We start from the raw sequence: 72,089 nt of genomic DNA on the forward strand, positions 1-72,089 counted from the left end.
AAATATGCATGTACACATGCAAATGAAAATACAGTATGTGTTTATATATGGATTATAATACATATAAACATAATTATATAATAGATTTTTTTTTCCAAATTCACTTTTACATGACTTCTCAACCTGTCACTTGACTAATTCTCAGATTTAAAATAATTATGCCAAGTTGTAAAGTGATCTTGGGAACACACATAAACACACACACACACACACACACACACACACACACACACGTAGCAAAGTGGACCAAACTCAAGTAGAAAAAAATAGCAAAAGCAAAGTATGATAGCAATAGCTGATGTAGGATACAATTGACGTATTCTATATTTTACATGAGTTATTGCTCTTACAATTTTCTCATTCTGTTTTTCTTTATGCTGAATTATTTTAACATCATTTAATATAATTTAAGATAAAATGAAAAGTGCATCAGTGCAACAAAATTAGGCCATAAGGATCTATTCAGAGCTTTCTTTGATATGCTGTCTTTCATGGGGAAGAATGGACATTTATATCTAGAACAACGGAAAGATGTGTGGATCTTTTCCTTTGACTGCAATCAGAAAAATTGCCCAGTTTAACCTCCCCACCCTCCAAAAAATAGCTAGCATACAACAACAAAGATGAAGAGAGGCTTTCTCCAGTATATAGTCACATGACTTTCCTCATTCCTAGGAGATTTTGCTATTTAAATTAGTTCTGTGTACCTTTAGCATGTTTTCACTCAGGGTCTAAGTTATTTTCTGTGTAGGAGTAAGGCTACTTTGTGAAAATAATATTAACTCTTTCAATGGGGTTTAATGGTGTCTACACTGAAAAATATCATGGACCATTATTTCAAGGTATGAAATGATGACATCGACAAAGAAATAAAGCATGCATAAATAATTCATTTGTACATGGGAAAACCACCATTTAAGTAGTGGAAAAAATTTGTTCCAATGAAGTTTATTTTCAAGAAAATTCTGCAACTCACAAAATTAAGCACTGATAGGATGAAATTTCATTACACTGTTTTATAAGACAACAACAGGACTTTCATGCCAATTTTTTTTTATCTTTTGTCTGTTTAAATACACATTGTGCTTTAACAGATGGTCTAAAGAGCATTTAATTGATGATCTATTAATGAGCTTTCTCAGTCCTTTGACATTTTATACACATAACTGTTAACTTGAGATTAGTCTATCTCCTATAAGGTTTAACAGGTGTTTCAAGGAGTACATACTTAGGATATTTAAATTTAAATATCATTTATTTGGGCTATTTGTCTATCAAATTTATAGGTTTGTATAACTTTTGTGCCCAAATATGTTAAGGGACAGGTAAATGATTACAAAATATTTGGGACAGATGAAACATGAGAGAAGAGAAGACAAGAGAAGAGAAGAAGAGAAGAGAAGAGAAGAGAAGAGAAGAGAAGAGAAGAGAAGAGAAGAGAAGAGAAGAGAAGAGAAGAGAAGAGAAGAGAGGAGAAGGGAAGGGAAGGGATGGGAAGAGAAGAGAACAGAAGAGAAGAGAAGAGAAGAGAAGAGAAGAGAAGAGAAGAGAAGAGAAGAGAAGAGAAGAGAATAGAAGAGAAGAGAAGAGAAGAGAGGAGAGGAGAAGGGAAGGGAAGGGAAGAGAGGAGAAGGTAAGAAGTACAGAGGAGATGAGAGGAGATGAGAAGAATGGAGAGGAGAGAGGAGAAGGTAGGGGGGAAAGAGAAAAGGAGAGGAAAATGGAAGTAAGGAGTGTGTGGGATGAAAGACCCTCACCAACGGAAAGTTAATTTATAATAAGGAGCCATCTCAGGGTGGGAACAGAAATAAATTTTATACCATTCTCAAGAATTGGGCATCCTCTGCTAGCACAGAGTGGAACCAGCAAAGGAGGCACTTTACAAGGAGCAAAGTACCAATAATTATACCTAACACAAGAGAATTCCCACCCACCTCTGACCCTTCTCACCATTGTATGGGAGGCAGGCTTACAATCTGAGCATGAAAGCTAGACAAAGAACCAGGAAATTGAGGCACAGAAACTCCAATTCCCATTCCCTTAGTTAATGATTACAACTGAGGTGACATCTATAAATCTGAAGAAGGAGAATAGGATAAGGGGAGGGGGAGACCCTCTCCATTCTTTTACAGTACTTTTACAGTAAAGGAAAGCAGGTCACAGTGACCCTATTCTCACTGAGCAAATCTTTAAACCTGAACCATAAGAAAGAACAAAAAGTTTCAGGGTAAACTTTCCCAGAGGATGAGCCATCAGACTCGCATGGCCTCAGAATTTTTCCACTTCCCATTTCCCTATTTCTTTATTTTTAAACATTTCTTAGTATAGATAGAAATACACACACACACACACACACACACACACACACACACATATATATATATATAAACATACACATATGTATATATATACACATATCTTCCCTGTGAAGTCTTCACATTTTATTTACCTTGCACAGGAGGAAAGAAAAGGAGGGGAGTAGAGGAGAAAAGTAAGGAGAAAGAAGGGGAGAGATGGGAAGATCAGGGGAAGGAAGAGGAGAAGAGGTGATGGGAGCTATACGTAGGGAAGGGGAGAAGATGGGTGGGGTGGTAGGGGGAAAGAGAAAGAGAGAGGAGGAGAGGAAGAGAAAAAGAACAAGACGCATATGTAAATGTGTGTGTGTGTGTGTGTGTGTGTGTGTGTGTGTGTATTTTTCTAAAATTCATTAGTATTGTCTAAGAGTTTGGGAAGACTGAAGACATTTATGAGTTTATCTAGAGGGTGGAAAAAAAACTGACTCCTTAATCTAAACTCTTTCCATTTTTTCTCAATAAATAATATTAGGAATTTTTATAATGTACACGTTAACATTTTGTTTAAGGTTCATGGTGATTAATAAGTGTGCTTGGAATAACCAAAATAAAACACAATGGCAAATATAATGAACTTGCAAAATCTTACAGAAAAGTAACTGGGATTTTTAGCTCTGGAAGTAGTACCATTAAAAAAAAGAAAAAAACGAGAAATGTGAATATTTTTACTATGTAACTAGGTCACTAATGAAATGAATTGATTAAAAATAAACTTATATTATTTTAAGAGCATGTCACAGCCTAAAGGAACTAAAATAGAGTAGACCTATTATTGGAAACACTCTCAATGGTTGTAAACACACCAGAAGAGAAAATTTTACTAGGAAATTGAGCTTCCAGTGATCTGGAGCACAATCTCATCAGACTGATTGCCTGAACAACTGAGGGCCATTTGAAGAACTTACAGGTTACCAAGATACATTAACATACCTTTGTCAGAGAAGTTCCCATCCATGGATGTGAAGATGTTATTGGTAAAAATGATGATTGTATGGAAACATAGGTTTCTAGGGGTGCTCGAGACCCCAAAATACCTACACACCGGGTCTTGCCAAAAGAATTCGACTCAAGCCTTCTCAGCCAAGGGAAGAGACAAAGTTTATCAGGGCTTCACCATAATGGGCTGTCTTAAGAAATCCCCCCCTTTGTGACACCTGTTTCCACAAGCGGGCCAGATTCAACCTACTGAATTAGAATGAATCTGAGCACCTTCATGGAGGCAAGATGGAGATTATATACACAAAGATTGTAGGAGGGATTCAGGGGTGGTGTGGGGTGACTAGAGGAGGAGTTTAAGGAGGGTCTTGAGGAGGAGTCTAAGGAGGATAAGGTGGAGTCAGAGTCCAGGAACCACAGAGAATGGGATTAAGGGCAGGAAGTTTCTGAAGGAATATCAAGGTTGGGAAGTAACTGAAGGTATGCATATCTAAAGTAACAATAGACGGCAAGGTTTAGGCAGAGATTTGGGCCTAATGATAATGTGAGGCTATAGTCTCTGGGAAGGCCAGATCTAGTTGGAAGATTCAAGGACAGTTCAAGGGAGCTCCCAGAGACTGTATTCCAGATTCATGGGGGTTCCCAGAGACTGTGCCCTCATCAGATGTTCTAAATGATTTATTCCTCAAAGGTAAACTTACTCGTATTTCTTACTAGTGACCCCATTGCAATGATTCTAAAAGTGATTCTGACCTACTGACAACCTAAGATCAAGTATCTTTCTGTAGCTTCTCATTAACATCTATATCAATCTTCCACCATTGATAATGTTCCAGTCTATATCTTCACAACCCTTACATTGTACCCTTTGAAACTTCTGCTCTCTACTGAACAAACTTTGTTTCATTTTCACTCTTTACACAATTATTACATAGAGAAATGGCTTAGTGGATAGAGAACATAGTCTAGAGTTAGGAAGATTTGAATTCAAATTTATCATTGAACATCTATGAATTATGGGACGCTGGGAATATCATTTATCCTCAGTTTCCTCAATTTGAAAAAAAAATCACCTATCTCTCAAGGTTGTTTTGAGTATCATATGAAAGAGTACTAAAAAGTGCTTAAGAATGTGCTTAGAACATAGCAGTTGCTTATTTTTTTCTTTAATTTTAGTTGAGGAACTCTTTAACTAATGCTTTTTCATCCTATCTTTTATTTTTAACATATTTTGTTAATTATTTCCCAATACATGTAAAAAATAAACTATTATTATTTTTAAATTTTGACTTCCAAATTCTCTTTTTCCCAGCCTTCCCTCATTGTTTGAGAAGGCAAGCAATAAGATATTAAAGATATTTGAAGTCCAAAACAAATATTCATACTAGCCATGTTGCATAAGAAAATACACAGAGAAACCATGAAAATTAAAGGAAAAAAAATAAAAGCAAAAGTATGCTTCAATCTGTACTCAGAGTTCATTACTTCACTCTCTAGAGGTGGATACCATTTTTCATCAAGGATACTTTTGAATTTTCTAGCTTCACTATCTTTATCAGATTATACAAATCTTTTACAACTGATCATCCTTACAATATTGCCGTTACTGTATACAATGTTTCCATGGTTCTGCTCACTACACCTTACATCAGTTGAAATAGATCATTGCAGATTTTTCTGAAGCTATCTTGCTTGTCATTTCTTATACCCCAATAATATTCAGACACTTACTAGCTGTGTGATCCTGGCAAGTCACTTAACCTTGTTTTTCTTGGTTTCCTTATCTATAAAATGAGCTGGCAAAGGAAATGGCAAAGTACTCCAGTATCTCTGTCAAGAAAACCCCCAAATGAGGTCACGAAGAGTCAGAAATGACTGAAACAACTGAAACAACAACAAATTCCATCAGAATCATTTACCTCCACTTGTTTAGTCATTCCCCAACTGATGAACATCTCCTCAATTACAAATTCCTTATCACTACAAAAAGGCTTGCTATACATATGCTTGTTCAAATAGCTGGTTTTCCCTTTTTTTGCCCTCTTTGGGATACATACCTAATAGGGGTATTGTACGGTCACAGGGTATGCACAATTTTATGTCCCTTTGGGAGTAGTTCCAAATTGTTTTCCAGAATCATTGGACTAATTCACAATTCCACTAAATCTGAATTAGTGTCCCAATTTTTCCACATCCCTTCCAATATTTGTCATTTTTCTGTTAGCTAATCTGATCACCATGAAGGGTTATCTCAAGTTTTTCTGACTGTTATTTCTTTAATCAACAGTGTTTAGAGCATTTTTATGTGACTACTAATAGCTTTTATTTCTTCTTAAAACTGCCTCCTCATATCCTTTTATCATTTGTTAATTGGGGAATGGTATAAATCTTTAATAAATTTGGCTCAGTTCCCTATATATTCAAGAAATAAGGACTTTATTTGAGAAACTTCTTCAATTTCCTTTCTCCTTCTAATTTTGGCATTAGTTTTGTTTATGCAAAACCTTTTTCATTTGATATAATCAAAATTGTTCATTTTTCTTCCTGTGATCTTCCATAACTTTTGTTTGGTCACTTGAACATTCTTTCAAATATCTATTATGCCATGTCTCCCTAGACATTATTTTCCTAAACCTATTTTTGGTCTTCGTCATGGCCTCTAGCCTTTGAATCCCTCTGTACTTTCCTCATCCATAAACTTTGTTCTGAATAGAAATTCCTCACTTTCCAATATCCATAACCAGTACTCCTTTGTATTAATTTATTTATCTTTAGTTTTCAACATTCATTTCCAAAAGATTTTGAGTTCCAATTTTTGTCCTCATCTGTAATGGTAATCAGGGCATGAATTTTTGCTCTTCTTCTCTTTTGGGATGCTAAGGCAACCAAGCCCCTTTAATAAAGCTTGCCTTGGGGCAGGTAAAGTGGATCCCTTTTTGTCTTGGTGTGTTTCTCAGTACTAAGGCAATCAGGAGTTATTGATTTGTATATATTGCAGTGCTAGAGACTGAGGAACTTTCTCACACTCTGGTGCTGGTGGTTGAGGAACTTTCCCACACCTTGGGTGGTGAGCCCCAAGCTCTCAGAGGCCTGAATAGGGTATATATACTGGGAGGTTAGCGTTTGACTTTTGGGGGCACACTCATTGAAAGAATATGGGTGACAAGACTCTGGGCAAGCCATTGAAGTAGGCCCCTGGCCTTGAAAGCCCAGATGTTAGTGCTTCTCTTTTTGTTAACTATGTATATGATTTGATCAGACAAGGTCTGTCTGATGAGTTCAGAGTTGGGAAAGGTGGTTCATCAAATGTGAAGGAATTCACTTAGACCTTCTCTGTAGCCATTGGCAGTTTTATTGATGCAAAAGCATCAGAAGTTCAGGGTGCTGACTTTATTTTTCCCCTGAACTAAGTGAATGATATATGTATGTTTAATCAAAGTAAGATTGTTCACCCCTTAAAGTTGCTTTCCTTTAAAAGCAGATCAAAGAACCCATGTTAGCAACCCTTCTGTTGCTGGTGTTATTGATCTTTCACCCCCACAGCAGTGGCTAGCAAGATTGTTGTTACACCATCCCTCCCCTCCTCCCACCCCAAGATAGCATACATTCTGGTTAATCTTTTTCCTAGATCGCACTACCTTCTAATGCTCCCACCTTACCTCCTTCCCCCTTAATTTCTTCTAGGGCAAGATAGATTTCTATATCCTATTGCCTGTGTATCTTATTTCCCAGTGGCACATAAAAACAAATTTTGATATATATATATATATATATATATATATATATATTTTAACTGAGTTCCAAATTCTCTCCCTTCTTCTCTCCCCACAGCCCCTCATTGAGAAGGAAAGCAATTCATTATAGGTTATGCATGTGTAGTTATGCAAAACACTTGTATAATAGTCATTTTTCGAAAGACTATTACCTTCTATCAATCCTGTCCCCCATTTATTCTATTTTCTCCTTTGACACTGTCCTTTTTCAAAAGTGTTTGCTTCTGATTATCCCCTCCCCCAATCTATCCTTCTTTCTATCATTCTCCCTTCCCCTCACTTTCCTATAGGGTAAGATACACAGTTGAGTGCATGTTATTCCTTCCTTAAGCCAAATATGATGAGAGTAAGATTCACTCATTTTCTTTCACCTACCCCCTCTTCACTCTATTGTAGCAGCTTTTTCTTTCCTCTTTTGTGTGAGATAATTTGCCCCATTCTATCTCTCCCTTTCTCCTTCCAATATATTGCTCTCTCACTCCTTAATTTCATTTTTTAGGTATAATCCCTTCATATTCAACTCTCTCTGTCTCCCTCTCCCTAAGTGTGTATATATATATGTATGTATACATATACACACACACACACACATACATACGTGTGTGTGAGTGTGTGTGTATTCCTTTCAACTACCCTAATACTGAGAAAGGTCACATGAGTTACAAATATTATCTTTCCATGTAGGAATGTAAACAGTTAAACTTTAGTAAGTCCCTTATGAGTTCTCTTTTCTGTTTACCTTTCCATGCTTCTCTGGATTATCGCGTTTGAAAGTCAAATTTTCTATTCAGCTCTTGTCTTTTCATCAAGAATGTTTAAAAGTCCTCTATTATATTGAAAATCCATATTTTGCCCTGAATTATTATACTCAGTTGTGCTACATAGGTGATTCTTAGTTTTAATCCTAGCTTCTTTGACCTCTGTAATAACATATTCCAAGCCCTTTGATCTCTTAGTGTAGAAGCTGCTAGATTTTGTATTTTCCTGATTGTGTTTCCACAATACTCAAATTGTTTCTTTCTGGCAGCTTGCAATATTTTCTGCTTGACCTGGCAACTCTGGAATTTGGCTACATATTCCTAGGAGTTTTCCTTTCGAGATCTTATTCAAGAGGCAATACAGATTCTTTCAATTTCTATTTTACCCTCTGGTTCCAGAATATCAGGGCAGTTGTCCTTCAAAACGTCTTGAAAGATGATGTCTAGGATCTTTTTTTCTTTTTATCATGACTTTCCGGTAATCCAATATCTCTCCTGGATCTATTTTCCAGGTCAGTGGTTTGTACAATGAAATATTTAACATTGTCTTCCATTTTTTTCATTCTTTTGACTCTGTTTTATAATTTCTTGACTTCTCATAAAGTCATTACCTTTCATTTGCTCCATTCTAATTATTAAGGCATTATTTTCTTCAGTGAGCTTCTGGACCTCCTTTTCCATTTGGCTAATTCTGTTTTTTTTTTTTTAAGACAGTCTTCTCCTTATTGGCTTTTTGGAGCTCTTTTGCTATTTGGGTTAGTCTCTTTTTAAGGTGTTATTTTCTTCAGTGTTTTTTTGACTCTCCTTTGGCAAGCTGTTGACTCATTTTTCATGATTCACTCTCATTTCTCTTACCAATTTTTCCTCTACTTCTCTTACTTGATTCAAAATCCTTTTTGAGTTCTTCCATGGCCTGTAACAAATTCATACATTTTTTGGAGGCTTTTCATGTAGGACCTTTGACTTTGTTGTCTTCTTCTGATTGTATGTTTTGATCTTCTTTGTCACCAGAGTAAGATCCAGTAGTCTGAGTTTTTTATGCTGTTGGCTCATTTTCCCAGTCAATTCCTTGACTTCCAAGCTCTTTGTCAAGGTACGATTCTGCTTTCAGAGTGGAGAGTGCTCTGTCCCAATCCTCAGGGGTTTTGTGCAGCTTTTTTCAGAGAAACTTCTAGGCATCTCTAAATTTTCAGTTCTTTTAAGGTGATATGATCAAAGAGAGGTGTTTAATCCTCTCCTGCTATGCACTCTGGTTTGTGAGTGATCTCAAGCACTCTTTTCCTTGGACCTGTGAGGAGGATTCCCTCTCCATATCCACCACAATGTCTGCCATGCCAGTGCTCCTCCTCACCCCAGGACAGCCACCTAGGACTGCAGCCACAATCCAAGGAGGGCAAAGCAAGAGAATCCTGCCTCAGCACAAGCAAAGATATCCCTGCAAGCCCCCTGTAATTGGTGGCTCAATCCCCCACCATCTGGCATCGTGGAGCTCCAGAAGCAGCAGCTGCTGCTGCTGCCACCACCTCCACTACTCCAGGGCCAGGGCTGGACCATGTTCTTCAGAGTTTTCCACTGACCTTCTACATCGTCTTTGGGGTTTGTGGGTTCATAAGCATGGAAACCTCCACAGCTACCAGTAATTCAGTCCCCTGAAGACTGTTCCAGTCCTGTCTGTGCTGGAGCAGCCCATTATGGACTGTGCTCTGCTCCCAGCCTAGTGGAATAGACACAGCCTCTCAACCTTCCAGGTTGCCTTGGGCAGGAGACTTGCTTCAGGTTGTCATTTTATGAGTTCTGTAACTCCACAATTTGTTGAGAGCCATTTTTACAGGTATTTGGAGGGGTTTGGGGGAGAGCTTAAGCAGTTCCCTGTTTTCACTCCACCAACTTGGCTCTGACCCCAAACTGCTACTCTTTTAAAAAATAAATATTCTTTCAATTAACTGAAATTTGGGTTCTCTTCCTTCTACTCCCCCATTGAAAATGAAACATTGTCCTTGTAACAGATATATAATTCTATAAAAATGTGTATTTATTCACATGTATGTGAATATAAGTATATGTATATTTTTATTATTATTATATGTACATATTTTATCTCAATATGAGAAATACACAGATATATTTAGATATATAGGCATATTTTATGTTTTTACAATATTGTTATTACATAAATCATAATCCTGGTTCTATTTACCATACTCTGCATCAGTTCATACTCAACTTATCAGGTTTGTCTGAAACTGTCACCTTCATCTTCACCTTATACCACAATACTATTCCTTCATATTCATACATAATTTACTAGCCATCCCCTAATAGTCACCTCTTTACTTTCCAGCTTCTTAGCCACTACAAAAAAGAGATGCTATGATTCTTTTTGTATATATGTGTCATTTTCTTCCTTCTCTGCTATATTTGAGGTATGAAAATAATAGGAAAAGGATCTGCTTTAAGCTCTTGTCCACCCTTTTTCACCAGCCACACCTTACCTAGCACTACCCATGGATTACTCACATACTCTTTCCCCTTTGTCCATATTCAGGAGCTCCTTAGTGGAACTAGAGCTCTATGTACTTACCTAAAATTATATGTTTTATAACAACTGGACCCTCACAGGAAGAAGGCACTCATTTACTAATTTCTAATTGATTATCCAACTTACTATAGTGATTATTGCAAACTTTTCTTTTCTCTTCAAGTGTCCCACAGCAGCCCTTCCCCAATTGTCAACTAAAGACTCACTTTAAAATTTACCTAGAAAATTAAGGACATTCACCAGTAGCTCCATTTTTGCCCCTTTTTGATCTCATATTCCCCTGATATCATTCACATTATCCTCTCCTTTACTCCAGTCTCTAATGAATCAATACCATTTCTTTTTCCCAGGCCATAGACTCTACCTTTAAAAATTGATATCTTACCCTACTATCTTCTACATCAGATCTCCTTCACTATCATCCTGACACTCTTTAATTTTCAATCTCTCTCTATCATCTCTCTCTACCACCTAGTTAATCTCTCATCCCTGAAAATATCCCTGAATTCCCCATCTTTAATGGACTCCCACTAGATCCAACCCCACTAGCAATCATCCTATATTTCTTCTATTCTTCTCAATTAAACTTCTTTGGGGAAAAATCATGCAGTCTGTTGCTCTACTCTCTCTTAGTCTGTTCAAAACCATCTCCAATGTAGATTACAACCTTAATCTCCAATTGAAACTGTTCTCTTAAAAAGATCAATTAACTATTTGTAATATCTAATGACATTTTCTCAGTCCTCATTCTTCTTGACCTCTTCGATGAATCTGAAACTCATTCACCTCTTCATGAAAATTTGTCCTCTGAATTTTCATAAGGTTGTTCTCTCTTGAGGGCAGATACTGTTTTAATTTTTTATAGGCCTTAGTGCTTAGCGTAGTGTTTAGAACATTGTATTTAATGTATTATTTCAGTTGATTATTGTCATTTGTTTGTATAAGTTATATAACTTACATCTTGTAATATTATGAAGAATGGATATTTTTAGCTTTAGGTTTACCAGATGGCCTATTACTAGTACAGTGAGGTAAAATTCTACAAAGGACACACACACACACACACACACACACACACACACACACACATATATATGTATGTGTATGTATATGGGCATACATGCATGCATATACACGCATTTATATGCATGTGCATGTCTGAATGTTTATGCGTGTGTATATGTATGAATGTGTATGTCTAAGTATATGTGCATACATAGTATGTGTGTACACACATGCATATATACAAAAATATGTAAATGCGCATATATGTGCAGGCACCCACGCATGTATGTGTGCACATGTGTTTATGTATGAGTGACATACACACACTATATATATACATGCATATGTGCACGCATGCATGCCTATATGTACACATACTATAAATATATATTTATGTGTATGTGTGTGAGAGAGAGTGAGAGAAAGAGACACAGAGAAAGAGAGAGACAGAGAGAAAGAGACATAGAGACATGGAGAGTCAGATGAAAATGAGCAACCAAAGATCCACAGAGATGAAATAACTTGTCAAAATTCAGCATGTTCTCAGCAATTCAATATTACTTCTTTCTTTGCTTCATCACAAGTCTGTGCATTTGCTCCTGGGCATGTGGCCTTATTCTTTTTCTGGACACCTATTTAAATTTCCAAATGAGGAACACTTCAAAGATTGGTAGTACATGATATGAATCTTGCTTGTTTCTTTTCGAGTCCACAGTTTCTTCATGGCAAAGAACAGAAATCTTTCTAGTCTCCTTATGTACATCAGTTAACAACCACCCTATGATCTATTTAAAATTGCTAGAATGTTATCATTAGTCGTACCAGAAAGGATACCTGATCTGAGGGACACTTGGGTTGATAAGTCATTAATCTCTGTCTGAACAGCTGTAAATGTTGCTGTTTCTTTTATTTTACTTAGAACCACCATGGAGGGTGTTTTTGTGCTTCAGGGAGATATTTTTAGCAGTAATTACTCTGTGGAATCTGCTTCTATCACTATTAATTTCAAATGGAGAAAGAAAGGATAATTGCCCAAAAGGGTGGACATATTTAGAATGACCAGAGTGAATAATGAGAATGTAAGATGCAACTGTAACATTAGGCAGGGCATTAATGAATCCTTACTATTTTTAGGGTCATATAGCTGTTAGACTCAAAAGGAATACTGGAAGACAGAAATAAGAATATTAAGTTATTGGCAACAAATATTAGCAAAATTACTTCTTCCTCTCAATTCTCCCTCATCCACCACTGTCACAGTACCATAATATCAACAGATTATAGTAAACTTCCTTAAAAGCTTCACTGGTCTATATTGGGTGTACAACTCATGTTTTCATTTAATACCTCTGAGGTTCAGTTTCTTTATTAATAGAATCAGGATAATGTTATCTGAAGTAGCATTGAAGAAGACCCCTTCTGAGGAGTAAATGAGATAATATATTAAACATACATTGCAGACATTCAAGTGCTATGTAAGTATTGCCACTGAAAATAATTTGTGATTTTTATATTACCAAATTTACCTTTTTTTCTGATTTTTGCCACTAAATGATGGGCAGATGGAATTTTAACAGCAATGTAGGGCTGGTTCAATATTAGGAAACTATTAAAATAACTGAACTGACCATATCAATTACAAAAACATCAAAAATCTTGAGATTATCTCAAGTCTTGCAGAAAAAAAAATTTTGTGACAAAATACAACTTCTATTAAACACAACTAGAAAGCATTAGAATAAATTGAGATTTCTTTAAAATAAGTAGTATCTTTTTTGAAAACCATTAGCAAGTCATTACCTGCAATGAGGATAAACTAGAGTACTTCCCAATAAGATCAGGGGAGTAGCAAGGATGTCCATTATCACAACTGTTATTTAATATTATACTAGAAATTGTAGTTATAATAATAGGAGAAGAAAAATAAATTAATGGAATGAGGAAACAAATCTATTATTCTTTGCAGATTACATACTTAGAGAATCCTTTTAAAAATCAGCTAAAGGAAGCTAGCTGAAACAATTGACAACTTTAGCAAGGTTCCAGGATATAAAATAAACCCAAATAAATCATCAGCATTTCTATGCTACCAAAAATATCCAGCAACAAGAGATAGAGAAATTCTATTTAAAGTAACTGCAGAAAACACAAAATACTTGGGAGATTACCTGTGAGGCCAAATCCAGGAATGAAAGTTACAAAACAGTTTTCCATACAAAAAAGTCAGATCTAAACAACTGGAAAAATGACAGTTGTGTCTGGATAGGCAAAAGCAATTTAATAGAAATGCAAATTCTACCAAAATTAATTTACTTATTCAGTTCCAGACCATGTAAACTACTAAAAAAAATTGTTTATAGAGCTAGAAAAATAAGAAATATTCATCTTAAAAACTTGCCAGCTGTATCAAGTGATTGAATGGGGAAAAAAGTGTGACAGAAGATGACAGCACTATCAGATCTCATACTATATTACAAAGTGATAATCAGTAAAACAATCTTGTAATGGCCAAGAAACAGAGTAGTGAATCAATGGAATAAGTTTGATATACAGTGCACAGTAGTAAGTTACCATAGATAAACCAAAAGATCCAAAAGCTTTTGGAGCAAGAACTAGAATATTATACATACATACACACATGTGTATGTATGTATGTGTGTACATCCATATATATATATATTCAACAAAAATTTCTGGGAAAACAGGAAAGAAGCTTGATAGAAACTAGATAAAGGCCAACATCTGACACTGTATATTAACATAAAGTCAAAATAAGTATATGATTTAGCCATAATAAGCAAAGTAGGGGAGCATGAGAAACTGTACCTGTCAGACTGATGAATAAGGAAAGAATTTTTGACCAAATGAGAGATGGAGGGTTTCACAGGAAGTGAAATGGATAATTTTGATTGCATTACATTACGAAGTTTTTTGCACAGAAAAAAAAAAAAACACTAATCCATCTAAGATTAGAGGGAAATCAGGAAACTGAGGAAAAATTAAAGCAAAAATTTCAGATAAAGACCTCATTTCTCAGATATATAGAGAACTGAATCAAATTTATAAGAATACAAGTCATTCCAAAATTGCTGAATGGCCAAAGGTTATGAACAAGAAGTTTTCAGATGAAGAAATCTAAGCTATCTATAGTCAATTCTCTAAATCACTACTGATTAGAGAAATGCAAAATAAAAGAAATTTGAAATACTACCTCACAACTATCAGAATATCTAATATGACAGAAAAAGAAAACAAATGTTGAAGGGTATATGGACAAATTGTGACATTAATGTTTTCTTGGTAGAGTTAAGTGATCCAAACCATACTGGAGAGCAATTTGGAGCTATGCATAAAGAACTATGAGTGATATCACTACACTATTTGTATCACAAAGATTTTTTTTTTAAATGGAAAAGGACCTATGTGTACAAAGATGCCACGATTCTTTTTGTAGTGACAAAGAATTGGAAATTGAGGTGGTATCCATCAATTAGGGAATGGCTAAACAAGTTACAGTATAATACTGTGGTGGAATACCATTGTTCTATAAGAAATGATGAACAAAATGGTTTCAGAAGAACCTAAAAGACTTATATGAACTCATGCAAAGTAAAGTGAGCAGATCCAAGAGAATATTTTATACAGTAACAGCAATATTGTAATGATGATAACTGTGCATTACTTAGCTGTTCTGTCTTGATTCTAGAAAAAATCCAAAGGACTCATGATTAAAATGCTATCCATCACCAGACAAAGAACTCAAGGAGTCTCAATGAAAATTGAAGTATGTTTTCCAATTTATTTTTTCTTGCCTTTTTCACAACATGGCAAATAAATAAATATGTTCTGCATGATTTCACATGTATAACTGAGATGTTTGTTGCCTTCTCAATGAGAGGGGAAGGTGGGGGAGGGAAAGAGAATTTAGAACTCAAAATTTTACAAGATGATAAAAGTAATGAATAACCCATATATTATTGTTGTTCATCCTTCATTCTCAGAGAGACAGACAGACAGAGATTAAGTATGGATATGTGTATATCTCCCCTAGTATCCACATACACATGAGTGTATACATATACGCACACATACATACATATTTCTACTATATTCACATATGTTTATATACATATATGTATATTTCCTACTTTCCCATATACATGTATACATATAAACACATGTACATATATATTATTTGTATTGATGACTCATGTAAAATCACATTAATTTTCTAATTTAATCTTTCCTGTGCCCCTACGTCGTCAGCTTTTTCTTGTAAAAGAATTCTAAAAGAAAATAAAAATTCAGATAACAACACAACAAATTCACCCTATATGCTAGCATATGCAGACTCATACATATAGTCCCCCATCTCTTTCCTGAAACCAAACTTACCTATTGTAATTATAAAGTATTCAATTTTATTTTGTTTTATTTTTCTTTCTGTTTCCATATATATGTACACACACACACACACACACACACACACATACACACACATATACATATAAATGATTGGTTTTTTATTTGTTTTATTCATTTTTAATCATATAATAATTTTTCATGTTTCTCTGAATTTCTCACACTTTTCTATGAGAGTAAATCATACCAAATTTATTGAGTCATTAGTGAAGTAAAGGGGTATTGATGGCTTTAGTCTACTTTGTTTCCATTTCTTTTCTAACACAAAAGTACTGCAACAAATATTCTAGTACATATGGGATTTTTATTTCTTTTATATCCTCAACCTATATTTTAAGCTATGGGATCTCTTCCTCAAAGAGTCAAATTTTAGTCACTTTTATGAACACAATTCCAAATTCCTTTTTTATAAAAATTTCCATTTTTTTAACTCTGTATATGGCTGTGCTCAACTTCCCACAGCCCTATGTTGTTTCATTTTTTTTTTTGGTTATTTAAAATAGGTTTGTGGGGTTTAAAATGAAACCTCACAGTTATTTTATTTTATTTTGTTTTATTTTATTTATTTATTCATTCATTCATTTGCAATTAGTGATTTGGAGAAATATTTAACATATTCATTAAGAGTTTGCCATTCTTCTAAGACCTATTTGTTAACATTCTTTTACCACTTTTCTTTTAAGAACGGTTTTTGGTTTTTCTGACTGTATTAATTCCTTGCATATTTTGGATGTCAGACCTTTATCAGAAAGAATTCATGCAAAAAATGTTACCCATAAATATACTGTCTGTGAGAAGAGTGGCTACAATCTACAAGTACGATAGTAGTAAGGCATACGTGTAGGGAACACATGTGGCCGAAGATACTCATGCCTCAGGTACCTGCAACATCTCAGATTAGCTTCTCTACTAATGAGTCCTCACAAACTTCTTTCTGAGTTAGTGACTTTTCAGGATAATATCCTCAGCTGGGCTTATAGCATCTACTCTTTTCCATGTGCCATCAGTTGTTTGCCAGGAGTAGGTCTTTGTTTAATATGCAGCTGACTCCCTTGTCTATTGCCTGATGTCCATGCTTCAGAAGCTACTTCTTGCCCCAGGTGACTGCCTCTGTGTATCCAAGTCTTCCTGGAGTGTACACCTCTGCTCTTTCATCTATGCCTCAAACACCCTAAAACTAACTCTCCAACAGATGGATGGGTTGTCTACTTTTTGGCAAGTAGCTTGCTGCTATAAATCTGCCAACACTGTAGGGTGGGAGAAGAATATCTCCTCTCTACCAATAGGGACTTAGGTTTGCAATTCTTCACTCTCAAATTAAACTTCTGTTTGATTCCTGACTCTCCTATCTCTGGACTGCTTTGTTCAGCTCCAACCACTCGCATGTTGGAGACTGGTTCCTGTCCACTTGACAATTAAATTGGTGTCATAAAGAGGATTGGAAAGAACTGGGACAAGTGGACTTTCCTGTACCAGCGGGAGTGGGCTAGGTGGCATTATTATTTTCTCCAGAGTCTGACCCTTGCACCCCATCTTGTGAGTTCACCATCCTTTCCTACCTCCAATCATGCTTTGATTGCGCTCACCTTTCATTGTGAGGAACACTCCAGGGCCCCTTCCCTGACCCAGTTCATCCAGGATCACTCTGGTAAGAATATCCTTTCTTAAATGTACATCTCTGTTAAATGACAGCTCTGTGTTCCTCTGTAAATTTGCAATGATATGCCTCTGCTTTTTTCTGCATATATCATCAATGTATGTCTTAGTTAAAATTATAGTTGCAATCGTGTGCTTTGTTAGAATTGTGTTCTCTGCTAGTCTGATGTTTGAAGCTATCTGGTCATTTTATCTGTTTGAGTGTCTTTGTAAAATATAAAATATCTATGTAGATTTTGTCGTCCTCAAAGATTTAAAATGAAACCAGTTAGAAACACTTCTAAGTGCTGTAGCTGGAGAGGTTAAAACATTGGGAAAATTTAGTGAACTTTTGTAGCTGAAGCAGTTGTCCTAGTAAGCTGAACTAACTCACCCTTTAGACTTCCATGGAGGATTAGGTTACCAGGAAAAAAAAAGCTTGCAAGACACTTTAATCCTGTCATTTAAGCTTTTTCTATGTTGGAATTACAGGAAAAAAGTCATAATCAAAGTTTACAGACCTGCTAAAAGCATCTTAGCAGATTCTGGATTTTTGAAGATTAATCATTTTAGGAATCCAGGAAAAAAAAACTCCTAAGACTTTAGGGTAATTCCAGAAACTCATTCCCTTTTGAAATATCTTAGCAAGTAGAATTTGTTTTAAGAAAAAACAGGATTGCATTTTATAGGGGTTTTGAAAGCAAATTTCAAGATTAATAGCTTCATTGTTTTAGGGCAATGAAGGAAGGCAATTAGTTTGGAAGTAATCCCAGAATGAAGAAAGGAAAAAAAAATAGGTAAACAGATTGTATTTTATAGAAACCTCTTGTTAAACCCCTTCCTTGAATGATGATTTAAACCAGAGATCTGCTGTAACACCCCCAGGTAAATGACCCTCTCCCTCTCTCTGTTTAACCCTCTCATCTCAGATCAGATTCCCAAATTGTGTTTAAAAAGGAATGCTGGAACAATTTAGGGAAACTTGAATTACATTCTGCCCCACCTGGTGGAGAGGAGAGTAGCAACTGGAGGTGGGGGGAGCTCACTGTCAGTGGCCCCAATGACCCTGTGACCCTGGGAATCTTGCAGCTTACTCCTCTAAGTAAACCTGGGGGCATCATGCAGGTGAAATACATCCTGCCCACCCTATCCCAGCAGCCACAATTGGCCATTGAAAGAATCCAATACTAACCTCAGGAAAGGGATCCTGAAATTACAACTCCAAGGAACATAGTAGGCAAATCTCAGAATATCAGGTCAAGGGAAAAAAACACTAAAAGTGGTCAGAAAGAAACAATTAAAATATCAGGGAGTCACAATCAGGATCACATAGGACTTGGCAGCTGAAATATTAAAGGATCAGAGGTCAAGGAATGTGATATTCCAGAGGGCAAGTGAACTAGGACTATAACCAAGAATCATTTACCTGGCAAAATTAAGCATAATACTCAAGTAGAAAAATGGTCATTCAATAAAGTATTTGTTTAGAGCAAATTACTGATAAAGGCATCAGCTCTCCACTACATGGAGAACTGAGTCAAATTTTTGAGAATACATGCCATTCCCTAATTGATAAATCATCAAAGGATATGGACAGATAGTTTTCAGATGAAGATATCAAATACATATATATAGGCATTTGGAGAAGTACTTTAAATCACGTTTGAAGGATTGGGGGGAGCAGGCCTCAGGGCACTGAATCACTGGCAACTGTGCCAGTTTCCAGACTTCTCAGCCCACAAACATCAATGAAGAGCAAGAAAGCTTGACATGAGAACAGTTCCATTAGGCAATGATCAGAGTAACAGACCCACCCTCTGTTAAAACCAGGCCTTGACTATATTTGAAGAGAAAGAATACTCGTCCTACCAAAGCTATGCTGTATCCTCTTCTCAGCTTCCAAAAAAACAGGGTGGGCTTGGAAAAGAATTCTTCCTGGTCCCTCAAAATGGTCAAACTGATCTTATCATCAATTCCTTGTAGGGGAATGGCCAGAGAACATGCCTGGAGATCAGATGGAATACATGTCTCTTGTGGAACAGCCAGCTGAAAGACTAGGTTTGGAGGGTTCAGGTGGGAAGTGTAAGTATAAGTATAGGTATAAAGTATAAGGAGATAAAAACATGGGGAGAAGGCTACATTGTGAAGGGGTGTTCAAGTCAATATTATGAGCACCTTGAAGGCAGAAACCATATCTGCTTTCTGTTTCTCAAGGACTTAATACAGTACTAGTACTGTTTCTGAGCAAGTATATGTCTGTTGATCTGTCATCAGAAAGAGACCAGACTATTCCTTCACACCTAAGATAGTCCGGCCAAACTGCCCTTCTTACTGTTCCTCACACAGAGTCTTGGCTTGTAGCCTTTGGAAGTTGGTGCATGATTTTCTGTTTGCAGATGATCATGTACTCAATTCAGCCTCTGAAGCTGAGATGCAACAAAATATGGATCAATTCTCTGCTGCTTGTGCTAATTTTGGCCTAACAATTAACACCAAGAAAACTCAGGTGCTCCATCAGCTAGCACCACACCATCCCTATGTGGAACCACTGGTTACAGCAAATGGAGAAGTTTTGAATGCTGTGGATAAGTTCACTTACCTTGGTAGTGTACTTTCCAGGGATGTACACATTGATAATGAAGTGGACACACACATTGCCAGAGCTAGCTCAGTGTTTGGGAGGCTCAAAGGAAAGTATGAGAGGGAAGAGGTATTAGACTAACTACCAAACAGAAAGTCTACAGAGCCATGGTGGTGACCTCATTGTTGTATGCCAGTGAAACCTGGACAGTATACCAGCGCTATGCCAGGAAAGTGAATCGCTTCCATTTGCATCGTCTAAGGAAGATTTGTGAAGATCACCTGGCAGGACAACATATCAGACACTGAAGTCCTTACTCAAACCAGGAGAACATTTTACACAGCTACAGATATATGGATTCTGTGATAACTAACAATTATAAAAAAAGAGAGAACTCACACAGGACAAGCATTAAGCAATACAAGGACACTCTCAATGTCTCTCTTTTTTATAATTAAGATTTTTTATTTTTAGTTTACAACACTCAGATTCACATAACTTTGAGTTCCAGATTTTCTTCCCCACCCCCCCTCCAGACAGCATGGAATCTGATATATCTTCTACACATAACTTCATATTGAACTTATTTACACAATAGTCAAGTTGTAAAGAAGAATTATGACCAATGGAATGAATCATGAGAAAGAAGAAACAACATCCCCTCCACCAAAAAAGATTAAAACAAAAGAGAAAAAAAGGGAAAAAAGGGGCAAACATACAGTGTGCTTCAATCTGCATTCAGACTCTATAGATCTTTTCCTGGATATAGATAGCTCTCTCCATCATGAGTCCTTGGAGTTGCCTTTGCACCTTGTTTTGTTGACAAGAGCAAAGTCTATCATGGTTAGTTGTCACAGAATCCATATATCTGTGGTTGTGTAAAATGTTCTCCTGGTTCTGTTCCGCTTGCTCAGAATTATATCGTCTAGGGTTTTCCAGGTTATTATGAAGTCTTAACCATTTCTTATAGCACAGTAGTATTCCATTACCTCCATATACCACAACTTGTTCAGTCTTTCCCCACTTGATGGGCATCCCCTAGATTTCCAGTTCTTTGCTACTACAAAAAGAGCCGCTATAAATATTTTTGTACATATGGGTGCTTTTCCCACTAGTGTGATCTCTTTGGGATACTACCCTAGAGGTGGTATTGCTGGGTAAAAGGGTATGAATGTTTTATAGCCCTTTGGGCATAGTTCCAAATTGCTCTACAGAATGGCTGGATCAGTTCACAACTCCTCCAGCAGAGTAACAATGTTCCAATTTTCCCACATGCTCTCCAGCATTTATCATTTTCTTGTTTCATAATTTTAGCCAATCTGACAGGAGAGATGTGGTACCTAAGAATTGTTTTGATTTGCATTTCTCTAATCAGTAGTGATTTAGAACATTTTTTCATATGCCTATAGATAGCTTTAATTTCTTCCTCTGAAAACTGCCTGTTCATATCCTTTGACCATTTCTCAATTGGGGATTGACTTGTATTCCCATAAATTTGGCTCAGTTCCCTGTATATTTTAGAGATGAGGCCTTTATCAGAGATACTAGTTGTAAAGATTTTCTCCCAATTTTTTGCTTCCCTCCTAATCTTTGTTGCGTTGGCTTTTTTATGCAAAACATTTCAATTTAACATAATCAAAATTATCTATTTTGCATTTTGTAATGCTCTATCTCTTATTGTGTCATGAATTCTTTGCTTTTCCATAAATCTGATAGGTAAACTATTCCTTGCTCTCCCAAATTGCTTGTAGTATCAGCCTTTATTCCCAAATCATGAACTCATTTTGATTTTATTTGGGTGTATGACATAAGATATTGATCTATGCCCAGTTTCTGCCCTACCATTTTCCAATTTTCCCAGCACTTTCTGTGAAATATTGAATTCTTAGCCCAGAAGCTGGATTCTTTGGGTTTGTAGATTGCTATAGTGGTTGACCACTGCATCTTGTATATCTATACTATTCCACTGATCCACCACTCTGTTTCTTAGCCAGTACCAGGTAGTTTTGATGACTGCTGCTTTATAGTACAGTTTACTATCTGGTATGGCTAGGCCACCTTCTCTAGCATTTCTTTTCATTACTTCCATAGATATTTTAGACCTCTTGTTCTTCTAGATGTATTTTGTTATTATTTTATCCACCTCTCTGTAAAATGATTTTTTGGTGGTTTGATTGCCATAGCACTGAATAGATAAATTAATTTAGGTAAAATTGTCATTTTTATCATATTAGCTCAGCCTAGACATGAGCAATTGATATTTTTCCATTTATTTAGATCTGACTTTATTTGCATGAAAAGTGTTTCAGAATTAGGTTCATATAGGCCCTGGGTTTGTCTTGGCAGATAGAATCCCAAATATTTTATGGTGTCTACAGTAACTTTGAATGGAATTTCTCTTTCTATCTCTTGCTATTGGGTTTTGTTAGTAATATATAGGAATGCCGAGGATTTATGTGGGTTTATTTTATATTGTGCAACTTTGCTAAATTTGTTTATATTTCAAGTAGTTTTTTACTTGATTCTCTAGGATTCTCTAAGTAAATCGTCATATCATCTGCCAAAAATGATAATTTAGTTTCTTCTTTGCCTATTCTAATTCCTTCAATTTCTTTTTCTTCTCTTATTGCTACAGCTAATGTTTCTAGTACCAAATTCAATAGTAAGGGTGATAATGGCCATCTTTGTTTCTCCCCTGATTTTATCGGGAAGACATCTAGCTTATCCCCATTACAAATAATACTTGTTGATGGTTTTAGATAGATGATATTTATTATTTTAAGGAAGGCTCCATTTATTCCTATGCTTTCTAAAGTTTTTAGTTGGAATGGGTATTGTATTTTGTCAAAGGCTTTTTCTGATCTATTGAGATGATCATATGGTTTCTGCTAGTTTTGTTGTTGATATGATCAACTATGATGATAGTTTTCCTAATATTGAACCAGCCTTGCTTTCTTGGAATAAATCCTGCCTGGTCATAGTGTATTATTCTCCTAATAAGTTGCTGCAGTCTTTTTGCTAGTATTTTATTTAAAATTTTGAATCAGTATTCATTAGGGAAATTGGTCTATAATTTTCTTCCTCTGTTTTAACTCTTCCTGGTTTGGGTATTAGTACCATATTTGTGTCATAAAAATAACTTGGTGGGACTCCACCTATTTTCTCAAATGGTCTATAAAGTATGGGAATTAATTGTTCTTTAAATGTTTGATAAAATTCACATGTAAAACCATCTGGCCCTGGACATTTCTTTCCTAGGGAGTTCATTGGTGGCTTACTCAATTTCTTTTTCTGCGATGCCATTATTTAGGAATTTTACTTCCTCTTCTGTTAAAATGTGCAATTTATATTTTTGTAGATATTCACCTATATCCTTAAGGTTGTCAAATTTATGGGCATACAATTGGGCAAAATAATTCCTAATTATTATTTTAATTTCCTCTTCTTTGGAGGTGAATTTGCCCTTTTCATTTTTGATACTGGAAGTTTGATTTTTTTCTTTCTTTTTTTTATTCAACTTGACCAAATGTTTATCAATTTAATTGTTTTTTTTTTCATAAAACCAGCTCTCGGTTTTATTTATTAATTCAATAGTTTTCTTGATTTAAATTTTATTAATCTCTCCTTTGATTTTTAGTATTTCTAATTTGGTGTTTAATTGGTGGTTTTCAATTTGTTCTTTTTTTAGCTTTTTCAGTTGCATGCTCAATTCATTGATCTCCTTTTTCTCTATTTTATTCATGTAAGCATTTAGAGATATAAAACTTCCCCTAGAGAACTGCTTTTGCTGCATCCCATAAGTTGTAGTACTTTGTCTCATTATTGTCATTCTCTTGAATGAAGTTAGTAACTGTTTCTATGATTTTTTCTTTGGCCCACTCATTCTTTAGGATTAGATTATTTAGTTTCCAATTAATTTTTAGCTTATTTTTCCATGGTTCTTTATGACAAATAATTTTTATTGCATCATGATCTGAAAAGGATGCTTTGACTACTTCCGCCTTTCTGCACTAGATTGTACATTGTCAGTTTTTGAGTATGTGCCATGTACTGCTGACAAAAAAAAAAAAATTACATTCCTTTTTATCCCCATTCAGTTTTCTCCAGAGGTCTATCATATCTGCCTTTTCTAAAATTCTATTCACCTCCTTAACTTCTTTCTTGTTTATTTTTCATTAGATTTATCAAGTTCAGAGAGGGGGAGGTTGAGGTCTTTCATTATTATGGTTTTGCTGTCTATTTCTTCCTGTAACTCCCTTAAACTCTCCTCTAGGAATGTACATGCCATACCACTTGGTGTGTATATGTTAAACAATGATATTGCTTCATTGTTTATGGTGCCTTTTAGCAAGTTGTTGTGTCCTTCCTTATCTTTTTAAATTAGATCTATCTTTACTTTTGCTTTGTCTGATATTAAGATTGCTACCACTGCTTTTATTTTTTACTTTAGCTGAAGTGCAATATATTTTTCTCCATTCTTTAACCTTTACCCTGTGTGTATCATACTGTTTCAATTGTGTTTCTTTTTTATTTTTAGAAATTATATTTTATTTATTTTTTCCAATTACATGTAAGAATTTTTAACATTCTTTTTTTTTAAGTTCCAAATTCTCTCCCTCCCCTCCCCCATAAAGGCAAACAATTTGATATAGATCATACATGTAGCACTAACATTTTTAATATGCTTCAGGAACTTTCCTGTTCCACCTCCCCACTTCCCAATTGAAATTTTAAGCTTCTACATAAATTGCAGTGGTTCTCACTGTATCTCTTCCAGTCTATTAGAAGAACTCTTGACATGATACGTGGTATCCAGATCAGTGGTGCCTGCGCCAACGTTGCAACTTCAGGTGCTTGAAACTCCAGCTGTAGCAAAGGACCCAGTATCCAGCAAAGAGCATGGTGATGCCACCGACGCTACCCTTCTTCAAGCTGATATATTTTGGGTATTTAATCCAGGCTTTTTTTACTTTTCCCAGCAGTCCCATTAAAGAGAAATTGGAGATTGTAAACCAAGATGGAGGCTTTCCAGTGTTCACATCCATCACACTTCTTTCCAAAAGAGGAGCTTTTGTGAATCTTTCTTCCTCTGGGAAGTTGTGGTGAGGTTTCTGGACCTCAATATCCCCCTTCTGAGGTCTCCCTGGTAACACTCCCAGATGTAGATACACAGGATAGAATTCTGGAAACCACTTTAACCCCAAAGACGAAGGTAGACTTTTGCTGCCAGTAGCTTCAACATGACCACTGGTCAAGTTTTTAGGAGCACAATGGCAGGCTGGGTTTAAAGGCTGCTGATGACATTCAGTGTATGTTGTCCAAGTCTTGGGTTCAGGGTCAGGCTCGGAAGATACTGGTTTCTTATTATCTACTGGATCAGCTGGAGTGACTGAAGCCTTGTACTCATCTTCCTCTTCTTGTAGATATTTTAAAACCAAAGTAGAGAGGCTTTGGTTACCTAAATCTGCCAAAGAAAGAGCCTCGTCATAAGCTAGCTTCCCTGAGGGGGACAAAGGTGAATCAGGATTGTCACAGTGAGATGTCTTTTCTGCAGCTAAATCATTATTAATTTGTTTCCTGGGGCCATCTCTCATGTAATCAGATTTTGATATTTCTACCTCAGGTGATTTATTGCCTTCAAATCCTTTATTGCAACTACCCTTTCCAGCTGCCTCTAACCCAAAGTGAAACTCTTTTTTCTTTGCTCTGTGTTTGATGTGCTGGTTCTCCATTCCTCCGGGTTGAAGTGTCTTGTACAATGAAGAGTTTCCATAATTGGCTGAGAAGAATGATCCTGTGATTTTTCTCTGGGTCTCAGAGTTATTGACAGTGTGTAAAGCTTCTGAAATGCGGTCCTTAGCTTTAGGGACTTTCTCATTGCTTTGTAACGTTGCATATGGATTCTGCCTCCTATCGAGACTTGGAAAACTTTCACAAATACTGAAAGGCAAGTCCACTGTTTCAGTCGGCAATTTCTGTCCTGACTGCTCAATTCTGAAATCATTTAGCAAGCTTGAAAAATGTTTTTTATCTTCACTGGTAGAAGGCTGTTTGCAAGGGCTCCCCCGCAACATTTCTGAAGGATTTTTGCTCTTTTTTTCCCCTGATTTAGGTAAATATTTTGTGAATTTTGCTTTGGAATATTTTTTTGCTGCAGAGAGCATATGCCCATTCTCAGCCAGAAACACAACCCTTTTTGGTCTAATAGGATTCAGTGTCATTTGAGGGATAATTTTCATTTGCTTCTTTATATCTTCACTCATCTGCACAGCAGTTCTCATTTCTAAGTCAACACCATGTAGTCTACCCTTTGGAAGGTTAGTGTTTCTTCTTTTACTTTGACTTTTTTTACATGCCTCTTCACCAACACTTTTTGTCAGTAGCTCCTTTGATTTAGGGGCTTGGAACAAAACTGCCTTGGAATGAGTAATGTCTGAATTATAAGGAAGAATGGCTCTTTCCTTCTTACAGTAAGGTAAATGAGCCTTTAACCGTATAAATTGTTTCTTACAGTAGGGACACTGCTCCTTTTGGGGTAAGATGTCTGCCATCTTCCACGTGGTTCTTGAACATCTTGTTGCTTCACGGAATCTAGCGTCCCCCTTTTCTTTTCCCTCCCCTAGGCTCCACTACATCTTCTATCGATTCGAAGGAAAGAGGGGAGTACAAGCAACAGGTGTGATGGAAAGGACCTAGGGACTTGGGAGTCCGCAAACCTGGGTTCTCCTACCGGTTCTGCGCTAAGTAGCTGTGTTACACTGATCCAGTCGCACTCCCTCTCTGGGCCTCGATATTCTCAAATGCACAGTGGCCCCCAGAGCTCCTTCTAGTTCTACAGCCTAAGACCCTAAGGAGGCTTCTGGGGCCTGGAATCCTCCTCGGGAGTCCCTGTGCTGTAGGGTCATGGCTTCTTTGTATCTTGCTCAGCGGCTTGGGTTTTTTCCGAGTCTGGACCGGTTCCCTACCACCGGCTTTAAACTCCGAGGAAGGCGAGGGTTAAGATTCTGGGAGCCTGGAGGTCAAGCCGGCTCCCAGCCACCCAGTAACAGTCCCCATCTCGGAGCATCGCATCCACTACCGGCTCTCCCTTTTGGGGGACTCCTCAAAACTCAGGTTCTCACTTTGAGAGCTCCCCGCCTCTCTTCGGGGAAGTTTAGGAAAGCCTAAGGCATGCCCGCCCTCTTTGCGGAAACTCCATTTGCTATCTCCGGACGCTCCTAAGAGCAATTGTGTTTCTTATAAATAGCATATTGTAGGTTTATGGTTTTTAATCCATTCTGCTATCTGCTTCTGTTTTATGGGAGAGTTCATCCCATTCACATTCACAGCTATGATTACTATCTGTGTCTTTTCCTCCATCCTATTTCCCCCTGTTTGTGCTTTTATTTCTCCCTTTCCCCTTCCACTCCTCAACAAAGTTTTGCTTTTGACCACCGCCTTCCTCAGTTCACCCTCCCTCGTGATTCCGCTCCCTTATCTTACTGTTTTCCACTTGCTACTTCTTCCCTCCCTTCTGACCACCCCCCTCCCTTTTTTTCCCCTTTTCCTTCCTACTGCCTGTAGGACAAGTTAGATTTCTATACTTATCAGGATATGTTATTCCCTTCTTGAACCAAATCCGATGAGAGTAAAGCTGAAATACTGCTCTTCTCCTTCCCTTCTTTCCCTCTACCATAATGTGTTTTTGTGCCTCTTCATTTGATGTAGTTTACCTTTTTCTACCACCTCCTTACTTCTTCTCCCAGAAACCTCCCTTTATACCTCTTAATTATTTTTTATCTTTATATCAGTTATTTTATACAGACATCCACATCCACAGTCTATGTGAATCCCTTTCAATTGTCATAATAACTGTACTATTCTCAAGATAAATATATATGTATAATATACATATACATGTATATTATACATATATATATATAAAACATACATAAGATGATATAATCCTATATAAAGATGTAAATAATTTGCCCTTATTGATTAATTAGGTTGGTGGGTTTTTTTCCCCATTTACCTTTTTATGTCTCTCTTGAGGTTTTTGTTTGAAAATTGAATTTTCCATTGAGTTCTGGCCTTTTCATCAGGAAGGTCTGGAACTCCCTTATTTTGTTGAATGTCCATCTCCTTGCCTGAAAAATTATGCTCAATTTTTCTGGGTAGTTGACCCTTGGTTGTTGCTTTGCCCTTCAGAATATCATTTTCCAATTTCTCCTGTCATTTAATGTAGAAGCTGAGAGATCCTGCATGATCCTGACTATATTTCCACAATATTTGAATTGTTTTTTTTTTTGGCTGCTTGCAGTATTTTCTCCTTGACTTTCTAAATATGGAATTTGGCTATAATATTTCTTGGAGTTTTTAATTTGTTGTCTCTGGGTGATTGGTGTATTCCTTCAATGACTATTTTACCCTCTGGTTCTGGGACCTCTGGGCAGTTATCTTTGATAATTTCCTCAAAGATACTTTCAAGGCTCTTTTTTTCATTGTGTATTTCTGGTAGACGAATAATTCTTGGATTGCCTCTCCTGGATCTATTTTCCAGGTCAGCTGTTTTTCCCATCAGACACTTCACATTTCCTTCTATTTTTTTTCATTCTTTACATTTTGTTTTACTACTTCTTGATGCGTCATAGAGTCATTAGCTTCCACTTGCTCAATTCTAATTTTTAATGAGTTGCTGTCTTCATTTTGCTTTTGAGTCTCCTTTTCCAGTTGGTTGATTTTACCTTTCAGGGTGTCGTTTTCTCTGTTTAGATTATGAATCTCATATCTGTTTCACTGATACTATTTCTTAAAGATTTGATTCCATCAGTGCTTTTTTTTTCATTTTTTTCCATTTTTTCTTTTACCTCCCTAATTTTGTTTTTAAAATCTTCCTTTAGCTCTTCCCTGTAATGCTTTTTAGGCTTCAGACCAGTTCACATTCCCTTTTGAGGTATCAGATGTATGTATAGTGTCAGTGCTGTCCTCTTCTGCTTTGGTATTTTGATCATCCCTGTCTCCATAAAAGGAATCAATGGTCCTCAGGTTTTTTTTTGTGTTCTTCTTAATGATAGTTATCTTTTTTCCTGGCTTTAAAATGGATTTCTGCTTTTGGGGCTCAGGGCTCTCTGTCCCAGGTTTCTTGTTCTGGGGATTGTCAGTCTCTTTACTGGCTTTGTGTATTATTGCCTTCAGTTTCCTGGGCTGTGGTGGAGGGGTCTGGCTGCCTGAAGTCTCCTTTTCCCCTGGGACTGCTCTCCAGCACTGTTTGCTCTTCAGCAATAGTCTCAGCTGTTTGTTGTCTGTGCTGGTGTCTGTTACTTCCCCTGGGGGTGCAAGGGTATGTCTGGCCTCCTGGCATTGACCTCTGCCCCTCTGGGACTCAGGAACTCCCACTGCTCAGCCACTGAGGCCCCATTTCTTTCTCCTCTATCCCAGTGTTTTTCCTGAGGAATTCTCTGGGTCGGGGGCTGGGGGAGGGATTAGAGCTGTTTACCTGATGATCATGTCTCCCAGAAGTTCAGTAAGTCGCATTTCAAACCTTTGGGCTGCAAGCCTCAGGAGTAGATGTCTCATGGCCGGAGGTGTTGCGCTGCTGCCCCTCTTCCCTTTGCCAGACTCCCATCCTGTGTTGGGAGGCCTGGGAATCTCTGCCAGTTTTGGGTGCCCAGCTTTCTCCCAGCTTGCCTCACTGGCTCCTCAATGTCTCTCTTAAGAACTTTTGAATTGATTGTGTTACATGGGAGACACTGGCACAGGATAGCTCACCATGATGTGTCCATATCAGAGAAGGTGCTGTGCTCTACGAGCAAAGCAAAATTGGATCACCTCAAAGGAAACACAGGATGCACAAGTTTAGAGTGTGCACCCCAAATGTTCACACCAACTATTTGTGCCTGGCCTCTATGTGTAAAGACAATTTAGATTTGAAGATCTTTCCCACTCATTAATAGGCCATGTGATCTGCTTATGTCACAGGAAGCCTAAGTCACATGTTGTGGGAGGAGCTTGCTGAAAAAAAAAAGGAAAATGAGCCACAGGAAATAGAGAGAGAGCAGTTAGAGTTGAGGGAAAGAGCAGATTTTGTGTGCTGTGATTGTATTTGTGGGAAGGCCCCAGCAGTGGGGAAGATGGTTTTGAAATGGTAAGGCTCCATGATGTGATATTGTGTTTTAAATTCCTTGTTGTTATGAAAAAGTGGGCTTACTGGTTTTGGGAGTTGGTTGCTGCTTGGATGGGTTGGACTTATGGTTATGGAATTTGGTCCTCTGGTGTCTGAATAAATATTTTACTTCTACCTTTTAAAAAAAATAGCACATTTGATTAGAGAAATGCAAATTAAAACAATTCTGAAATAGCACCTCACAACAATCAGATTGGCTAATTTGACAAAAAAGGAAAATTATAAATGTTGGAGATGATGTGGGAAAATTGGTGAACTGATGCACTGTTGCTGGGGTTTTGAACTGATCCACCCATTCTGGAGAACAATTTGTAAATATGCCCAAAGGGCAACTAAAGTATGTATACTCTTTGATCCAACAATATCACTACTATGTCTGTATCCCAAAGAGATCCTAATAAAAGGGAAAAGGGCCTACATGTGCAAAATATTTATTGCAGCTCCATGTGTGGTCTCAAAATATTGGAAATTGAGGGAATGCTCATCAATTGGTGAATGGCTGAACAAGCTGTAGTACGTGAATGCAATTGGATACTATTGCGCAATAAGAAATAATGAACAGGCAGATTTCAGAAACACCTGGAAAGACTTGTACACACTGACACAAAGTAAAATGAGCAGAAACAGGTAAATGCTGTATACAGTATCAGCAACATTGTGTGATGATCAGCCATGAATGACTCATCCCTTCTCATCAACAGTATGATCCACAAGTCCAAAAGACTCATGAAAGAAAATGCTATCCACACGCAGATTAAAAAAAAAAAATGATGGACCATGAATGCAGATTGAAGCATGTTTTTTTTACATTATTCTTTTTCATGTTTTTTTTTCCTTTTAATCTGTTTCTTCTTTCACAAATTTGATTAATATGGATATGTGTTTACATGATAGTACATATATGAACTGTGTCAAACTGCCTATCATTTTCAGAACAGGGGAGGGGAGACAGGGAGAAAAATTTGGAAGCCAAAATCTTGTAAAAATGAGTGCTAAAAATTAACTATGCATAGGTGAATTTTGCATGGGTCCACATTGGCCTGAATTGAAGATCCAATGGTGTTACTTCTCTCCATCCTTACCCCCAGTTTTCTTTTCTCTGAATATGATTGATTATATGTTGGAACATTTCCCCACTTTTTTAAATAAAATCTTGCTTTCTTGTGTTTGTGATTAATTTACATTTTTTTAAAAAAAAGTTTACTTTCTTAAACTATCAAATGTGATAAGGCTGTTGGTCAAAAGAAATGTCTGCTTGTGTGTGTGAATATTCAGTTTTCACATAGTGAGATAAAAGGGGGCCATCTCCTGATCTATATCTTGAGACTGGACATGGATGGCTCTGAAGAAAGTGAGGCTGGTGACTTTGCATAGCCCTCCCTCTATCAAATCCAATTCAATTGCAAGGCATGTCATCATCTTCTGGGTATCATGGTGCTTTTTTGAGAACAAAGGATAAGCCACAACCTGTGAGTAGTTGGAGCTGCCTCAAGAGGACCCACATAATGAGCTCTAGTTGGAAAATTCAGCTTCTCCTCTCTTCCCTTCTCCTGTCCCAACATCTGTTATCATGACCTTACCTGATGGCATTCTACCCAAAGGAAGGCAAATTTTGATAGCTCAAATCTACCTTGCTATCTTGGGGTTTACTAGCTAGATTTCTTTCTTAAAGGTAGTACCTTAAATCCAATTCATTCTGGCTCTCATTGATTGGACAACAATAGGTTCCTGCTCAAGTACAATTTAATGATTATTTTTAAAATTACTTCATTTTTAGTTTTCAATATTAACTTACACAAGATTCGGAGGTCTAATTTTAATTTTCTTCTTATCTCTCCCCTCCCCCACCCCAACAGCATGTATTCTGATTACCCTTATCCCCAGTCTGCCCTCCCTTCTATAGCTCTGATAGCCCTCTTGTTCCCATCCCCTTCTATTTTTATATAGGGCAAAATAGATTTCTATACCCCATTGCCTGTATATCTCATTTCCCAGTTGCATGTTATATTAGCAAGGCAGAATTTATGATTTCAAAGAGAATCTCATATGTGCCTAAAAGGTCCGGAACCGCAGGATATAAGGAATTCTCTAGGCAGAATGCAGGAGAACTAAAGCATGTATTTACACTCCACAGTAACAATCCCACAAACCAGCTTCCCCATTTTGATATTTTCATCAAAAGCTTCCAGGCCCAATAAGTCCGCCTCACAAGGGTAACCAGGAGGCCACAGAGAAGCGAGATGGTATAAGGCAAAATCGTATACATGCTTCCCCTCTACGGTAAGAAGATTACCCACTAGCCTCCAGTCAGCTCTGCTACCGGCAGCTCAGCTTCGGCTGTAGGCGTCTCTGGCTCCAACCGGAAAAGGAAAGGAGGATCTTCAAGCTGTCCTCTCCCCTCTTATAGAGTTTTTGACATCATCAAGCGCGGCCTGAACGACCAGGGCCGATTGGTTCTTGACTTGGCCCCTCCCCCAGCGTAGACCACGTTAACACACCTCCCCTCAGCCAGCGCCATGACTCATCACACAGGAAGCTTTGGTCCTGCCCCGGAAGAGCAAGCCCCAGCATCCAGGGAAGCTCAACGAGGCAAACTGAGTCATTCAAAGAAAACAAAGTCCATTCTGGCTACACATGTAAAAACAATTTTAACATTCATTCTTAAAACTTTGAGTTCCAAATTCTCTCCCTTACTCCCTCCCCATGCACCTTCAGTGAGAAGGCAAGCAATTTACTATAGGTTATAAATGTGTAGTCATGCAAAACACTTCTATAATAGCCATGTTGTGAAAGACTAACTGTATTTCCCTCCGTCCTTTCCTACCCCTCACTTATTCTGTTCTCTCCTTTGACCCTGTCCCTTCTCAAAAGTGTTTGCTTCTGATTACCCCCTCTCCATTTTTGCCCTCCCTTTTATCATCCCCCCTCTTTTATCCCCTTTCCCCCTACTTTTATATAGGGTAAGATAGATTTCCCTATCCAATTGAGTGCACATGTTATTCCCTCTTTAAGCCAAATCTGATGAGAGTAAGGTTGACTCATTCCCTTTCATCTCCTACTGCCTTCCTCTCCAGGTAAAAGCTTTTTCTTGCCTCTTTTATGTGAGATAATTTATCCTATTCTACCTCTCCCTTTCTCCCTCTCTTCCATTATATTTCCTTCTCTCACTTCTTAGGTTATTTTTTAGATATCATCCTTTAATATTCAACTCCAAATACCCTAATACTGAGAAAGGTTTCATGAGTTAGAAATATCGTCTTTCTTTTTAGGAAATGTGAACAGTTCCACTTTACTAATTGTCTTATTATTTCTCTTTCCTATTTACTTTTTCATGCTTCTCTTGAGTCTTGTATTTGAAAGTCAAATTTTCTATTCAGCTCTGGTCTTTTCATTAAGAATGCTTGAAAATCCTCTATTTCATTGAATATCCATTTTGTATCCCCTGAAAGATTATACTCTGTTTTGCTGGCAGGTGATTCTTGATTTTAATCCTAGCTCCTCTGACCTCTGGAATATTATTCCTAGCCCCCCAGTCCCTTGATGTAGAAGCTGCTAAATCTTGTGTTATCCTGATTATATTTCTGTAATACTCGAATTGGTTCTTTCTGGCTGGTTGCAATATTTTCTCCTGGGAACCCTGGAATTTGGCTACAATATTCCTAGGAGTTTTCCTTTTGGGATCTTTTTCAATAGGTAATTGATGGATTCCTTCCATTTCTACCTTATCCTCTGATTCTAGAATAACACGGCAGTTTTCCTTGACAGTTTCTTGAAAGATGATGTCTAGACTCTTTTTTTGGTCACGGCTTTCAGGTAGCCCAATAATTTTAAAATTATCTCTCCTGGATCTATTCTCCAGGTCAGTGGTTTTTCCAATAGGCATTTCACATTGTCTTCTATTTTTTTCATTCCTTTTGTTTTCTTTTATAATTTCTATATTTCTCATAAAATCATTAGCTTCCATTTTCTCCATTCTCATTTTTAAGGAATTATTTTATTCAGTGATCTTTTGGACTTCCTTTTCCATTTGGCCAAATCTGCTTTTTAAGGCATTCTTCTCCTCATTGGCTTTTTGGACCTGTTTTGCCATTTCTGTTAGTCTATTTTTAAGGTGTTATTTTCTTCAGCATTTTGGGGGGTCTTCTTTGGTAGCCTGTTGACTCATTTTTTCATGATTTTCTTGCAACATTTTCTTTTCTCTTCCCAATTTTTCCTCTACTTATCTTACTTGATTTCCAAAATCCTTTTTGACCTCTTCCATGGCCTGTGACCAATTCCAATTTTTTCTTGGAGGCTTTGGATGTAGGATCTTAGACTTTGTTGTCTTCTTTTGGTTTTATGTTTTAATATTCCTTGTCACCAAACTAAGATTCTAGTGTCTTGTTTTTCCCACCGCTTTGCTTATTTTCCCAAACAATTACTTGACTTTTTAACTCTTTCTTAAGGTAGGACTCTGCTTCCAGTGTTGAGGGTGTACTGTACCAAGCTTCAAGGGGTTTGTGAAGCTGTTTTCAGAGATACTTCTAGGGATCTGTAAATTTTCAGTTCTTCCAAATTTGTATACTCTGGTCTGTGAGTGACTACAAGCACACTTTTCTGCCTTGGAAATGTGGGAAAGATTCCATCTTCACTGCCATGCCATGCTATTACTCCTCCTCACTCCAGGATCACCACCCATGACTGTGATTCAGATCCAAGCATCAGCAAAGCAAGAGAATTCTGCCTCAGTGGCACAGCAAAGAGATCCTTCCAATCCCCCTCTGATCAGCTACTTGATCCCTCTACCATCTGTAGGCCAAGAGTTCCAGAAGCAGCTGCTGCCACTGCCAGAGCCTCTGCTGCTGCCTCCCTGGGGCTGGGGCCATATAACACTTCTCTCTCCTTCATGTCCAACAGATCTTACCTACTGACCTTCTAATTTGTCTTTGGTGTTTGTTGGTTGAGAAGTCTAGAAACTGCCACATCTGCCAGTGATTCAGTCACTTGAGGTCTGCTCCAGGTTTGCTAGGGACTGGTCTGTGCTGGCATGAACCAAGCTGGACTGTGCTCCTCCTTCACACTGGTGCAATAGACCTTTCCGGTCGACCTTCCAGGTTTTCTTGGGCTGTAAGTTTGTTTCACTCTGTCATTTTGAGGGTTCTCCTGCTCTAGAATTTATTTAGTCATTTTTTACCTTTATTTTGAGGGATTTGGGGAAGATCTTAAGCAGGTCCCTGCTTTTATTCTGTCATCTTGGCTCCACTCTAATGGTTATTTTTTGGGCCTTCCTGGCTCAAAATTAATATAAATAGCAATTTACCTTTTGGCCAGCAACCCTGAGGGTCTTTACCTCCATATTTGACTTTTTTTTTAATTAAAGGGGCTATCATTTGACTCACTTCTTTTTTTGTGAGTGTGAGTTCTCTTTTCTTTTTTTTTGCAGGGGGGAAGCGGGGCAATTGGGGTTAAGTAACTTGCCCAGGGTCACACAGTTAGTAAGTATGGCAAGTGTCTGAGGCCAGATTTGAACTCAGGTCCTCCTGACCTCAGGGAGGGTGCTCTACTCACTGTGCTACCCAGTTGCCCCTCATTTGACTCACTTCTTAAACAGGTATGCATTGTCTCACTGGAAGTGAGAACTCAGAAAGACCTTAGGCCAAGGTCTCCCACTGCACCCTGGACCATCACTAGTCATCCTGAACTATATCTGGCCATTGGACCCACATATCTCTGGAAGAGAAAGTGAGGCTGGTGACTGCAAAGTTTCCCTTACTCAAATGCAATTCAATCACAAGGCACATCATCATCTTCCTGATATCATGGTCATGGTCTTTTTGGAGAACTAAGAACAAACCATAAAATCTCATCCTGGTCCAAGTTGCCTCTTCTCATATCTTGGCTTATGCTTGCCTCTCCTTTATTGGTCTGAAACAAAGTTGTTCTTTAAGAACCCCTCCCCTTAGCAAAAATGGGAAAGATATTAAGAGATAACATGTTTTCCAAAGATAAAGCCCAGAAAACAAGCTGTGCCCTGAGCTTGGCATAACAACAATCCTTTGTACTTACCTTCTGGGTGATCTCACTCTGGCAAAGTATATTACTTTGACCAGTACCATGTGTTCATTGAGGGATTTATGATCTTCATATTAATCAATAATTCTTCAGATTCCTTTGTTCTCCCCATTTCTCAGGAGATTCTGGCTTGTGAGTTGGAGCTACAGCTGATGTGCTGCAGCTAAAAGCAATCAATCACCTATCCTGACACTCTGAACAATTCCTGTGCTTGTAACTGTCAAGTGAACTGAACCAGGTGCTACACTCCTGTTCCTGCCATGATAAGTCTGCTTCTATATCTCCCTGAATGATAACAATGCTCAAAGACCCTCAAGAATTGAGAAAATCAACTTAGGGATTGTTCCTATAGATCCCAAGACTGCCTGTATTGTCCCAAGGAATGCCAACTGTGAAAACTGTTTACTCAAGGCTGGGTTGAGTCCTGCCTTTTTGTAGTTTTCATGTATAAAAGCCCTACCTCTGCCACAAGCCACAAGCCACTCTTGTCAGGGGGACTTTGGTTTGCAAACCTCTTTTTCTCACTCTGAATTTGAACTTCTGTTTGATTCCTGACTCTTCTCTTTCTAGCTTGTTTTGTTGAGCTTCAGCCACTCACGGGTTAGAGGTCAGTTCTGGTCCAGTTGACACTATATGGTATCATTCTTTCATGTTCCCTTCATCTTTTTTTTTAATTTTTGTGTAGAAATGCTAATAATTTTTGGTGGAATTGTTTTATGTCCTACTACTTTGGTATTAATTATCTCAATTAGTTTCTTTGTTGATTAAGCGAATGATTGGTATATTTTTATGATTGGTAGTAATACCTAATATTTTGTATAGTTAGTTTTTTATATATAAATTTCAAAGTTATCTGATACTTGTGCTCCTATTTGATTGTCACCATCACCTTGTATGATAGGGAATAAATTAGCATTTTTATCACATAGATTAGGAAAGAAATAGAGACCATTACAGCATGTAAAAGGGATAATTTTGATTAAATTAAATCTTTTCTGCACAAACAAAACAAATGTAGCCAAGATTAAAGGGGAAGCAGAAACTGGAAAATATTTTCTTTCTTACAGCAACTTTCTCTGGCAAAGGCCGTACTTCTCAAATATATGGAGGTCTTAGTCAAATCTATTTGAAAGTGAGTCATTTTCTAATTGACAAATGACCATTGTATAGGAATAGGCAATTTCCAGAAGAGGAAATTGAAGCTTTCTCTAGTCACATAGAAATGCTCTAAATAACTATTTGTTAGATAAATGCAGTTTGAAACAACTTTGAGGTACTACCTTAAACCTATCAGATTTGCAAATATGGCAGAAAAGGAAAATGAGGAATGTTGGAGAGAATACAGGAAAATAATGGCCCTACTGCTGGAGTTGTGAAGTGATCCAACTATTCTGTAGTGTAATTCAGAGCTAAGTCCAAAGGACTATAAAACATTCCATATCCTTTGACCTAGAAATACCACTACTAGGTCTGTCTCCCAAAGACAGAAAAAGGGAAAATGTCCTCTTTGTACAAAAATATTAATAGCAACTCTTTTGCAATGGCAAAGAATTGGAAATCAAAGGAATGCTCATCAATTCAGGATTGGCTGAACAAGTTCTATATGATTTTGATGGAATAGTATTGCATTATTAGAAATTATGAGCAGGATGCTTTCAGGTAAACAAAAAGAACAAACATTACAGGACTTATATGAACTTATGCCAAGTGAAGTGAGAAGAAGCAGGAGAACATTGTACCCAGTAACAACAAAATTATATGATGATCAGACTTAGCTATTCTCAGCAATACATTGATCCAAATTAATCCTAAAAGCCCTAAGATGAAAATGCAGTCTGCCTCCATAAAAAGAACTGATGTCCTCTGAAGGCAGATCGGAATATATATTTTCACATTTTTTTTCCATTTTGGGGGTCTTTTCTTTAAAAACATGGCTATTATGGAAATGTATTTTGTATTACTACACATCTATAACCTAAAGAAAATTCCTTTCCTTAAATAGGAGGAGATAAGGGAATAAGGAAAAAACAGAATCCATAATTTTAAAAATGGATTTTAAAAATGCTTTACATGTAATTGTGAAAAAATAAAAGAAACAAATTGTGTTGCAATTTGTACAAGCGAATAGATTCTTTGACATTCCGTTGTAGCTCATGATTCCCGAAATTGGTTTGTAGAGGGAAAAGAATGGTATCCAATTATGACTAAAGCATATGCCAATAGCATCCTTCAGGACGAGTTTGAAACTATCCCTGGCACACTCTACCTGCTGAACAGTTGTCATGTTCTGCCAATTAAATGTGATTTGTAAAGTAAAACCAGACAGCGTCCTTTCCCACCAATTACCCTACACTACTAATTACAATATTACTTAAAACTAAATGTGAAAAAAGCATATCTCATTGTTTTTTTTTTCAATGTTTCTTTTGGGTTGATGATGAATTGGATATTGTATTCTATTAGAGTAAAGTGAATAGTAATCTATCTAGAAAGCTGATAGAAAGATGGCTTTCAGTAGTACTTCATATTATTAAACATCCTTTTCATTATAGGATCGAAAAGTTATGGGAAATGGTTCATTTTCAGGTTCGATTTTAAATATCACAATATATTATAGAGAAGAGATAAAAATCATCTGACATTATGCTCGTTTTTCACAAATTTCATTTGGTTGTATTTCTCTCTTATTATAGACTTCTGTTGAATTACTTCTTGTGGAAAAGGAAGTAACTATAGTAACAAAAAATAAATTGACTGCTGAAATAATGATCATGCAGATGGGAATCTTGCTCTTTAGACTTTGTTTCTAGGTGGCAGGCAATTACATTAGCTGGGCATTGTGGAGTAAAATTATCCAACTACTGCCTAAATCTCTTCTCCAGGTAAGCTAAGCTTTTTAAAATCTACATTTGTGTCTTTAACCTTAAATAAATAAAGGCGAATAAAGTCTGAGACCTTCAAACATATTTTGAGTTAATCTTACTTTCATGAGAGTGTGAAAAGTTGGATGAGATTTCAAGAGGAAGCATAATTTTTTGAAGCACAAATTTTTGAAATCTTTGATAGATGATAAATTTTAGCATGAAAGAAGGCTAGTTTAGTTCAATGAAAATTAAAATGAAATGGATAATTATATTTTCCCTCTAGAGATTGTACCAGAGTGGTGCATTTCTCCATTTCTCTCTTGAGTCTTTATAGATGTTTATGTGTATGTGTTGTATCACATCTCTCCTCAAATTTCTTTTATTCTTCCTATACAGGATTCTATTTTTTTCAGCACTTTTCCTAGTCTAATATTTTACATTTCTTTTATTATATAACCATATTTTTTACTTTACAACACTCGTTTCCTCAAGTTTTTGAGTTCCAAATTTTTCCCTTCTTTATACTCCCCCCCAAGATGGCATGTAATCAGATATAGGTTCTATGTATACCCTCACATTAAACTTATTTTCCCAATACTCAAGTTGTAAAGAAGAATTATAAGCAATGAAATGAACCATGAGAAAGATGAAAGAAAACAAAAAATTTAAAAAAGTAAAGCAAATAGTTTGCTTCAATATGCATTCAGACTCCATAATTCTTTCTTTGGATGTGGATAGCCTTTTCCATCATGAATCCACTGGAACTGTTTTAGAACCTTGCACTGTTGAGAAGAGCCAAGTCTATCAAAATTAATCATCAATGAAGCAATGTGTCTATGGTTATGTATTATATCGTCTTGGATCTGCTGCCTTCACTCATCATGAGATCATATAAGTCTCTCTAGGTTCTTGTGAAGTTCATCTGCTCCTCTTTACTTATAGCACAATAGTATTCCATTACATTCATATCTTACAATTTGTTTAGCCTTCCCCAACTGATGGCCATCCCCTTGATTTACCATATTTTTTTGCCACCAAAAAAGAGCTGCTATAAATATTTTTTTTTAACATATGGTCACTACAAGGGGGAACCTTGTATGATCTCTTTGGTATGCAGCCCTGGAAGTGCCATTGCTGGATCAAATGGTATGCAAATTTTTATAGCTCTTTGGGCATAGTACCAAATTGCTCTCCAGAATGGCCGAATGGGTTCATAACTCCAACAACAATGCAATAGTTTTCCAATTTTCCCACATCTTCTCCAGCATTTATCATTTTCCTGTTTTGACGTGTTAGCCAATCTGACAGGAGAGATATGGTACCTGAGAGTTGCTTTGATTTGCATTTCTCCAATCAGTAGTGACTTAGAACATTTTTTCATATCTATCTTTAATTTCTTCCTCTGAAAATTGCCTATTCATATCCTTTGTTCTGTATTTTGATGTTCCCTGTCTGCATAGCAAAAATCAATGGTCTTTGTTTTTCTGGATTGCTTCTTTATGGTGGTTGTCTTTTTCCTGGCTTTTAAAGTGGATCTCTGCTCCTGGGGCACAAGGGGCTCTGTCCCAAGCTTCTTATGCTGGTAACTGAGGTCTCGAGCTTGTGCTGAGCTGGAGTTGGCTGGTATGTGCCAAGGTCGAGGCCAGGGGAAGTCTTTCTGAGGTTCCTGGGGTCACAGCATGAGATGTGGGGGAGGCATGGTCTGGCTGCTGGAAATCTCCTCTTTGCCTAGGGCTATGTTATTACATGGGTGGTTTCAGCCATTGTCTGTGCTGGTGTCTTCCAAATCCCCTGGCTGTGCAAAGGCACGCCTGGAGTCCTGGCGTTGGTGCTTGTCAGCTCCACCTCCCTTGTGCTCCAGAATTCCTGCTGGTCTGCTGAGGTGGGGCTTGCTGGGATGCCTCCCTTCCTACACTGGTCTCCTTCTATCACCACAAGAAAGGCCTGTCTCCCCAGCCTCCTGAGCTAAAAGACTGGTCAACCCCCACTTCTGCCTCCTCTATTCCAGGGTTTCTCCTAGGGAAGTATTTTCTGGGTTATTCAAGGTAGCTATGAGAGCACCTACATTTTATTCAGACATTATGGCTCCTGGAAGTTCAAGAAGGAGAGTTTCAAACCTTTAGACTGTGGACTAATAGACCCAGGATTACCTGTTGCCAGAGCCACAGGCTCTGCACTTCTGTCTCAGCTCCAGCAGACTCCCATACTGGGCTGAAAGGCATATGGATTGCCACTGCAGCCTGCACTTCAGCACCAGTTCTGCTCCTGCTCCTGATCCTGCTCTGTTATGGTTTAGTTCCTCACTCTCAGTGCTCTCCCAGCGTGGTCCACTGACTGGGTTCTGCTGCTGCTCCTCTTCTGGTGTGGTCAAGTGCAGTTCTGCACACCTGGTGCTCTCCTAGACCACAGATCTGTCCCATCAACCCTGTGAACTCTCCTAGGCTGGAAATCTGCCACACTCAGTCTCCTAGTGGCTTCTACTTCTCTCAAATCTGCTCAGAATCACTTTTTGGAGGTATCTGACAGAACTTGTAAGAGAGCTCCAATAAATCCCTGCTTTCACTCTGCTCTCCTTACTCCCTCACTCTGCTATCTTGACTCTCTCACCCCGCCACAACTTTCTGACAATATTAAAAACATTCGGTCTTATTTTGTGGACTCAAAGATGTTTATCATCGAATTGTTGTCTTTTGGGGGACTAGTGAGAAATACTACATTCAGTTTTCCTTGGAAGAATGGATTCCCCTTAGGAATCTCAAATTTCCAAAGAGAAAGGATCATATCTACACCTAGAAGATGATTTTCTAATCTAAGCATATAGAAAAATGTCCTCAAGTCATAGACATAGGTTTATAAACTCATGATCTAGGAAGGGAATTCAGAAGTCTCTATTACCTCCTTTTAGATTTATTTATATTTATGTCCTCTACCTTCTGACAATATTAAAACACTGGGTCTTATTTTATGGACTACTGAAGATGTTTAGAGTAGAATTGTTTTCTTGGGGGAGAAGGAAATGTAGCTTTAGAAAACTATCTCTCCCTTCTTTCAATAGCTTTTCAAGCAACACCGAGAATTATACTAGGCAGTTCTCCTTGGAAGAAGGGATTTCTCCTAGGATCCAGGAATTTCAAAAGGGAAGGGACTATAACTACTGTTTAGAGATCATTTTTAACCTAAACCTCTATAACCTATGTATAGACCCATAGGTTCACAGACAAGATCTAGAGCTGGAAGAAACCTCAAAAGTCATTTATTTCGATTCCTTATCTTAAAGATAAAGAAATTGAGGCTAAAGAAGTTTAGGTAACTGAATAAGGTCACATTGCTACTAAATGTCAGTGTTGCATTTTGAACCCAGGCCTTCTATCTCCAGAGTTGACACATTGTCCATTGAATCATACCACTTACAAAGTTATCAATGATCATTTAATTGTCAGATCTAACAGCCTTTTCTTTTGTAAATCATTGCCCTTCTCGACTTCTGCCTCAGAGGTCTTGTCTTCTCACAGAGACTACTGTAAAACCTTGAACACATGGTACTGTTGATTTTCTTTGTGTGTTATATTTCCTTCTTCCTTGCTCTTAAGTGAATGAATGTAAGATATTGAATTGCCTAGGTTATGGTGTCTTAAAAAATTCGATCTTCTTAAAAAAATTTGCATAGCCATCTGAGGTCTAGGAACTAAGAGTCCATGTCAGATTCAATTTACTGACGAGCCCTGTTAGGGAGCCTTCCCTCCCCCACCCAGAAGAGACCTGTAGGATATCTCATAATGAATTTATGAAGAAAATGAGGCACTTTGAACTACATCTAAGTGATTGAGTAATCCATTGGCTGTGTCACACCAGGGAGTGAACTCAGTGGTGGAAATATTTGTATCAAGAATTTTAATTTTGAGCACAGTGTCCCTAGTCATCAAACTTGTAGAGGGACAATATACCCTGGTTTAGGTGAATACACTATATATTCTCATTAAATATCCCTTTGGTAAAGCCAATTCTTATCAAGTGATTATTAATGATATCAAGGAGAGATGACCAAGTTAAATGTAATTGAGGCATCAATCATTCCCGAATGATATTGGAGGGAGAATGGGAACTTGAACCAGTTACAGAAAACTTCACAAAAACTTTAGATTACCCTGTTAAGCATTAGGGGGTGTGAGGATATGTAACCAGCTATGTTCTGAGGACTTGACCCACAATTATGTGTACGAATTGGGAAAGCAAGTCTATAGTTTCACGAATATTTCTATGGTATACTTCATGTGGTCTAGCTCAGTGCTTTGCAGAAAAAACACACATTTGATAAATACCTTGTTTTTCTGAAGATATCTGCCCAACTGCCTTATAAAAACTTAACTATAACCTTTAATCAATATTACATTTTCATACATACTTACATAATTATCCTCCTTCAAAGCAATTATTTTTAGAATTACCATCTATTTTTATCTAAAACATTCAGTCGAATATAATATCTAATGAATTATTATTTATCAAGAAAGAACTTTATGAACTTCTTCCAGTCCGATCTTCGATATTTCCTCATGCATAACATTCTTAAAAGTGATGTAGAGAGAGCTAAGAGGTAATATGTTACAGTGGAAAGATTCCATGTCCTTGCCTAACTCTTACTAGTGATATTTATGGATGAGTCATTTAACATTTCTAACCCTCTGTTTCTTTATATAACATTTTCACTGTTTTCCTCAAAGGACTGTTTTTTGTTGTTTGTTTTTTATATAAAATGTGTGTGTATCATACACACACAAACATATATATATATATATATATATATATATATATATATATAAGTATATATGAAAGCATTTTGAAATTATAATTGTAATATCAAGGTTCTTTGATTGCTCAGTGCCTTGCATGTAGTATGTGATTCATATGTAATTGTTTAATTAAATTAAATCTCTTGTATATGTTACTTCAATATACTGGTGATCTCATCAATATGGGTCCCCCTTACATTGACACAGATCTTCTTCCTGCTTTTCCATTCTCCTTAATTTCCTTTTCTGATTTCTCGTAAATCATTCTTAATCATAACTAACGTTTTTGTTGTCTTTGAGGAAGCAGCCTATCATTCAGGTTACCTGTTGTTCCCTATTTTTATTCTATGAATGACCCACTTTTTCACTTATGACACTTATCCCAAGGAAAGTTGTCATTAGAAATGTTTCAACCTACTTATGTTGAATCTAAGTTTCTTTATTATTCTTTTAATTATTTATAATTTCACTTCTCCTGAGATGAGGAGGTTCTTTCCATAATTTGTAGATATATAGCTTTGTTAGAACAATGTTAGTGCTGCAGAGATGAGCTTTGACAACAGTGCGTATTTTCAAAACACTGAAATTGCTGAATCTTTTCAAAACTACATTCCAACTCCTGCTACTATCTGCTATTAACATTGGAGCTAGATCACGAATTTTCCATCTAGTTCCTGCACATGATCCTGTTCAAGACATTGTCATTGTTTTCCTTCATTTTCATAGAAGACCAATGATGTGACAAGGTAATTTCTCGACTTCTGTGTGAGTTGGAATTCAGTGAGGTAGAATTGGACAAAGTCATCAGCTTCACTCTCTCTTCCAGAGAAATCAAAATTCATTGGCAAGACAAAAGTCAGGACAACTGGCAATGGCCTAGAATGCAGTGGGTAACCTTGGTGTCTTTGATGTCTAACCAAGCTCTATGTGCTCCACAGGTACTTGCACGGCCACTGGAACAAATTGTTCTCATCTAACAAGTTCTTTTCATCTACCCATTCTAACAAGAGAAGTTTTCACTTGCTTAGGGTAGACATGCTCCTAACTCACATACAGGTTTGGGGCCTGTTGGTTACCCTAAACCTGGTTTAGCCTATCTGTGCATGCTACAGCTTACTGAAGCTACAGGTGAGAATTGATATTAGGTAAACACCCAAGGTGGATGAGCAGCCCTGAAAAGGGCTCGGCCAGCCCTCATACCAGAGGTGTTAGTCCTCCACAAACATCCTATCCACCACAAGATATGCATATTGATGACAGATTCAATTGACTATATACATCTAGTTATAGATTGGGGAATTATGCATTTTTGGTGTACTTTATTTTTCTAGTATAGGTGATTATGCGAATTTCTTTCAAGTTGCTATGGGTTTTACCAAAAATACATTGTATTTTGAAAGAGTTTGATGTAGCTAGGACAATGTTATCCATGAATAGAAACATTTAGAGAACCTTGTTATCAGTGTGTGGCATATGGTTTCCAAATAGCATTTGATTTTCCAACATATTTCACTAAAGCCTGGTGCTGGCTGGATTTCTTGATTATTGATGTATTTCATCTACAAAGAGACATAATTAACTTTTAAAAAAAGAAGTAAATTAGCCCACATGCTGAGAATCCTGGCAATATGGGTTGAAAAGACCATAGAAGCAACCTATATTTTATAAAATATGTGGGCTTTTTTTGTAACTATAAGAAAAAACTATTAGATTTTATGGACTATGTATTTTTGACTATGTTAATTCAGTAAAATCAACAAATAAAATTTCACTGCCTACATAGGGAAGGCATTGTTTTGACTACTAGGACTGGGAGAGCAGGTATAGGGTATAATGTTTGGTGTGAAGACACAGAGAAATATAAAATGAAACATTTCCTTTAAGATTATCAGTAATCATTTAACTACAAAATCTGATACCTTTTCTTAGGCCTCATCTCTCTCGACCTTTCTGAAGATTTTCTCATTGTTTTTAAATTAATGTATCTTCATTAATATTCTCTCCTATTTAGATTTTTGTGACACATATTTCTCATGTTTTTCTTCCAAATTGTCTGAGTACCTTTTTCTTGATCTTTTATAAATCATCATCCTTATCCTACCTCATCTTCTTCTGTTTTGTCTCAATGCCTTTTCTCTTAACGATCTCTTCAAGTCTGGAGTATTCAATCGTCATCTCTATGTAGATGGTTTCCAGCTTATATCTATATCTAACTACTTATTTAACAGTTTGATAGTCCATATGCTTCTCAAACTCTACATGTTTATAAAAAAACTCATTGTCTTTTCCTTCAAACCCATTTTTTTTCTTTCAAATTCACCTGTTTCTGTGGAGTGTACCATCAGCCTTTCATTTTCCTAGATTGAAGCTTCAAATAACTTTCATCTTTGACTTCCTTACCCCACCCCACCCCATCATATTCAATCATTTGGCAAGGTCTGTTAAGTTTATTTTCATAACATCTTTCTTAGTTAAGTCTTTCTATCCTCTCACATCACCATTATCCTGATTCATTACCTTTATCATTACTTATTAAATGGTTTCTTTGGCTCAAGCCTCTCACCTTTTCAATCTATTCTACCACTTATTTGGATAAGTGATATCCTTAAAGCACCAGTATGACCACCTATCTTCCTTGTCCAAAAGACCCCAATCACACCTCATTTTATCTGAACAAGCTACAAATTCCTGTTTTCATTTAAAGCCCTTTGTAGTCTAGTAGGAGTCTACAATCCCAGGTTTATTAGATAATGTTCCCCTCCACTTCATGAGCCAAATTTGCCTATTTGCTCAAAATTATTTTACATTTACTTTGTATATATCTTTACTTACTAATATATTTGTCCATGACATATCTTCCAATAAAATGTAAGTTTTGGGGAATCAGCAATGGTTTTAATAGCCTTTTTGCAACTCTAGTACAATGCTTGATACTTGACCTATGCTTCACAAACTGTTATATATTTTCAATTAATCCACAAGGTGTTTATTCAGATGCACTATATACCTTTATTATTAGTTCTACTTAATCCCATAAAGAGAAAGGGCAAGCATCCTTTAAAATGTTCAGTAGTTTTCTGTGATATTGGTTCCTAGCCCACAAGGAAGAAAACACTAAACCTTCGATCACATGAATATAGTAATTCCTTTGCCCTTGAATGGGAAATAAAATGTGATAAATTGTTAGCATATATGGTAAAAAACATTGATTAGGATACAACTCAAACTCTTAAAATGCCTTAACCTTCAACGTGTGGATCCAGGCTACCAGTACAGTCTTCCCATGACTTTCTTGGCCATAATCTACATTCCAGGAAAACTAGTTTATTTACAACCCCGGAAGTTCAGTATTTTAGTTCCTGACTCTCAGCTTTTTAATAAGCTATGATCCATGCCTATAGTACATTCCCTCTTCACTTCTGCCTTTAAGAATCCTTAGGTTCTTAAAGGTTCATCACAGTGCCTCTCTTTTGAAAATCTGGCCACACTAGTTGTTACTGATCTCTGTCTGTCTCCTCACATAATCAAAATTATCACTGAGTACAATGATCTCCTGGATATGTTCACTTCACATTCCATTAGTTCATATAATTCTTCAGAGTTTTTTTTTTCTGAAACCAACCTTGTTCAGACTTTCTATAATTGATGGGTAACCCTTTAATTACCAATTCTTTGCCACTCTAAAAGGAACTGCTAAAATGCCTCTGTGCTTATAGGACCATTCTTTTTTTTCTTTGATCTCCTTGAGATACAGAACTGACAGTTGTATTGCTGTATCAAAGGGTATTTACAATTTTATAGTCCTTCAGGCACAGTTCCAAATTACTCTCAAAAATGGTTGTATCAGTTCATAATTGCATCAAGAATTCATTAATATCCCAATTTTTCCACATCCTCTCCTACATTTGTTGTTTTCCTTTTCTGTCACATTAGCAAATAGGTGTGAAGTAGTACCTAAGACTTGTGTTAATTTGCATTTCTCTAATCAATAGAAATTTAGAACATTTTTCATCACAATAGAAATCTTTGATATCTTTTTTCTGAAAATTGTCTTTTTATGTCCTTTGATGATTTATGCATGTATCAATAAGTGACTTATTTTCTTTAAATTTGACTCAGTTGTCTATAAGTTTGAGAAACGATGCATTTAGCATAGAAACTTCCTGTAATATTTCCTTGTTTCCATCTTTCTTTGTCATCTCAGCTGCATTTTTTTGGTTTTATTTTATTTTGTTATATTGCAAAATCTATTTATTTAACATAATCAAAATCATCCATTTTACCTTCTATGATTCTATTAGTTGTTTCATCATAAATTCTTCCTATATCCATAAATATGACAAGTAAAGAATTCTAAGCTACCACCATTTGCTTATAACATCCCTATTTCTAAATTATGTAACCATTTAGACATTATCTTGGTATACACTATGAGATATTGATCTATTCTATATCCAGTTTCTTCCAAACTGCTTTTCGGTTCCCCAGCATTTTTTTTATAAAACTGTCAATTCTTTACATTAAAGGTTGGATCATTTCACTTATCAAACATTATATTACTATATGGTCATTTAGTTCTGTGCATTGTGTACCTTCATCTGGGTTTTTGTCTTGATCTTTCCTGTCTCCATAACATCTTTCTATAGTCAGTTTCTTTTTTCTGTCATCATCTGCTCATTTTCCATCCTATTTCTTGAGTTTTAACTTTATGTTAAAGTTTAGCTCTGCTCCTGGGGTGAAGGAGGTACTGTTCCAGTCTTTAGGTTTTCAGAGCTAGTTCTGGAGGTCTGAAAGTTTTCAGTTCTTCTAAGGTGGTATGATCTAAACAGAAGTGTGATCACTGCTCTGTTGGCCAATATTCTGGTCCACAAGCCTCCACAAACACTCCTCCATGCCCTGAACCTAGACCAGAGCCTTTGCTCCCCTGCAGCTGTACCACTCTTGCTCCTTCTGTCTCTGTAAATGCAACTCAGGCAAGTGGTAGTGTAACTCTCCATCATAGATTTGAAAAAAGGGCTCCCCAATTTCCCATGTGTGATCACTAACACTCTTCTACCCTGGAATTGTGACCAAAGTCCCTGTTTTCCCAGGCTTCAAGCACAAGTGCACTAGCATTCTTTTTCACCCTGAGACTGCAACCCAGAACTCTGTTTGGACAATACAACATAGTCCTGCACCCAGTGCCAGCAAAGGGTCTTCTGTAATCTCCATCTGGTCACTTGTCTGACTCCCTTGCTCTCTACAAGCTGAGGTCCTCCAAAACTGCTACTGCTTATGGAGCCACTCCCAAGTCCTGGCCTGCGCTTACTGCATTGCCTTTCCAGTGCCCACTGCCATGCTTATGAGATAGACCATTTGGGCCAATCCCCTAAGTTGTGCTGAATTAGAAAATTCTTTGTCCTGACATTTTTTTGTTTCTATCATTCCAGGATTTGGTTTAATTTATTACTTTAAAATTGTTTAGAGGGGAATTTGCAAGAGTTCAAGTGAGTTTCTGTTACTCAGCCATTTTGGCTCTGCCCTCCTACGTGTCTTGTAATATGTAAAAACAAATCTTTATCCAATACAGAAATAAAAATTATTTATCTATTTGCCACAAAGGTAGAGAGCAGTGTCACTGAGGCATGCAGAGATAGAACAAAAGAAGTCTGAGATAAAGTTAATGACCATAATATAGTGCTTTAAGGTTTACAAAGATCGTTCCTCACAAGAATTTTGGGAGATAGGTTATATAGTATCATTACTCATAGTTTATGGGTGAGGATGCTGACAGTCATGAAGGCTATATACCTTTCCTTTAACTCCATAGCTAGTAAACATCAAGATCTGTATTTAATCCTGAGTATCTCAAACATTCAGTGTTCTTTCCAAATACGGCATGCTGCCTCTTCTGAAAAAAAAAACTAAATAAAACTAACAGAATTATGACATTGTAAGCAAACCATCAGACACATGACTCCTTGCTAAAATTTCTTCTAACATTTATTCAGACTTAGTCCAGGAGTTTAGAAGCACTTAGCCTGAGGAAAGTTTCCTTTGCTTTGACTGCTTGTTTCAAGTTACTACTCACATTTCTGTAATTAAGCACATTACAAATAAAATGCCAAATTTTGGTAAGAGCTGATAAGGGGTTCCATTCTTTGATTTAACAGAGGTTCAGCAGAAGAAACAGATGGGTATGTGATTTGATCAAGTGTGTTAAACTGAAAAAGAAAGAAGGGTCCAGGTGATTGCTAGAGAAACTCAAGGGCATGAGAGTGAGGACTGAGAGGTAAGGAAACAACTGAATTCAAAGGGGAAGCATGGAAAATGTTTCAGAATCAAAAGCAGGGAAAGGGCATCTTGGATGATAAGACAATCTGAAAGGAGCCCTCAATGGCTCAATAAAAGAATGTTCTCAGGGCTTAGAACATCATAACACCAATGGTTTCACATCCCGGTTCTCATCATGCTCAGGAGAGCTCAGTGATGCTAAAGAGATCAGATATTTTTATAGGTAGGAATTGGAGTTTTTGTTAGATGAATCTGATTTGTTTCCCACCCTCTCAGAGGGAGGGATGTGCTCCAGAGAAGTTCTTTGTAAGACATACACTGATTACAGGTGTTAAAGTGTTACATCAGATTCTAGAAAGGGGATAAAGTGACTAGGCAGGAGAAAGTGAAAAGTCTAGAATAGACATATTCTGTTGTCAAAAGTGCTAGGGCAAAAATCCAGATGTTTCTCTAGGCCAAAACAAGAAAAATTTCAATATCTAATTAAGTTAATGTAAAAAGGACATTAAATGTAGGAATTCTGGTTATCTTAGTTGCCACAATAGCTCATAAGTTATCTGAATATTCGTGGGATTTTCTTTAGAGATCCTATTGTATTTATTAGAATGGTCATCAATTTCCTGAGCAGATAAGTAATTGGCTATAAGCACAAAGTTAGAAAAGACCTTAGGAATTATCAAATCCAACACCTTCATTTTACAGATAAATAAAATTAGGATCAGAAAGCTTAACAGAGGTAACAGAGTGACAGAGTAACAGGGTAACAGAGTTAATAATTATTGACATGTGATTTGAACTGGACTGGTTGACTTAAGGTGAAGGACTTTCTCCACTATGTCATGCTGCCTTTGAAAAAAGGAGGAAAAACCATAGTATCAGTCAGATTAAAGCTGTAAACTCATGCCAGTTTTATTCTAGTCAATAAACCACACACACACACACACACACACACACACACACACACAGCCCAATTTCTATTAATGTTACTAAATTTATTGAGGACTTGAAATTGAAGAGAATAGAAAACACCATGTATTAAACTATTAAGACTTATCAGCAAGGCTTTCATAAACTATGCTACTGCTGGGCCAACATGGCAATATTGATCTTACTGCTGATAAAAACAAAGTCTTGAATATTAGGCACATATATATAAATCATAATCTCTGTAGTGTGTTTTCTGAGTTCAGTATTGATGTTCAGTACTGTAAGACTTTGGAAGAGACACTCCAGGGAGTGTAATGAGAGAGGCTGAACCAGTTGGAGTAAGCAGAAGCTCATGATTCTCCCAATGACCCTTTAATTCTCCTTCGTTTATGACATTGTAGATTACAGAGTAACATAGTTATGCTTCTAGAACTTTGTGAACTTACTCAAGAGATTGATGACAGCATTTTAGAGCACCTTTGGCCTCAAAGCAATGACTAGGAGAATGATGCCGTTTAATAAAGTATAAGCATTCACAGGAAATCAAGTATATTCTGTGACTTTGAATAGTCATGTAATTTTTAAGCCGTATTTAATTCGGCAAAAGAAAGCAAATCGCTTCCCAAGATCTGTTGTTTCAAAATTGTCAGGATTAGAGAAGAAAAGTATTTAATATTATCTGGGGGAGGAAAGAGGGAACATTCCCTTTTACTTTTTTTTGTGGGGGGGAGTGTTGCAGCAGTTTCCTCAGTAACATATAGGGAAACAAAGGATAGTTTTTCCCCTAGCTCTCTTGTTAAGCAACCAAATGATTGTTGCTCATCAAAATTATGACATAATACCTAGTCAATGAGCAAATAGGTAGAGAATTATTTTAAGTAAAAGCCAATATTTCTGTGGCAGTCAAACTAAACACATTGACAATGTCTTTCATTTTCTTTTCCTTGATCTCTTAAAAAATAAACCATATTGCAAATAAGTTCCATGAACTGAAAACACTTCATATAAATGTTTTGATTGCACATGCATCTAAAAAGAACAAGTGTCTTCACAGAAGTAACAAACTGCTCTTTCCATCCAATAAACAGAGTCATTGGCGTATTTGCTACTATACAGGGATCTGACAAAATACTTTATCTTCTTTTATGGACAAACACCATTGTTTTACAATGAAAACCAGGATCACATATCAAGCACTCCATCTTATCTCTTTTTAAAATGTTTCAATAAGTCATAGAACTGAAGCAAATAAAATCTTGGGGTTTTTTCTTGGTTTATTTTTGTTGCTGTTGTTCCATGTTGAAAAGAAAGATGCAAATTAGGAAATTTCTAAATCAATTAGCTTCAAAATTTTGGTGAACTTCATAAAGAGCCATATGTAAAGTGATGTCCTATTCATTTGTTCAATTCGCATGATGAGGAATAAGTTAGTAGGGGGGACTATTTATTTTGAATAAGAGACAACAATTGCAGGACCCCCCACAGAAATGCATAATTTACTGAAATTCTTCACAGATTGTTATTGATCCTTGCTGTGAACTCAAATCCAAGTCTTGTGTTCCCAATATGATTTCAGCAATTTAACAACAAAACAAACAAAAACTGTGATGTTGGTTACTGCTCTTTAAATTCCCTTTTTAATTCTACTTCTTTGCTTCTGTTCTTCTTCCTTTTAATATAGACTAGGTTTCTGCTTTTAAAGTTACTGCTGGATTTTCAAAGAGGGTAAAACCTGTGCTAAATTTATCTATTCTTACTGTAACTACCTGTGAAAATAAGTGACATTTATTAATATATTTTATTTTCCCACCTGATTTTTTTTTGCCAAGCTTGTGATTTCACTGATGCAGGGAATATAATTGATACAGTTTCAGAATCCAGAGGCATAATGGTATAGTGAAAAGATTTTTGGATTAGCAATGAAAAATCTCATGTAATTCTGTCAGTGTCACCAAGTAAGATTTTAGGCATGTTATTTAAATTCTTAACTCTGTTTTCACATATGTGAATTAAAAATCATAATTCTGGCTATACTTGTCTTCACAACTTTGTATGAAATGAATTATTAAAGGAAATTATCTCAGATGAGATAATATATGCAAAATACATATAATATTTGTTCCTATTTAGGTATAAGGTTGAAGTTGAAACCAAAAGGGAAAAAAAATTGTCACCTTTCCATCTTTGGAGTGCAGCGCTGTTAGCCAGTTCCAGCCACATCTTTTCTCAGTGAGGACGTAGGATGGAAGAATAAGTCAGTGAGACCATATGAAGAGTCTACCCCCTCTAGAAAACAAACAAACAAATAAACAACCTGGCCACAGACAGCAAAATCACTTTCATTTTGGCCTGAAGAACAGAAGGAAAATCTCAAGTCCAATTTAGTGCTGCTTTGGGAGAAGTTGAAATAAAATCAATAATCAAAGCCATGTTATATTCTTTTTTATATTTATTTTCCCACTCCAATCCCCCTCGCTCCTATCAGAGATAAAATTTGGCTGAATGGCCCCAAATTCAGTTCTTTCTATATTTCATATAACAAAATTCAGCACTGTCTTCCTTCCTCCTACAATTCCTTTTTGCAATTAAGTACATACACAAATAGAAAGTACTTACAAATGTTTAGAATTTATCAATAGTGGGTCTGATTTTAAAGGTACTACCTAAAAGAGCAAACACACAACCTAAAGAGCCCTAAACTCTATTTTACACATTCATCCTCTCAGAATGGGATAAAAAGGGCTGAAAACAATTTCACCAACTTCCTGAATTCTTAGCCAGAGGAAAGCTCACCAAAAAATATTCCCCATGATCTAGTCATATTCTATCCTCTCTGTCTCGGTGGATGAAAGTACCAGCCATCCAGTTGCTCTTTCCTCCTGAAACTCTCCTCCATATTTCACAAGCTTTTGTTGCTGATCCATATTTCAATGACCCCTTTTGAAGGTGATACCATTTCCACAGTGCTCAGTTCTCAAAATTCTTTCTCTGTCTCTGAGAACCAACCTTACAAGAGTACTCATTCTGTTGGAGAAAGGAAGAAGACAAATTCTCCAAACTATAACTTGCATGAACCCATGCTGTTCAACCTGGTTAGAATCAGTCTCAAAAGCTCACTTCATAATTTTCAAATTTTAGAGCACTTTATAAATGCCTATTATTATTATTATTATTACAGTATGTAAATTGATTTGAATGGCATAAAATACTACTCATATATAAGATATTTTAATTAAACAAGTGATAACAAGGGGGAAGAACTACAGATTTGATGTTCTATAACAATTATTATCAGATGCCAATTAATTCAAACTGTTATTCTAGAGAAAAATGTCTTTTTATTTAATACATTTAATAACCTTATTCAAATAGAATTTTATTGGTAAATATCAAAAGTTGAAATTTATCTTTCTTGTAGAAATGTATTTATTGCTAAGGATGGACCGGAATGGGAAGAGCCGTGAGGCAGGCAGAACACCTAAAGGCTATTTAATAGTGCAGGAATGAGGTGACAAGGGCCCGACTTTACCAGGACAGTGACTATTTTGGAGAGAAAGAGAGAATATATGTGAGATATTGTAAAGACAGAAGTTGTAATACATTAGATGAGGGTGATGAATGTAAAGGAGAAGTGAAGGTTGTGAGCCTGAGTGACTGGGAGGTAGTAGTTCCCTCAATAGTAGAAAGGGAGTTAACAGAGGAGAGAGTTTGGAAGGAAAGTTAATGAATTTAGTTTCAGACATACTCACAGCATGATACGTTATGTAGCCATCTGCTTAGAAATGTCTAAGAGGCAGCTGGTGAATTGAGGCTGGTCAGGAGAGAGGTTAGAGCAAGATACACAGATCTGAGAATCATCTGCATAGAGATGATAATGGAACCCTTGGGTATTGATGAAATTACCAAGTGAGATAATATCAGAGGAGAAGAGAAGAGGACCCAAGACTGAGCCCTGAGCACTACCCACAGTTAGAAGGCATAACCTAGATGGAGATCTGGCAAAGAAAAGTGAGAAAGTGAAGTCAGACAGGTACAAGGAGAAAGAGGATAGACCTATGTCTTGAAAACTAGGGTTCAGAAATACATTATCTATAAGAAGTATATTGTAGAATTTAAAGCACTATATAGTTTTGTTAAAGCATCTAGGTGACTCAGTGGAGAGAGCACAATGCCTGGAGTCAGGAAGATTGATGTTCATGAGTTCAAATCTGTCCTCATATCCTCAATAACTGTGTGACCCTGGGCAAGTCACTTAACCCTGTTTGCCTCAATTTCTCCTCTGGAAAATGAACTGGATAAGGAAAAGGCAAAGCACTCTAGTGTCTTTGCCAAGAAAATCCCAAATGGGGTCACAGAGATTTGGAAACAAATGAAAAATGATTGAACAGCAATAGTTATATTATTATTATTATTATTAGATTTCCAAAGGTTTCAACTCCTCCAATATTTGTCTCAATTATGAAGTGATTACATTAAGTCATCCCTGAAAATTAATTACCTTAATTGAAAGAGCTTACTGTGTTGTCAAATGAAATGTTTGATTTTATCATATAACTACCAACAGAAATTCCGGAATGAACCAATAAAAATAGATTTGGGGTCAACTGTCAATATTATTTTGTATAGCATACAAAGTTTGACTGTGATACTACTTTATATTTGAGTACCACCTATATATGCAATTACAGTAAAGACTTACAATAGTATAGGGTCCTTATGCTATTTGTTCAACCATGTTGTTCCTTCTCAACATTTCATTTAACCAAAACTAAAAATAAATCACTGAGCTCTTAGTATGATCAAGGCATTAGAGAACAGACAACTCCAAACAATTGCTGTCCTCAAATAGTTTCTGCTGAGTGATATGTCTACCAAAAAAAAGTATAGTAGAGGATAAATTAAGGGGGTTGAAGCCATTAATTGGGATGGAAGAGGGAAATAGAGGAAGTTTCATTCAGATGATGTTGCTGAGGTTAAAACTTGAACATGAGAACATAAATATTCTAATTGGTGGAGTTGAGAAGGGAGTACATTTAAAGAAGGGGAAACAGACTGTGCAACAGCATAGATAAGAGACAGAATTTGGAATTTAAGGAATGCCAATACATTGTTAAGTTTTCCAGTTTGTTTGGAATGTAGAATGTGTAAATAGGAATATAAATTAAGTCTGGAAAGTAAGGTTGGAGCCAAATTTTGAGTGTTTTAAATTCCGAGGGGAGGAGATTTTATTTTTTCCTAGATAGCCACTGATGATTTTTGGGCAGCAAAGTGACTTAATCAAATGCTTTTTCTTCTTATGAAATTTACCTTGACGGTCTTTTAAAAGATGTATCGTAGAGGGGGGAATATGGAAACAGAAAGATAATTTGGGAGACAGTTGCAATACTCCAGGAAAGGAAAGTTGAAGGCCTATTCTAGGGTAGTGTCTACATGAGTTGGGGGGGGGCAGTGTAAAATATATTGTGGACATAGATTCCAAATAACTGGGTAAAGATTAAATGTGAGAAGTATTCAACAGTGAAGAATTAAAGATGACTCATTTATGGATTGTGAACCCAAGTAACTGGAAGAATGATTTAACCATCAACAAAAAAAGGAAGTTAGGAAGAAAGATGATTTGGGGGAGAATAAGTGGTATTAGTAGGTCAAAGAGTATTCACAATTTTACAGCCCTTTGAGCATAGTTACAAATAATCTCCATAATGGTTGGATCAGTTTACAACACAAGTAACAGTGCATTAGTGTCCCAATTTGTTCAGTATCTTCTCCATTTTTTTTATTTTCCTCTTCTGCCATATTAGATAACCTGATATGTGTGAGATGACCACCCAGAGTTGTTTTAATTGGCATTTCTCTAATCAATAGTGATTTAGAGCATTTTTTTCATATTACTATAGATAGCTTTGACTTCTTCTGAAAACTGCCTGCTTATACCTTTTGACCAATATCAATTGGAAAATGATTCTTATTTTTAATTATTTTGATTCAATTCTCTCTCTTTCTATACATATATATAATTTATATGTATATGTAATATACATATGTATGTATACCTACCTATATACACGTAGATAGATAAAAAAGAAATGAGACCTTTATCAGAGAAATTTTTTATAAAAAGTTTCCCAGCTTTCCCAAAGCTTTCCATCTAATGTTGGCTGCATTGTTTTTGTTTCTACAAAAGCCTTTTAATTTAATGTAATTTGATCATAAATTCTTTTTGTATCCATAGATCTTGTAACAGTTAACACATTCCAATAGACATAACTTCTGGGCAATTTAATCATTTTGTTAATTAGGCCAGCACACTTATTAATAGAAGAATGGTCATATGGCCATTTCTTCTTAGACCAGAGACATCTAATGGCAATGGGCTCACAATTTATATGCCCTTTGAAGAGTAGGCATTTCTGAGGGATATCAATAAACTCTAATTGGTTAACACAATGGGAGGTGAGCTGTATTAAAACGAGGATCTTGGGGTATATGACTTGGGTCACCCAAATTTTGGTCAAAAAGACTTATCCATTTCCATATAACCTGTCTGACAAAAGGGAGAATCAATATTTCCTCAGATCTGTTTGGGCAAGCACAATGAGCAGAAATACAGCTATTAGTTCAAGCTTAGAATTTCTTTTACTGTCAGGTTAGATCTTGACCTGGGTAAATCTTTGAGAGACATTTCCCACATTAGTTTATTTCTGGATGAGAAAATAGAAAAGGGGAAAAACCTTGGTCCTGATTCAATAATTTGTCAGTAAATACAAGAGAGAAATATTCATTTCTCACAGTCTAAAAGTTAATGTTTTCCATGCTTCCCTCATTTGCTTATGCTATCACACTTCATATGTAAATCATGTATCCACTTTTATTTTCTCTTGGTATACGACATGAGTTGCTGGTCTACACCTTATTGCCAGCAGAGCTTGGATCTTTGACTATGTGAAACTCTGGATTACGATGGACATTTCCTACTGTATGGTGTATACCTAATCTAGTCAATTGATCCTCCGCTCTTTTCCTTAGCCAGTGCTAGATTGTTTTGTTGACAACTGCTATGTAATATAGTTTGGGATCTGGCACTAATAAGACACCTTCCTTCACATTTTTAAAAATTCTCTTGATATTCTTGACTTATTATTCTTCCAGATGAATTTTGTTATTTTTTCCAGCTCTATAATATTTTTGGTTGTTTGATTGGTGCAGAAATGAATAAGCCAATTAATTTAGGTAGAATTTTCATTTTTATTATATTAGTTTGGTCAACCTATGAGCAACTCACATTTCCCAACTGTCTGTATCTGACTTTACTTGTGTAAAAAATCTTTTAGAATTGTGTTCAGAGAGTTCCTGGATTTGTCTTGGCAGTTAGACTCAAAAGAAAAAAAAATATTTTCAAATAGGTCTATGTAGTAGCAATTTAGATTTGAAGATCTTTCCCAGCCATTAATAGGTCATGTGACCTTCTTCCATCACAGGAACCCTGAGTTACATGTGGTAGGAGGAGCTTCTTGACAGGAAAGGGAAGTTGTGTCACAGGAGATGGTGAGGGAGAGAGACAGAGAGAGAGAGAAAGAGAGAGAGAGAGAGAGAGAGCAGTTATGGATGCTAATGGCCGCCCTTGTGATGGTTAGAACTGAGCAGGCCGACTTAGCTGTACTGTGAATTTGTTTTGCAGAAGACCCCAGCAGGGGGTCAGAGAGGCTTTGGGATGGCAAGGCTCCAGTCTGTGATATGGTGTTTTAAGTTCCTTACTGTGGGCTAACTGGCTGTGGGAGCTGAACATTTGATTATGCTATATGATTCTCTGTTGTCTGAATAAATATGATACTTGTTTTACCTTCTATATGGAGAATCTCTCATACTTTGCAATACAGAACTACATAGGCACACTCCCAATTAACATTGATTTTGTGTTTCTTGTTTTACTGATATGTTATTTGGTGAGAGTGATGAAATAAAATCATGAAAAACAAGTCTGTGACTTGCTAAAGGAGACCCCCCAAAATACTGTAGAAAATAACACCTTAAAAATAGACTAACTCAGATGGCAAAAAAGCTCCAAAAAGCCAATGAGGAGAAGAATGCTTTGAAAGGCAGAATTAGCCAAATGGAAAAGGAGCTCCAAAAGACCACTGAACAAAATACTGCCTTAAAAATTACATTGGAGCAAGTGGAAGCTAGTGACTTTATGGGAGATTGTAACTTATTGCTCCCTAGCAAGGAAATGGTCTAAAGGCACTGGTCTCTTTACAGACTGGAAGCAGAGGCTGCAGAGTACAGGACCTAGAGATTTGGAGCTATGTCTCAGAGAAGTCACTGTTGAGCTGGGAACGGAAGTGCCCATAGGGATCTTTAGATAAGGCTGGATTTTACTCACAGCCGATCATGTTACATACGAAAGCAGGGACAGACGATCACAAGAGAGAACTCAGAAAGTTATGACAACTCAAGTGAAAGTACTTCTCCTATACCACAACAAGATGGAGACTCTCAGGTGGTAGAACAACAGGAATCTACTAGCCTTGTAAATTCAGCTAGAAGGCAGAGGGAACCAAGGAGGTCAAGAGTGTATCTCAGTCAGCCCAGGCGGAGTCTAGCAGTAAGTCTGGTTACCGTGGTAACAGGGGGAGAGACTCTGGACAGGAGAATACAATGTCAGAAGCTGAGGCACAAGATGATACATTCTATGATGCTAGTTCTGAGCCACAGAGTGTTGCTGTATCACACCAGACTTCTGAAAGACAAATGCTCCCCATGCAGCAAAGGAGTCAAGAAATACAGGGTCATAATACTGTGTTTAGGGAGATTGGGGAAGATTTTACCCTGCACGAAATCACAGATATCTTGAGTAGGTTCACCCAGAGAAAGGGAGAATCGTTAACATCTTGGATGATGAGAATCAGTGATGAAGGAGCTGCAGGAGTGTCTGTAGATTCTGTGGATTGTATGAGGTTCATAAGTATTAGTCAGAATTCTTTTGTACAGCAAGCTTAGGGACTATCATTCTCAAAGAAGTAACCAAATAACCAATTCATTCACTTTGGCTATGATAGGCTGTAAAGAGGAATATCCTACTGATACTATGTGGTCTACTGCAGATAGACCCTGGTATTCAATTAGGAACTCTATGAGAAAGTTAAAGGAGGAGGTTATGAATACTGCTATTATGTTAAGGAACACCAAAGTTTATTATGAAACTCCCTTGGGATTCCCTCGTAGGAATTTGATAGTTAAGTTGGCATCCCCTCAACCCACTTATAAACATGTGATTCTGACTTTACTGATTGCAGAAGTAGGGAACCCTCTTTTAGAGGTGCTGGATAATGTTTCACACCTAAGTGACTTAGGAGACTGGGGAAAAAATAAATTTCCTCGGGAGAAAAGAGTAAAAAACCAACAGATTCAACATTGGAGTGGAATGACAAGGAAAGAAATGTTTACTGCTCTCTTGAAAGCAGGGGCAGATTTTAGGAGAATAGATAGTATTTCAACTGATGAGCTATACAAAATGTACCAAGATAAGGGGCTTAATAGCAAACAAAATAGAGAAGTAAGACCTGCCCCTACAAATCCTACAGATCTTGAACCCTAGTATCCAAGTGAGTCACACCTTCAAGGAGACTAGGGAACAGGCCTAGCCTCAGCTCAGATTAAAGAAACACACAAACAGTATTACAGACCCCATATTAATTGACTATATATTGGAAGAATGGATCAAATACTGTAACTAGGGCACTGATAGACACTAGGGCAGAGGCCAATTTGATTTATGGAAATCCTGACAAACTTAAGCATGGAACTCCTATTACCATCACAGGAGTAGGAAGGGCTGAAACATCAGCCAAACAAGTGAAACTGATGATGAAAATTGGACAATTGCCTAAGAAAGAATATACCATGGTCATTATACCCATTCCTGAATGTATCACTGGAATAGACATATTAAAAGGCATGACTCTGAATTTGCCTGAGGGGAGATATCAGTTTGCAGTAAGGAAGATAGGAATTAATACTGTTTTAGTGGGTAAAGTAAAGATGGACCCAATCACTTTACCTGAACATTTTAAAGTAATTACTTTGAAGCAGTATCATTTGCCAGGTGGGCAAGATAAAATTGCCAATACTATAAAGTAATATGTTGAAGCAGGAGTGTTACTCCCTACAACCACTCATTAGAATAATCCTGTATGGCCAGTAAGAAAGTCAGATGGAACATGGAGAATGACAATGGATTATAGACAATTGAATAAAAGTGACTCCACTCTTGTATGCTGCTATTCCAGATACTGTTACCTTAATATAAATGTTCCAGAAATATGATGGGACGTGGTGCATAGTTATTGATTTGGTCAATGCTTTCTTTAAGATCCCAATAGGGATATCTCTATAGTCCAACTATTTGTTATAGGATTGTAGCTGAACTTGTGGATGAATTGAAGTTACCTGGTGTATAGCTTACCGGTTACATAGATGATATTGTGATACGGGGAGAAAATGTAAAAGAAGTGGAGAAGAGTTTGATACTTTTAATTAAGGATATGAAAAGCAAAGGATGGGAAATTAACCCCCGGCAAAGATTCAAGGACAAGCTCAAACTGTAAAACCTGATGGTATCCAATGGAATTAAGTGCGGCAAGAAATTCTCCCACAAGCTCAACAGAAGATTCAAGATTTTCCTATCTCTACCAATAAGGCAGAGGCCCAAAAGTTCATAGGATTGCTTGGGTATTGGAGTCACCACATTCCACATCTTGGAAAGATTTTGAAACCCTTATATAAAATTACCAGGAAAAGGTATGAATTTCATTGGGGACTTGAACAGAGGAAAGTTTTTGAAGAAGCTAAAGCTGCTATACAATTGGCTCTGGACTTAAGGCCTATGCAAAGTGGACCAGTGACAAGTGACTGTACAAGATGACTATGTGAATTGGAGTTCATGGCAGAAACAACAAAGCCGAATGCACCCTTAGGATTTTGGTCAAGGAAACTACCTTCATCTGGATTACAATAAACACCTTTTGAAAAGCACTTGTTAGCATCATATTTGGCTTTGGTAGAGACTGAACAACTGACTCTGGGCCATGAAGTGATGTTAAGGCTTGCAATCCCAATTATGCCTTGGGTAATGAGTACCTCAGCATTTCACAGAATTGGACATGTGCAAGAGGCTAGCATAATTAAATGGAAATGGTGTATTCAGAATAGATCAAAGGCAGGCAAAATTGGAGTTTCTACTCTACATGAATCTATTGCAAGCATCGACCTTGATGGGAATAACAAACCCTCTGAACCAAGACAACAGTTGGTACAATCCTTGGTAAAATGGAATGATGGATATGATGGACTGACTGTAGAACAAAAAGAAACATGCATGGTTTGCTGATGGGACAGATAAATATTTGAGCCACAAAAGTCATTGGAAAGCAATAGCCTATAACCCATGGGCTGAGAGAACTTGGAAAGTACCAGGATAGGTGGAAGTAATCAATATGCTGAATTTATGGCAGTACATCAGGCTACTGAAACAGAGAAAGGAGGACAGTATCATATATTCGCTGATTTGTGAGTGGTAGCTAATGGGTCAGCTACATGGATGCCAATGTAGAAAAATCAAAATTGGGAAATTCATGGTAAATAAGTTTGGGGCAAAGAACTATGGGAATATATGGGACATGTCTTTGGTTACTAATTTGTCAGTTTTTCATGTAGACACTCAAGTTCCCCTCACCTTGCCAGAATGTGAGTACAATGCACATGCTGATCGAACAACACAGATTGCTACAGACATATGGTCCCTACTCTGACACCAACTGATGATCCAGTACTAGCAAAATGGGTGTAGTAAATGGCCGGCCATTTAGGGGTCTAGGCCACACACTGGTGGGCACAAGATTGAGGTACTAGTATCTCTTATTACTTATTAAAGCAAGTAACAGAGGAATGTCATGCTTGTCATTGGACAAGGAATGAATTGTTCCTCAGGTAGTAAGTGGAGAAACAGCAAGGGGAAAAGTTCCAGCCCGGATTTGTCAGATAGATTATATTGGACCACTACCCCAAGATAAAGGATGCAAATTTATAAGTATTTGTGTTGACACCTTTTCAGGTGTACTAGTGGCTTGTTCTTAAAAGAATGCAACCAAGAAAAACACCTGTAAAACTCTAGATATTATGTCTATATTATGGAAGCCCAATGCAGGTTCAAAGTGATAATGGATCACATTTCAAAGGTAATGAGATGAAGAGATATTGTGTATTGAACAATATAGAGTGGATATTTCACATTTCAAATTATCCACAAGCATCTATGTTGATAGAAAGAATGAATGGATTTTTGAAAGAACAGTTAAGAAAGTGAATTTCTAATAATTTTTATCAACATTGGAAGGATAATTTGTTCATTGTTTTATGTAATTTGAATAACAGGCCATTAGGAGGAAGTACACCTCTGGCTAGGATGATGATCCTGAATCTGCAAATTAGAAAATAGCAAACAAATAAGATCCAAAATATTGAGTACTGGACTGTGGGGGAACATGTCCCACCACCGTATCCAGGAATACCTGGTTCCACAGGAGGATTTTTGGTTGAATAGCAAAGAGATAAGGAAAATCTCTACCGGGATATGTATGAGCATCCCTAAGAATCATTTTGGATGTGTATTACCTAAACCAAGATTAGAAGCTCAAGGAATACATGTATTGGCTAGAGTGATAGATTCTAGTTATTAAGGAGAAATTATTGTAACACTCCAGAATTTAGGTGAAGAACAGATACAGTTGTGTAAAAATGACAGAATAATTCAACTGATTATTATTCCTTGTGGAACAGTACCCCCGGTGAAAACTGACTCTCCTTCCAAAATAACTATCAAAGGAAAGGAAGGATTTGGTTCTACTGATAGAATAAAATTGGGAGCTAAAGTATGTGTAAAACAGAAGCCAGACAATGTTCCAAAGGCTGCAGAAATTATAGCACACAGGAAAGACAATACTGTAACAGTAATCTACTCATGAGAAAATGATTATGAAACTGTATCCTTGACTCATGTACTGTATCATGAATGAGGCTATGATAGTCTCTTTGTTTCTTTTTGCCTTTTGTCTGTTAAATTTGTTTGTGAGATTTGTTTCCTGCAGGCTTTGTACCATCCACCTGCAGATGCCTGATTGCTTAAGCCAGATGTCACCCTCTGATGTGTTCGATGTCACCCCTGGACCCATTCACGACTGCGATGTGTCATCCCTAGATCTGGCATCAACCGAGTTCTAAATGCCAGGTGCCTAAAAAATAACTTCTCAAATAGGACTCTTTATCTTTTGGGGCAGGGACAGCTCTATGTCCTATTTCAGCAAGAAGAAGCTTTGGAGGATGAGACTTTTACCCCTTACCCCAAGATTTTGAACCCCATTCATTCGAGGGGGGGAATGATGACATTGTTTTATATACTTATCTTGTGTTATCCCTATTATAATTTTGTGTAAAGTTCTGTTGAGACCGGTTATCCTAGAATTCCCATTACCCTATGTAATGGATAAGAAAGATCTTGTGGCTGAATGTAGTAGCAATTTAGATGTGAAGATATTTCCCACCCATTAATAGACCATTTGACCTGCTTACGTCATAGGAAGCCTCAGTCACATGTTGTGGGAGGAGGTTCCTGACAAGAAAAGGAAGTTTTGTCACAGGAAATGGAGAGAGAGAGAGAGAGAGAGAGAGAGCGAGAAAGAGAGAGAGAGAGAGAGAGAGAGCAGTTATGCTTGCTAATGGCCACCCTTGTTTGTGGTGGTTAGAACAGAACAGGCTGACTTAGCTGTACTGTTTTGCAGAAGACCCCAGCAGGGGGTCAGAGAGGTTTTGGGATGGCGAGGCTCCAGACTGTGATATGGTGTTTTAAGTTCCTTGTTGTTATGATAAAGTAGTCTAACTGGCTGTGGGAGGTGAACATTTGATTATGGGATGTGATTCTCTGGTGTCTGAATAAATGTCATACTTCTTTTACCTTCTATATGGAGAGTCTCTCATACTTTGTAATACAGAACTGCATAGGCATACTCACGATTATCATTGATACTGCGTTTATTGCCTTGCTGAAACAGTTGCTGAAACATTGCTTTTGTTTTATCTGATGTAATTCCTTCCCCTAACTTTTTTTACTTCATCTGCCCCAAGTCCATCTTTTTACGATGTGTGTGTCTCTCTATTTCAAATCTATTCTTTATAAACAACAAACTGTAGGATTCTGTTTTTAAATTCATTATGCTATCTGCTTCTGTTTTATGGATGAATTCATCATAGTTAAACTTATAATTAGTATTATTAGCTATGTATTTCCATCCATCCTGTTTTTCTTCCACATTAATTTTGCAGTTATTTTTTCCAGCTTTATAAAATTTTTTAGTAGATCTATTGGTGTGCAAATGAAAAGGTTAATGATTTTAGGTAGAATTACCATTTTTATTATATAAGTTTGGCATGCCCATGAGCAATTAATACTTTCCAACTGTTTTAGTCAGACTTTATTTGTGTGGAAAGTGTTTTGGAATTGTGTTCGTATACTTCCAGGGTTTCTCTTGGCAGGTAGTCTCCCAATTATTTTATCTTATCTATAGCTATTTCAAGTGGAATTTCTCTTTCTATTTCTTGTTGCTGGACTTTGTCGGTAATATACCAAAATGCTGATGATTTATGAAGGCTTATTTTACACCCTACAGCTTTGTTGAAATTGTTAATTATTTCTGGTATGTTTGTTGTTGATTGAAATTGTTAATTATTTCTGGTATATTTATTGTTGATTCTCTACATATATCATCATATCATCTGCAAAGACTGATGCTTTTTCTTCCTCCTTGCCTATTCTAATATTTTCAATGTAATCTTGCCATTTGGCCAGTTAAAAAAATTGCTTTTTTTCATTTTTTTTTGCCTCTTTTGCCAAGCTGTTGACTCTCTTTTTACAATTTTCTTGCATCATTCTAGGTTATTTTCCCATTGTTCTACCTCTTTTTTTTTTTATTTCTTAGGATCATCCCCCCCCCCCTTTTCGAGTAATCCTTTTTCAAAAAAGTTATTTATTTTTAGTTTTCAGCATTCATTTTCATGAAATTTTGAATTACAAATTTTCTCCCTATCTCTACCCTCCCCGCTACCCAAGATGGCATGTATTCTGATTGCCCCTTTCCATAGTCTGCCCTCCCTTCTATCACCCTACCCCCATCCCCTTCCCCCTTACTTCCTTGTAGGGCCAGATGGATTTCTGTACACCATTGCTAGTATATCTTATTACCCAGTTTTATGCAAAAACAATTTTTAACATTTGTTTTTAGAACTTTGAGTTCCCAATTCTCTCCCTTCTTTCTTCTCCACTTCCCTCCTTGAGAAGTAAACAATTCAATATAGATTACACATGTATAATTATGCAAAACACTTTCATAATAGTCATGTTGTGAAAGACTAACTATATTTAACTCCATCCTATCCCATCCTCCATTTATTCAATTTTCTCTTTTGACTCTGTCCCTTTTCAAAAGTGCTTGCTTTTGACGCTTGCTTTTGACTACCCCCTCCCCCCAACTGTCCTCCCTTCTATCGTTCCCATGACCTTATTCCCTTCCCCCCTACTTTCCTGTAGGGTAAAATACCCAATTGACTGTGTATGTTATTCCCTCCTTAAGCCAAATCCATTTAGATTAAGGTTCACTCATTCCTTTTCACCTACCCCCTTTTTCCTTGCTTTATAACAGCTTTTTCTTGCCTCTTTTATGTGAGATAATTTACCCCATTCTATCTCTCCCTTTCTCCTTCTTTCAATATATTCCTCCTTCACCCCTTATTTTCATTTTTTTAAAGATGTCATCCCTTGCAGACCCAATTTCAAATCCAACCTCAGACACTTGACACACTTACTAGCTGTGTGACCTTGGGCAAGCCACTTAACCCCAATTGCCCTCCCTTCCCCCTCCAAAAAAGAAAGAGAGAAAGATGTCATTCCTTCATATTCAATTCGCCCTGTGCCCTCTGTCCATATACACATACATACATATGCATATATATGTGTGTATATGTGTGTATATATGCATATATGTGTATATGTATATATGTGTGTATATATGTATATGTGTATGTATGTCTAAGCATTTATATATATATGTGTATACAAGTATATATATTTATGTATGTATGTATGTATGTATGTATGTATGTATGTATGTATGCATGTATGTATGTATGCATGTATATTCTCTTCAACTACCCTAATAGTGAGAAAGGTCTCATGAGTTACACATATCATCTTTTCGTGTAGAAATGTAAACAATTCAACCTTAGTAAGTCCCTAATAATTTCTCTTTCATGTTTACCTTTTCATGTTTGTCTTGATTCTTGTATTTGAAAGTCATATTTTCTATTAAGCTCTGGTCTTTTCATCAAGGATCCTTGAAAGTCCTCTATTTCATGGAAAGTCTATATTTTGCCATGAAGTACTATACTCAGTTTTGCTGGGTAGATGAATCTTGATTTTAATCTTGATTTGATTTAGTTCCTTTGACCACCAGAATATCATATTCCAAGCCCTTGGATCCCTTAATGTAGAAGCCGTTATATCTTGAGTTATCCTGATGGTGTTTCTGAAATATGAGTACTGTTTCTTTCTAGTTGCTTGTAATATTTTCTCCTTGACCTGGAAACTCTAGAATTTGACTACAATAGTCCTAGGAGTTTTCCTTTTGTATCTTTTTCAAGAGGTGATTGGTGGATTCTTTCAATTTCTATTTGACCTTCTTGTTCTAGAATACCAGAGCAGTTTTCCTTGATAATTTCTTGAAAGATGATGTCTAGTCTCTTTTTTGATCATGGCTTTCAGGTAGTCCAAGAATTTTTAAATCATCTCTCCTGGATCTATTTTCCAGGCCAGTGGTTTTAACAATGAGATATTTCACATTGCATTCCATTTTTTTTCATTCTGTTGGTTCTGTTTTATAATTTCTTGATTTCTCATAAAGTCATTAGCTTCCATTTGCTCCACTCTAATTTTAAGGTATTATTTTCTTCAGTGATCTTTTGGACCTCCTTTTCATTTAGTCAGTTCTGCTCTTTAAGGAATTCTCCTCATTGCTCGTTATGGACCTCTTGTGCCATTTGGATTAGTTTATTTTGTAAGGTTTTTTTTCATTATTTTTGGAGTCTCCTTTAGCAAGCTATTGACTCATTTTTCATGATTTTCTTGCATCACTGTCACTTCTCTTCCCAATTTTTCCTCTACTTCTCTTACTTGATTTTCATAATCTCTTTGGAGCTCATCTATTGCCTGAGACCAATTCATTTTTTTTTCTTGGAGCCTTTTGTTGTAGGTTCTTTGACTTTGTTGTCTTCTTCTGTGTGTATGTTTTGATCTTCTTTGTCACCAAAGTAAGATTCTAAAGTCCTTTTTTAAACTATCTGCTCATTTTCTCAGCCAATTACTTGACTTCTGAGCTCTTTGTCCAGGTATGGCTGCTTCCAGAGTGAAGAGAGCTTTGTCCCAAGCTTCAGGGGTTTGCACTGCTGTTTTCAGAGCTACTTCTATTGTGAGGTGGTACAACGCTCCTCTCCTGTCCTGTGTTCTGTTCTGTGAGTGCAAGTACTTCTTTCTGCCTTGTCACTATCAGGGGGACTCCCTCTCCACAGCCACCACAAGCTCTGCCACACCAGCTCTCCTCTTCCACCCCAGAACCCCCAACCATTACTGTGGTCCCCCATCCAAGCAGGGCAAAGCAAGAGAATCCTCCCTCAGTGCCAGCAAAGAGATCCCTGCACTCCTGCTCTGATCAGCAGCTTACTTCCCTCCACAGTTTGTGAACCTGGGGCTCCTGAAGCAGCTGCTGCTGCTGCTGTCATCACCTTGCTGCTGCCACCACTTCTGCTGCCTTGGGACTGGGGACTGCACCATGCCCTTCTCTCACTCAGGACCACCAGAGTTTTCCCACTGACCTGCTAAATTGTCTTTGGCCTTTGTGGATTGAGTAGTCAGAAACTGCCACAAATGCCAGTGATTCAGTCTCCTGAGGTCTGCTCTGCCTGGTCTGCTGCAGCCTGGGCTGTGCCAACACACTGGGCTGCACTCTGCTCCCAGCAATGTGTGATAGACCCTTCCCAGCAACCATCCAGGCTGTCTTGGGCTGGAGACTTGTTTTTCTCTGTCATTTTGTGGGTTTGATATCTGTACAATTAGTTTAGAGTCATTTTTACAGGTGTTTGGAGGGATTTGGAGGAGAGCTCAAGCAGGTGCCTGCTTTCACACAGCCATCTTCTTTTCCAGTAATTCTTGATGAGATTATGTCAAATTCAGATGTTTTTTCATATAGGTTTTGATTATAGCTATTTTATTATCATTTCCTTCTTCTGAGTTCATGCCTTTCGCTTCTCTGCTACTATTGTAACTTTTTATAGTCATATTCCTTTTGTTGTTTTTGTTTGTTCATTTTTAAAGCCTATTTCTTTACTTTTAACTTTGTGTTAAAGGTCGGCTCTGATTCTGAAGTACAAATGGTACTGTGCCACATTTCAGGGATTTTTTTGTACTGCTCTTTCCAGAGATAGGTCTAAGGGTATGTAAGTTTTTAGTATTTCGCAGATGGTATGATATAATGAAAGGTGTGGTCACTGCTCTCCTGGACGGTGTTCTACTCTTTACCAAGAAATGCACATTGTCCCTGTAGTTAGGAGTGTCGCTGCTCCTATTAGAACTGGAATTTTGACCAGATTTCTTGCTCCCTCAAGTATTATCTCTTCTTTTCACCTTGGAAATTTGATTAAGGCCCCTCCTCTCCAACAGTCATGATCACTGGTATTCTTTTCTGCATTGGAACTGAGACCATAACCCTACATGCCTGTGGCTGCAAGCGCTAATGCTCAATTTTGCGCTACAATTGCAACCAAGAACTGCATATGGGCAGTGCAACATGTTTTTTTATAATCTCCTTCTGATGAAGTATCTTGTCCCCTTGTAGTCTGTGGGCTGCGAGGTCCTGAAGCTGCCACTGCTGCTGATGCAGCCACCTCCAAGGATTACTGCTGGCATTTAGCCTTCACTGTGCTCCCAGTCAATCACCAGCCAGGTGTGACACAATTTTCCTGCTGACTTCCTGCATTGTCTTGGACTAGAAAATTGTTTCATCTGAACTTTTACTAATTTATTAGTTAAATTATTTATTTGTTATTGCATTATATTATTATTGTTATTATTGTGAATTAATTCACTAATTCTTTAGTGAACCTCATAACTTATTTTGAGGAGTTATTTTAAAAATTTTGGAGTGGAATTTGGGAGAGTTCAGGTGACTTCCTGTCTCTAGTCCATCTTGAGTCTGCCTCTGCAACAAACATTTATTAAGTACCTAGTGTATACCAAACAATAGGCTATTTCCTGGGAAGAAGACAGAGAAGACAGGCAAATCATAGACTGCTTTCACGCAACTCACCATCTCATGGGGGAGACAGCATGCAAACTACAGAAGAACATGCTAGATACATGATAAATTAGAGATAATCAGCTGAAGAAAGAGAACAATATCAATGGAGACTGGCAAAGATCCCTGATAGAACAGAGAGTTTTAAGTCTGACTTAAGCAAAACTAAGTCAAGAGGCAGAGATGAGTGATGATAAAATGCAGAGAACAAGCTATTGCATTAAGGAGCTGCCTATAGAAGGAATACAGAAGCAAGGATTACGAATTATAGCTAGCATTTATGGATTTCCTTGAAGTTTACAAAGTGTTGCATATATTAATTAATTTGACCTTTACAAGGGAAAAAAGAAAATAAATGATGGAAATGATATTCAGGAAAACAAGGGGAATTAAAGAACTACAGAGAAAATAATTAAACAGTAATTTGATTTGATCAAAATATTTGTACTGTTTTGGCAAATAATTTTACAATGACTATATAATATTAAGCCATACTTAATAAATCAAAAGAAATCTCCCTATGGAAATCTGAGCTTAGGCAAGCAGATACATCTTTTTACTCAGTTAAGCCTGTGAAATTTTATCAGTATTGTTCCTAATGCAGGAAGAAACTTAAAAGGGTATTACCATTACTAAATAACCAGTAGGCCATTATTCTGAAATGTAAAATTAATTTTAAACCACTTTTTTTTGAATTTATAGTGTGAAGAAAGAAAAATGGGAAATCTTTCTGGTCTGAATATTCATAATGAGAACCAAATGGGTGATTATTATTCTCACATATTTGTGATCTCTTTGTCAGACAAAAAGTTGATAATCTGAAAACAGAATGTAGCAGACTAAGGTGAGACATCATCTGGCTAATTACTGTGGTTTTGGGAGAACACATTATTCATAAAAGTAGATGCATAATTATGGAAAGAAAGAAGTAGAAAACTGAAGAGTAAAATACTGGAGAACATGGTATAAAAATAAACTTAGATAAGCATTTTTTTTAACAAAATACAATAATAGAATGAAATAGACAATGAGGAAGGAGGTATCTGGGTAAAGGATATCTCTTCATTTCTATTTTTTCTTCCTTTTTTCTCTTTAATTCACTTATACCCTCCCCTTTTTAAATTCCATTCTTTCTACATAAAGCTGTATGTGAAGTTCAAAATCATACCTCTACCACAGATGATTTCCTTCATTAAAAATCGTTATATATAGTTTTTCCATCAGCAAAAATCTGCCTTCTCTCTAACTCCCTCACCCACTTAAGAATGATCTGGGATGAGGTGGGGAACCTGGGGCATTTAGGCCACATGTGGTCATCTAGGTCCTCAAGTGAGGCTCTTTGACTTAATCCAAATATCACAGAACAATTCACTTTAATGAAAGGATTTATTCTGTAAAACTTGGACTCAGTCAAAAAGCCACACCCAAGGACTCCTGGCTGCAGGTTCCCCATCAGGGGTCTGGGACTTCCTTTGTATCCTGGTACAAAAGTGTTCTACATGGCCTTTCTTGGTCAGTCTCCATCCTGGTGTCTCCTCCAACCTACCTGATTTCTTGTGTTGACCTGA

General features: G+C 36.9%; 1 protein-coding gene across 1 annotated transcript; it reads right to left on the bottom strand.

The window, feature by feature from the left end:
• Positions 1–24,729: 24,729 nt before the first annotated feature.
• Positions 24,730–26,554, bottom strand: LOC118834766 (uncharacterized protein C17orf80 homolog). Its single transcript, XM_036742196.1, has one exon. The coding sequence runs from the start codon at positions 26,552–26,554 to the stop codon at positions 24,821–24,823; it is 1,734 nt and encodes a 577-aa protein (XP_036598091.1). The 3' UTR covers positions 24,730–24,820.
• Positions 26,555–72,089: the final 45,535 nt, after the last annotated feature.

This window comes from Trichosurus vulpecula, chromosome 1 (assembly GCF_011100635.1).
Source record: "Trichosurus vulpecula isolate mTriVul1 chromosome 1, mTriVul1.pri, whole genome shotgun sequence".
In the NCBI taxonomy this organism is placed as follows: Eukaryota; Metazoa; Chordata; class Mammalia; order Diprotodontia; family Phalangeridae; genus Trichosurus; species Trichosurus vulpecula.

Coding starts and splice junctions, on each gene's coding strand:
- LOC118834766 (XM_036742196.1), bottom strand. CDS start 26,554: ATGGCAGACATCTTACCCCAAAAGGAGCAGTGTCCCTACTGTAAGAAA.